The sequence below is a fragment of the Solanum dulcamara genome, chromosome 2, assembly GCF_947179165.1.
Source record: "Solanum dulcamara chromosome 2, daSolDulc1.2, whole genome shotgun sequence".
Classification (NCBI taxonomy): Eukaryota; Viridiplantae; Streptophyta; class Magnoliopsida; order Solanales; family Solanaceae; genus Solanum; species Solanum dulcamara.
In genome coordinates, this window is record NC_077238.1 from 72,145,696 (window position 1) to 72,217,784 (window position 72,089).

Here is a 72,089-nt window from a genome sequence, read left to right on the forward strand (position 1 = left end):
TGGCATCTACGGACCATATAAGGTCCTACGGTCTATAGATGGGGATCGAAGTTGTTGAAATTTGCTTTTAGTTACTGCAGTAATTTTAGTAAAATACGTAGTTTAGTTTAAGATGAATTTGAATTTTGAATTTTAGTCAGGTTGTTTATGTTGCTGAGATAATTTATGTTCCTTAAATTTTAAATTATGCATATTATATGTTTTATGTTGGCTATTTAAAGTCTCTCAATGCTTACTAAAATTATTGAAAGAAATTCAAAGCTATTTCAATCCTTGGAGAGATATTTCAATCAATACTTTTTGATGCCCCATCTTTTAAAAAACCAACAGTGGTATCAACAACTTTATTGATCTTACAAGATCTGTGATTTCTTCCAAAGAACTACTATACGATTTTAATCCGTAAGGGCTATCCTTTTAACCCGTAAGGGCTACCTTTCAACCTATCAGGGCTATCTATTTTAACCCGTCAGGACTACCATTTTCAACTCATGCTTATTTTCAAAGCGTGGCTATTTTAAACAAATATTGATGTCAACCAACAGTCTCTCTTTTAATGCCCATGTTATATGTGTTGTTGTGATGGAAGAAGAATATTTACAACAACACTTTGTGAATCCTACAATTGTCCAAATAAAAGCACTTTCAATAGAACTTCTACACACGACAATATCAAGGAAGGTGTTTCTGAAGCACAAAATCAAAAGAAGAAGAACACAAAATCAAAAGAAGAAGAAGAAGAAAGAAGAAATGTTGAAAAGGATTCAACATCAACTACTAAAGCAGAAATTGAGGAGAGGCATTCTTTTAATTGCAGTAACTAAAGCGAAGAGAAGTGTTGAAATTTGCTTTTAGTTACTATAGTAATATTAGCAAAATAAGTTGTTTAGTTTAAGATGAATATGAAATATGAATTTTAGTTAGGTTGTTTATGTTGTTGACATATTTTAGGTTTGTTAAAATTTTAAATTATGCAAATTATGTATATTATGCTGGCTATTTAAAGCCCCTCAATGCTTGAAAAATTATTGAAGAAAATTCAAAGCTATTTCAATCCATTGAGAGATATTTCAATCAATACATTTTGCTGCCCCATCTTTTAAAAAAAATAATATAAGGTAAGGCCCTAAGGGATGAATGGGTCCTACGTACCGTACAACAACCTACGATCCGTAGGAAGGGTCTAGGTGAGATTCAGAGGCTTAGTTTGTTTGTCTATGTTGGACGAGAGGGTTCTATGGACCGTAGGGAGTTCTACGATCCGTAGGTACCTTCCATAGGTAAGAGATTCAGAGAGTCCAATTCTTGGATGCATGCTGGATGAAGCCCTTTTACGAACTGTAGATTTGTTGTACGACTCCTAGGAAAAAGGTCGTAGGTTAATTCAAGTAACCCCAATTTTTGACACTTGGTTTCTACGAGTGGAAGTCAATTGTCCGTAAGGTGACCTACAACCCCTATGTCACCACTCGTAGGTTCCCCTGACATTTTTTAATGAGGGTCATTTGTATCCATAATTCAAGTGAGCATGATGTGAAATCCCGTTAAACCATAATAAATTCAAAGGAGTACCATCAAGATCTTTTCTTCTTCTCGTATGGATATATCACATGTATTAGGTGAGAAAATGTTTCAATAGAGGTGTTTGTAGGTAACAGTGACTTAAAGGTTGCAAGGTTGACAGAGATATTAATTATTGATTAGATCAAGGTAAAATTCTTCTAAAAAATATATAATGATATAGCAATATAGACCACAAAAAGATGTTGATGGCATGTAGAGTACCGAACGCTTTTAGGGTTTTCTATTTTAGGAAAACATAGTTTGACTTCAATCATGAAACAATTACATATTTCGAGACATACTAGTGTTGGACATGTACATTGCTCATGTATCCCATGATAATTTATGTAGACTTATTCAGACGATCTATAACATTCATTGAAACACATTCGTGTACTGAGTAATAAAAAATAAATCTATAAAAAATACAAGTTCATTTTGCAAAAATAATGCTCTTTTTGCTATCAGTAGATGAATCACCAAGTCGCCTATGTATTCAATTCTTTCGTATGATTCACATTTGTCTTCTCGATGAAAATAAGAATGATTAAAGACTTGATATAAAAATCAAAGAATTTTTGAATTTGTACCCCACTGCCTCTTGTACTTCTTTCAAAAATTTCTTCCATTCAAGAGTTTTCTTTTTTCTTACGCTCGATAGATCTTGATTATTACTTTGATCAAGTGTAAAGAGAGGTTGTCTTTCCATTAAATTGAAGAGATAGTCCAAATTATCATTTGTGTCCATAATTTAATGGAGCATGATGTGATCGGTTAATCGAATTAAACCATAAATAATCCAAAGGAGTACCATCCAACTCTTTTTCTTCTTCTTCTTCTATGGATATGTCACATGTATAAGGGGAGAAAATGTTTCAATAGAGGTGTTTTCAGGCAAACACGACTTAAAGGTTTCAAGGTTGATAGTGATATTAACTATTGATTAGAACAAAGTAGAATTCTTCTAAAAAATTATATGATGATTTTGACAATATAGACAACAAGGTGTTGATGGCGTGTAAAAGGATGCTATAGGGTTTTCTAATTTAGAAAACACATTTTGATTTCAACTAGGAAAAAATTGCATTTTTCAATAAATAGTAGTATTGGACACATACGTTGCTCATGTATCCCATGTTAATTTGTGTAGAATTATTCAGACCATCTATAACATTCAATAAAATACATTCGTGTAATGAGTAATAAAAAATATAACTGTGAAAATTATTTAAGAATGTGAAATAGATGTACATTTATAAACATGACCAAAAGTAAAATCATAATATGAAAATATAAACCTAATGACACTTGATCTACCAACTATTGGTAAAACTTTTAATTTTGTGAAACAATGTCAAAGATCAGACAAGAAATAAAATGACAAATTAAATCACATTAAAACTACTATAAATCACAATATAACTATTTAAAAACATATGAAAAATCACCGATAACAAAAAGTAACAAATGAAACAAGACTTTTTTTGTCACTTACTTGACCCCAAAGTAGAGGTTCCATGTGCCGTAAGCAGACCAATGGAAGTCATATTTGATGGCTACCCTAGCATGTTTTTATGTATCCATGTTGGCCGCCCACAACTGAGTTAATGTTTTCGGGGACAAATAAAGGTGTAAAAAAAATACTCTTTAGCTATCAACAGATTTATCACTGAATCACCCACATATTCAAGTCTTTCGTATGAATCACATTTGTCTTCTCGATGAAAAAAAGAATAAGTAAAAGCTTGATATAACAATCTAAGGATTTTGAATTTGTACCCCGCTGCCTCTTGTACTTCTTTCACAAATTTTTTCCATTCAAGAGTTGGCAGGGTACAAGTTCAAAAAACCTTTGATTTTTGTATTAAGTTTTTATTCATTCTTCTTTTCATTGAGAAAACAAATGTGAATCATACGAAAAGCTTGAATACGTAGGCGACTCGGGGATAAATCTGTTGATAGCTAAGGAGCATTATTTTTTACACCTTGATTTTCCCCTGAAAACATGGACTCGGTTGTGGGCGGCCAATATGGATATATAAAAACTTGCTGGGGTAGCCATCAAATACGACTTCCATAAGTAGTTACGGCACATAAAACCTCTACTTTAGGATCAAGTAAGTGACAAAAAAATTCTTGCTTCATTTGTTACTTTTTTTTATCAATAAATTTTTATTTGGCTATTAAATAGTTAGTATTGTGGTTTATAGTACTTTTTAATGTGATTTTATTTCTGGTTCATTTATTGTCTGATTTTTGACATAATTTCTCAAAATTATAAGCTTTATAAAAACTTGGTAGCTTTTTATTTTTGTTTTGTTATTTTACTTCATGTTTGTAAATGTACATCTATATCACATTCTCAAAAAAATTTCTCTATTTGCCAATTTTATTCATAATAATCTTTTTGCATTCACTAATTTTGGTTACATTTGCAACTTTAAACTCCTAGACTTTTTTTTGGCCATTAGGTCATATATATATATATTCTATAATCATTTAAATAAGTCCAAAAAGTTGGTCCGACATGAAACAAACAAATTCAACTGAGAATAATAAAAAATAAGAATAAAACACAAAATAAAACAAAAAGACCCTGCCTCTTTGAGTTGTCCCCTTGTGACTTTCTATGTTGAACAAAGCAGATATGAAACTAGGATTTCTTCTCCAATTCTTCTCATGGACAAGTTAAGCTTGCCGGAAACTCTTGATTTTCTTCGTAATCATAATCTTCAAGCTGATCTGGACAAGATGAGTATCTGTTTCCATTGAATCTTCTTTCTTCATTTTTTACCTTCCATCTTCTTTCTCTGAATTCCTCCTCATTGTCGAACTGAATAAGTATCTTCGATGTTTTTCCGGGGAAAGATTGTCACACCTCTGCCTGGTATTCCCATCTTGGTCCCAAAGTTCCCAAGTGTTGGTTCCTCTACAGTTGTGTTTCTCGAAGCCCACTAAAATCGATTTATCTGATTTTTTGTTATAGCTAGCTACATTTTCTTGTACCTTTGGAGAATAATTATACTGTTGCTTGAGAATCTTTGAAATTCTTTACTTTTTTGGCCTCTAAACTGTAAGGAAAGTGAAAAGCGAGGCTTGTTTTCATTGAATTCTCTGTTATTATTTCTCTTTGAGAAGATAATCATGAAATGAACAATGCTATTTCCCCATGTCCCAAATCCTCTTTTCGACATATTTTCTTTACTTTTATTCTCAAGGTGGGATATTGTTGTTTGTCTAAATTCACAATTTTATTTCCATAACTTGGTAATTCTGTAAAAGAATTAAAAAATAGTCTTCCTGGTGTATCAAAACCAAGATTGGCTATATAGTCTGCCAAATCGTTTCCCTCTCTATAAGTATGTTGAATCTGGACATGACCTATTTGTGATATTTCCTTTATATCATCAACTATTACGGCTATATTCCAAGGAATTCCCACACTTTAGTGAGAATTTTGTGCAACACTAGTGAGTCTATTTCCAGACACACATGTGTTATTCCTTCCGTAATACAGTGTGCCAGTGCCTCTCTTATGGCCACATCTTCTGCCTCTTAATTAGTACCCTCTTAGATTTCTTCCGCTTGTGCATAAATATGATCACCTGTAGAATATCGCAAACAAAAACCATAGGTACTTTTTCCTAGTTTACCTTTTGACACACCATCTGTATTGCATTTTATAAATCCTTCTTCTTGGTTTGTAGTTCTCCAGATATCTCTGAATGTTGATCCATCCCGTAGGCAAGTGTTGTATATTTGAATGGATGATTCTCCCTAGTTTCCATGTGTCAATGTTAACCTTAAAAACTAAGTTGTTGTAGGAGAAAGATCTACCATATTTTAGGCTATTTCGTCGCTTCCATAAGTACCACATGATAATAGTTAGTGTAGCCCTAAGAAATAGTTTCAAAACAGAACAAAACTCTATTTTCCACCATTTTATCATGACTTGCAAGAGCTGTAGGCCTTCTATATTTATACTTGCCACATTAGCAAACAGTATCCACAATTTTGCAGTTGTATGGGAGGTTAGAAAAAGTGAGACAGTCTTTGATTTAGGATAATTACAGCACCAAAACCTCTATACAATATCAATATCCATATGTTGCAATACATCATCAACTGGCACCCTGAATTTCCACGCCCTCCATAGGAAAAAAGACATCTTAAAAGGAGCCATTTTACTTCATATACAATCAAATTATCACCCCTCTGGTCGTTTTGCCTAATGTATTCCCAAGCACTCTTGATAGAGAATTTTCCACTGTGTTTAAGCATCCATACTGGCTCATCTAAAAATATTATTTGCTTAGGTAGTGGAATATTCTTTACAATATTGAGAACATAGTTTACAGGAAGACTGTCTCTCAGCTTCTATTGATTCCAACCCTGAGAGTCTTTAAAAAGTGACACACTTCGATTTCTACCTCCTATACTTCTGACACAATGTGATACAAAGCCCCAAAAGAAGTACAATTGTCATACCAAAAACTATAATCACCCTTTCTTATTTTCCACCTAATTTAATGTTTTATTAACTCCTTAACAATGACTAGTTTCTTCCAGATAGTAGACGCACCTCTGCTTTGTGCAATCACTAGAAGTAATTTCTTCAAAATATTTATTGACCATGAAATGTAATGACTTTGAGGGTCGTTTTCGGAAATTAATGTGAAATTACCATTTTACCTCTATAGACTTAAGTTGTGAAAAAGTGATTTTCGGGACCAAATGGAGCTACGGGTCTCGAAATGGGATTCCGTCAGTTCCATCAGCTCCGAAATGTGAAAATTGATCAAGGAGAGTCATCGGAAACAGATTTGGGGTTGATATGTGAATTTGAGGTCTTGAGTTGAAAAGTGAAGTTTTAAATTAGTTAGTTTAAATTTGGTCAACAAATTGAGTTCAAAGACTTGGATTAGATTTGTGATGATTTCAATAGTTTTGGGGGTGATTCTAACGCTAGAAATGGCTTTTTTTAAAAAAAAATTATTATGTGTCTCGTACAACTGATATAAGTAAATCTCTTCATAGGTTGGGACTGATAATTGATATTGTGATGTCCGTGTGGGGGCTTATATGTGTTCTGTAGCCCTGTGGGGGCCTTATGTGATATTTTATCTGTGATTGATACTGTGTAATCTATGACTTGACTTTGTAGAGATGTGAAGAGATTATTTGACTGGTAATGCCCGTCTGAGGGGTTGAGTTGAGGGTTTTAAGCATGCATGAGTATTGGGATATTGTTGAGAAAGGGGTGAACACTTAATGAATGTATTTCATTTCCATTACTGTCTATTGAGGGTGAATATCATTCTTAGGTTAAGTTTTGAGAACTTTGAATCTTGTATTATATGTTGAGTTGAATATTACCTCCAGGCCGTATACATTATGATTGCATTCATCTTTATTCATTCTATTATCGATCATTGGGAAGTTGAGAACTGTGGAAACCCTTTTGAAAAAGAAAATATGACATATTTTGTATCCTTGACCACGAGATAGGTGGCAAGTGAATGAGACATTAATATCATGAGTCATTGGCCATAAGTTGGGTGGAGAGGTAGTTGATACTTGAGATTGTGACGAGGTATTTAGTCTGCGAGACCCCCATCGGTCTTTCTTGGTAGCCCATCTCAGCAGACGTATATGACAGGTTGTGTGACAGTCTTGATCCTACCGTATCATTATATCATTGCATTCATCATATTACATTGTATTGTATTGATACCTGTGATACTTGACCTATCTGTTTAACTGTGATATTGAGCTGTATTTATGCGTTTACTTCAATCGCGCCGTTCTATATAAATTGACGGCAGCGTAGCCGGAGTTAGACTTTTCTGCATACAGGTGAAAGCGTTCCTTAGTTTATTTCATAGATTTTAATTAATTTCTTATACTCAGTCGGTTAAACCTACTGAGTACATGTGGATTATACTCACCCTTACTCCTGTGACCCTTTTTGATGTGGATTATACTCACCAGTCAGGGTACCCAGAGCGGTAGTTTATTCTCGCAGGTTCATCGCCATTGGATCAGTGGTGAGATCTTGGGATCCAGATTGCCACTAGCCCGTCTTTCATTTACAGTCTTTTATATATTCAGAGACTTTAACTATGTATTCAGATTCAGATTTGTATTTAGATTCTCTTAAAACTCATGACACCAGATTTTGGGTATTTTCATGGTTGTCCTTTATTTTGCGTTTATTTGTGGCTTGACTTTTGTTTTGGGAGTCTCATAGGGTTTTACTTTTTGGCTTATACATCGGAATGAGATTTGGAATGTGTGTCATCATGACCTTGATTTTTGGATCGTGACATAAAAGCTCCCTAAGGAAAGGGTATGGTTAACAATTCCATCAAAGCTTACAAAATAGAGAATTAGACACGTCACAAATAGACCTAAAACCTACCCCTCCTTCTGCCTTAGGAAGACATAAAGTATTCCAATTTAACCAATGTTTGTTTTTCTTGTTTGTTGTTTTGTTCTAGCGGGAGCTTAAGTGCACCGGGCTGCCCGTTGTTTTGTTCTAGAAAACATAGTGTTAAGTTTTATCAATTTAGAATCAGCTATCTAACAAGTAAAGAAAGAAGATGAAGAAGAGAAGAGACAACAGTGATTTCATTTTTGTGTATGTAAACAATGCATTACACATGCCCTTATATAGAGCATTGTTAGCTTATCTTTCTAGCTAACTTTGTAACTGAATTCTGTTATAACAAACTAACAAACCCAAAGTCTAATTTGTAACTAACTTCCAACTCATCACTCCAACTAACTTTCCAGCTCAGCATTTTACTTCTTCAGCATTATTTAACACACCCCCTCAAGCTGGTGTGTTGAAAACATTGAACATACCAAGCTTGGAAACCATCAACTTATGCTGAGCAACACCCAAACTCTTAGTTAACACATCTGCAATCTGTGAGGCTGTGGGAATAAACTATGGTTGGACCAGCCCACTCTTGATCTTTTCTCTAACAAAATGGCAATCAGTCTTTATGTGTTTGGTTCTTTCATGGAATATAGGATTAGAGGCTATCTGTATGGCTGCTTGATTGTCACAGTACAATGTGACAGGAGTAGGAACATTGCAGTTTAACTCTTGCAGCAGCCCATACACCCAAGTCAGTTCAGCCACTGCCATCGTCATGCTCCTATACTCAGCTTCAGCTGAGCTTCTACTGACTGTCTGCTGCTTCTTTGATTTCCAGGACAAAAGAGCACCCCTAACTTCACTACATATCCTGTGACTGACCTTCTAGTGCTAGGACAGGCTGCCCAGTCAGAGTCACAATATATAGCTAACTCTGATGCTGTATTGGATGGGAAGAATAGACCAAGACCTGGTGATCCTTTCAAATATCTCACCATCCTCATAGCTGCATCCAAATGAGACTGTTTAAGCCTTTGCATGAACTGACTCTGGACAGCAAAACAAATGTTTCGCCTAGTGATGGTGAGGTAGATTAATTTTCCAATCAATTTTTGATACCCAACCAAGTCTTCTACTTCAGGATCAACTTTGTTTCCCACATGAACATCATAATCCACTGTTGTGAGCTTGTGATTTTCTTCTAATGGTGTAGAAGCTGGCCTTGCACCACTGAGTCCTACTTCTGAAATTAACTCCAAGCTATACTTCCTTTGGTTTAGGAGTATTCCCTTCTCAGACCTCATAACTTCAATGCCAAGAAAGTATCTCAAAGTCCCTAAGTCCTTAACCTTGAAGTGAGTATGCAAGGTACTTTTAGCATCTTCTACCAGTTCAGGTGTGCTACCTGTTATCAACAAATCATCCACATACACTAGTATAATAGCAATGTCCACCCCTACCTTCTTTGTAAACAGAGAATGGTCATATGCACTTTGTGAGTACCCTGCATTGACCAATGCATCTGTAAGTTTGATATTCCACTGCCTTGAGGCTTGTTTCAAGCCATATAGAGATTTGACAAGCTTGCAGACCTTCTTGTCTCCCTTTTTACAGAATCCTTGTGGCATATGCATGTAGACATCTTCATATAAGTCCCCTTGTAAGAATGCATTGCTAACATCCATTTGTGATATAAGTCAATGCTTAGATGCAGCCAAACTTATCACAGTTCTAATAGATACCATCTTTGCCACTGGTGAGAAAGTATCATGGAAATCCAACCCTTCCTTTTGATTGTATCCTTTGGCCACAAGTCTAGCTTTAAACCTCTCAATTTCACCATTAGACGTGTACTTAATTTTGTATACCCATTTTGAACCTATAACATGTTTGTCAACTGGAAGATCAACAATATTCCAAGTATGATTCTCTTCCAAGGCCTGTATCTCTTGCTTCATTGCTTCAACCCACCTCTGATCTTTAGAAGCCTCTTGGAATGATTGAGGTTCAAGTGCAGTTGAAAATGCACTTAAGTATGCTTGATAGTTAGGAGATAGATTGGTATAGGAAATGTAATCAGAAATGGGAAACACAGATGCCTGACTGGTTGTCTTCTTAGATACTACAAAATCCTGCATCCATATGGGAGGTTTGGTTGTCCTAGTACTGATTCTTCTTACTTCTGGTTCTGCTGGTATGCCATGAAGAGGACCTGCTCCTACAACCTCTTCTGGACATGTGGTATCATTTATCACATTTTCTGCATTGTCTGACCTTTCTATCACAGCTTCAGGTAGATCTGCTACTGAAGATTCACCAATATTTACTTCTTCTACTGGCAAAGTCTTATTAGTTTCTTCCTGCATAGCCTGTTCTCTATCAATTGCAATTGGCAAAGCATGCTCATGTATATCTGTGCAGGGGCAGGACAAAATATGTCATCAAGATCTGTTTTAGCCCCCTTAAAAGGAAATATAGATTCCCTAAAGCTGACATCCCTACTAACCAGAAAAACACTAGCTTCCATGTCAAAAAGTCTATAACCTTTTTGTGTTTCTTCATAGCCAAGTAGGACAACCTTCCTTACTCTAGAATCAAACTTGTTCCCTCTAGGCAACATTGTAGCAAAACAAAGACAATCAAAGACCCTGAGATGATCTAAGATTGCAGGTTTACCATGCAGGACCTCAAATGGTGACTTCCATTGCAGGACATTGGATGGTAACTTGTTGATAAGATAAACAGTTGTTTGTACACAATCACCCCAAAACCTATGGGGGATCCCACTTTGAAACTTTAAGGCTCTTGCAACCTCCAAAATGTGTCTGTTTTTTCTCTCCACAAGTCCATTTTGCTGGGGGGGGATAGGGACAACTACTTTGATGCACAATCCCTAAAGAGGAGAATAATTCATGACAATTGGAATTGATGAACTCTTTCCCATTATCAGATCTCAGAATTTTGACATTGACAGCATACTGATTTTTTACTTTATACAAGAAATCTTTCAACACAACAATCACTTCACATTTAGATTGTATTAAACAAATCCAAGTGTATCTACTGAAGTCATCTACAATAGTCACAAAATAGTGCTTCCTATCATAGGTGGGAACATTGAAAGGTCCCCATACATCAACATGTAATAGATGGAAACAACCAGTAGTTTTAGATGTACTGAGGGGAAACTTGAGCCTACTTTGTTTAGCCATAGGACATACTATGCAAAGCTGTTGCTGTTCTTTACACATTTTTATTTCTAAGTCACCAATGCTATTGAATACCTCCATAGAAGGATGGCCAAGTCTGTTATGCCATAAGGCTGACTCTGACTGATCTTTTATTACTGCTTCTGCTGTGATTGATTCTTCCTCCTTCAGCCAGTATAATCCATCATATTCTCTACCAATCCCCAACACCTTGCCACTGTAGAGATTCTGAAATATGCAGAATTGTGGATAAAAGTTGACTGAACAACAAAGCTCCTTAGTTATCTTAGATATTGATAACAAGTTGAACTTGAAATCAGGCACACATAAGACATCTTTAAGTTTGTGATTTTTAAAAATAATTGTTTCTCTTGTGTGTGTTATATTACATTTATCTCCTGTAGGAACCTGAACTCTATTATTTTGTTGTCTGTCAGCAGCTTTAAGATTATTCAACACTCTCCTAAGTGGTGTTATATGATGAGAAGCTCCTGAGTCTACAATCCACTCACACTGCTGTACTTGTGATAACAAAGATGATATACCTGCAAAATTGCAATGATATTCACCTGTGTAACCTTGTGACTGTTGTTCCTGTGTTTTTCCTTTCAAGTTCATGTAGTGCTGATATTGCTCCTCTGAAAGATAATGACCTCCACCTGATGATCTAAAGTTCGTTTCACCTCCAGCTTCAGTTACAGCAACTTCAGTTATAGCAGCATGATGTGCTTGTGGATAGTTCCTTCCTGGATTACTTGGTCCTGTACTATTTCCTCCTTGTGTTGCTAGATGCTTCTTACTTTTAAAATCAGGAGGATAGCCAATCAACCTATAACAATTCTTCTTCAAATGACCTTTATATCCACAGTGATCACATACAGTACCAGGAACAGTACCTATAGTTCCACCATTCATAGGCCTTTTAGATCTAAAATTACCATCTCTATTCGCAGCCAGCAAACTTAGGGAATCTCGAGTGAGATCAACTACTCCTAGTTTCCTTTGACTCTCTTCCTGTACTACTACAGAGTATGCTTGATTCACACTTAAAATTGGTGTTCTAAGAAGAATATCACTCCTTACATGGCTGTAAGTCTCATTTAATCCCATTAGGAATTGTAGCAATCTTTGATTATTCAAATGCAATAGGTATTCACCTGATTCTGTACCCTCACAGATAGAAGGCTGAGGTGCTAATAGCTCCAGTTCATCCCAGCAATCCTTCAACTTAGAATAATAGACAATGATTGAATTTGTACCTTGTGTCATCATGACAATTTCTTTCCACAATTGATATATCCTAGTGAGGTTTGATTTGTGAAATCTTTCTTTAAATTCATCCCACACTTTCTTTGCAGTCGAGGCAAGTACTATACTAGAGATTAACTCTGGCGCAACTACTCCACTGATCCATGAGAGGACTAAAGCATTACATCTATCCCATTGTTTTGCCAATTCTCCCTTGTAGATGCTTTGAGTGCAGCTTCCGTCAATCAGACCTATCTTATTCTTCTCCAACAAAGCTAGTGCCATTGATCTACTCCACAATGTATAATTTTCTGGCCCTGTCAACTTTAAACTAATCAATGTAGCCCCTGGTATATCTGAAGGCTGTAAAAATAGGGGATGAGTGTAGTCTATTTGTGAAATCTGAGTGGTTTCTTTCTGTGACTCCTCTGAGCTACCCATGGCTTCAACTGTTGAGCTTTAACTACAGCGATCGACGCTCTGATACCATGTTAAGTTTTATCAATCTAGAATCAACTATCTAACAAGTAAAGAAAGAAGATGAAGAAGAGAAGAGACAGTAGTGATTTCATTTTTGTGTATGTAAACAATGCATTACACATGCCCTTATATAGAGCATTGTTAGCTTATCTTTCAAGCTAACTTTGTAACTGAATTCTGTTATAACAAACTAACAAACCCAAAGTCTAATTTGTAACTAACTTCCAACTCATCACTCCAACTAACTTTCCAGCTCAGCATTTTACTTTTTCAGCATTATTTAACACATAGCAAAAATGCTATGTATATGCCTTACTACCCCTATAGGTGGATTGAAAGCTGACAATAAGTGAATGAGAATTCCCTGAAGAACATGATTAATAAGTACAACCCTTTTCTCCATAAGATAGCATTGTTTCTTTCCATTCCTCGACCTTATTACCAATCTTTTTTACAATGGAGTCATAGTAGCAAATCTTGTTCCTTCTATAAAAATTAAGACAACCTAAGTATATGACAGGAAAAGTACCTGGTTTGATTTGTGTTACTTTTTTATTCTAGCCACCACTCTTGCTCTAACCTTCTAATGTACATAAAAAGCACTTTTACTAAGATTGATTAGTTGCCCTGAAGTTTCCTCGTATTTCTTCAGAACTGACATAGACCTCTTCTCTGCTGAAACAAATAAATAGTATCAATCGCATACGCCAAATCGTTAATCGGAGCACTCCATTTAGGAAGACCAAATCCTTTGAAATCTTCTCTCTTATTCAAAGCATTAAGTCCCCTAGATAAGGCTTCTGCAGCAATAACAAACAAAGTTGTTGATAAAGGATCTCCCTTGTTTACACCCCCGTTGATTTTAAAAACCTTGAGCCTGTCAATTGGTAAGTACAAAGTACCCGTTGTTGGTCAGTAGTCTGTAAACAATGTCAATAAGCATCTTGCTAAAACCAAACTTTCTTAAGACCTTCGTAAGGAAAAGCCAAGATAGCTTGTCATAGGCTTTATTCATGTCCAACTTAACCACATTTGCAGATTTGGTCCTTATTCTGATATCTCTTATAGTTTATTGAGCCAATAAACCTTTTTCCACAATGCTTTTGCCCTAAATAAATCATGTCTAGTTTAAAGAGATTAATCGAGGCAATAATAACACCATTCTTTCATGTACCACTCTGGAAATCACTTTATTTATGAAATTGTTAAGGCTTATGGAACATTAGAAAAATTGTTTACATGATCTTTTTTGGGTAGTAGGGCCAGATTTTTGTGAGTGAAAAATCTTGGTTACTCCTAACCTCCGAAAAAGGCTTGTACAATAGTTATTAAGTCAATTGCAATTTTGATAGAAAATCACTGTAAATCCATCAAGACCGCTAGAACTTTCCCCACTAAGCACAAATACTGCCTCTTTCAAATGATGGTTTGATCTGGAGTCTTGAGGAGTTACGAATTAGTCTTGAAAACGTGTTTTAAATGAAAGAACTGATGATTGAGATGTTATTGACTTTTATTAGAGTCCAATGTTACTAGATGATATGTTATTAAATAAATGATTTGATTGAGATATGAGCACATAGAGTCTTATGAGAGTATTATTGAGCACTGATTTGGGTAAGAGTAAATAATAACTCAAATACCATTAACTACATAGCCAGTGTAGGATAGACACTATGTCTTTCTAATCCCAAAAGAAAGACTTTGATTAATTGTGGATCCAATGAAGTTGATCGTCCTTTACTTTGGCAAAGGATTGGATGTTGCGGCAACAACAATGCAAAGTGTTGTATCATCACAAGCTCAGAAGTAATGATTATCAGTTAGAGAAACTCTTTAATAATAATAATGAATGGTTTGATTTGGTTGAATTGCATACTATTAAATCTATTTTTGAAAGCAGTGTTTATTTTAAAACTTTCATGCTTATTGAGTAGAGTCGAGTTTAGAGTTTCGCTCCTCGAGTTGAGTTGAATGATGTTTAGTCTTATTGATCATATTTCCATTATAACTATTTTACATACTCGTACATTTCATGTACTACTGTCAATTGGCCTTCATCATTTCATGATGCAAATACAGGTGCTTGAGATCATCAACGGACGCTATGTTAAAGATCTATTTCCCTTTTTGATAATGGTGAGACCTCCTTGCTTTCGGAGGAATCATATTTATTTCACTCTTATTATGAGTAGTTTCTTTTGAGGAAGCTGTGGGCTTGTCTCAGGACCTTCTGAATAGTTGATAGAGGCTTGTAAATAATGATAGGATAGAGTTGATGTTTTCCCTTACGAAATGGTTTTGAACAATTGTTCTCATGTTTATTGAGTTGACTTGATTTGTAATTTAAAACTATCTTTTATTAAGTTGTTGAGTCTTTAGCCCACTCGAATGTCTTAATTGATTTGTCTAAGTCTTCTACTGAGCTGATTGAATGAGTGACTAGACTAACTAGTTCGCTTGGGGGGCCATCAATGGTCTTCGAGTGCTAGTCACGCCTAGGGTACCCTCTTGGGGCGTGAAACACTTGGTATTAGAGCACAGAGTTCAAGCGTCCTAGGGTGTCTTTCTTATGGGTGTGTATTGCTCCACACTTATAATCAGGAGGCTACAAGACATTAGGAATTGTTTCACTTCTTCGTATTTTGAGTTCATCCGACAGAGTTTAACTCAATAAAATCTCTTTTCTAATTTGTATGTTTACGCATTTGCTGATAATGCCTCCTCAACGTACAGCCAGCTAGAGGAACACCAACAACACCGAGGTTCCACTCACAGTCTGGGGTGAGAACTAGGGACCGATCTACATGATCTACTTAGATGCACCAGATGCGTACTACTCAACCTTCTCCTATTTTAGAGGTAGATTTTACAGGAGTTATCACCATGCTTACTCAGTTGGTAGCTTCTCAGAGTGGTAAAAGAGGATTACTATCTCCTAGCTCTAGTTCTAAAGAGTCATCTGCCGACACAATGATTAGAGATTTTCTGAGAATGAATCCTCCAGTCTTCATAGGTTCCAAGGTTGAAGAAGATCCCCAGAATTTCATTGATTAGATGTGGAAGATTCTGAAAGCGATGCATGATACTGAAGTTAAGGGGGTTAAGTTGGTTTCCTATCAGCTCAAGGTGTTTCTAATGTTTGGTAAAACTAGTGGGAGAAGAGTCGTCATGAGGATGTTGATCCTACTGTTTGGGATGAGTTCGAGGGAACATTCTTTGATATCTTCTTTCCCAAAGAATTGAGGGAAGCGAAAGTTGAAGAATTCATGAATTTGAAGCAAGAGGGGTTGATTATGAAGGAGTACAACCTTAAGTTCATTCAACTATCTAAATATGCTCCGGAGATAGTCCCTACTGTGAGATCGAATATGAGGAAGTTTGTATCTTATTTGGGAAAACATGTGAAGATAGAGTGCAAGGCATCGTTGGTGATTTTTGACATGGATTTCTAGGCTTATGGTGTATGCACAATAGGTTAAGGATAACAAGAAGAAAGACAGAAAAAAGCATTTGAGCAAGAAGGCCAAATCAACCGGACATGAGAATGAGCAGAAACAAAGTAAGGGCAACAGGTTCTTCTTCAAGAAAAGGTCTTTTAACTATGCTTCATCATCGGTAAGTGCACCTATGCCAAATATCTGGTATGATCAGAAGGCACAGAATCACCAAAACTTACAAAGTCAGAGTACCCAATCCTAAGGAAGTGTGGCTCAAGGTTCGAAAGGGAATTCGCCTTGTGCCAAGCATGGTAAAATCTACTTAGAAAGTGCATAGAGGGTGTGAATAGTTGTTTTACGTGTGGTCAAGTGGGCCATTTTCAGAGAGAGTGTCTGACGTGGGGCAACAAAGCCCAATCTTTTACTACAGCCCCACCAGTTTGAGGTAATTAGAGAGCTGTTACTTTAGGTACGGGCAGAGGTTCAAACCGTCTGTATGCTATGGCTAATCGCCAGGATCAAGATAACTCACCAGATGTTATCATTGGTACGCTTTGAGTCTTTTCTTTTGATGTATATTATTTGCTTGATTGGGGTACCATTTTTATCTTTTGTGACCCTTATGTGTCTAACAAGTTTGAGATCCTTCCTGAGCGTCTTCTTGAGCCTTTCAATGTTGTTACTCCTGTTGGTGAGTCTATCCTAGCTGAGAGGATCTATAAAAATTGTATTGTGTTCATCAATCATAGAGATACCATGGCTGACTTAGTTCTGTTAGACATGGTTGATTTTGATGTTATTCTTGGCATAGACTGACTTTATGCTTGTTATGCCTCAGTTGATTATAGAAACTCGAGTTTTCAAGTTTCAATTTTCGAATGAACCTGTCATAGAGTGGAAGGGTAGTCTAGTAGTGCCTAAGGTAAATTCATTTCATATATTAGGGCCAAAAAGCTAATTTTCAAGGCGTGTATCTACCACATAGCTCGACTTATAGATGATAGTGTGGATACTCTATCCCTTGAATCACTACCTCTTGTTAATGAGTTTCTTGAAGTCTTTCTTGTTGATTTGCTCGGAGTCCCTCCTCATAGGGAGATTAACTTTGGGATTGATGTTCTTCCTAATACCCAACCTATTTCTATTCCACCATATAGGATGGCTCCTGCTGAGTTGAAATAGCAGTTGAAAGATCTCTTAGTTAAGGGATTTATTAGGCCAAGTGTCTCACCTTGAGGCACTCATGTCCTATTCATACAAAATAATTATGGTTTTCTTAAAATGTGCATTGACTATCATCAGTTGAACAAGGTGACTACTAAGAATAAGTATCATCTTTCCAGAATTGATGACTTCTTTGACCAACTTTAAAGTGCCACTTGTTTCTCAAAGATAAACCTCAAATCAGGCTATCATCAGTTGAAAGTGAGACAATGTGACATCCCAAAGAAAGCTTTCTGAACCCAATATGGTTTGAGTTCTGTGTCAAGTCTTTTAGTTTGACTAACGCTCCTGTAACATTCATGAATTTGATGAATTGAGTGTTCAAATAGTATTTAGACATGCTTGTGATTGTGTTTATTGATGACATATTGGTCTATTCCGAAAATAAAGAAGAGCATGTCAACCATCTCAAAATTGTTCTTCATACTCTCAAGGATAGGGAATTGTATGCTAAGTTCTCGAAGTGTGAATTTTTTCTTGCTTCTATGGAATTCTTAGGACATATTATATCTGGTGAAGGTATTCAAGTTAATTCACAAAAAATAAAGGCAGTAAAGAACTGGTCCAGACCTACCTCCCCAACAGATATAAGAAGTTTCTTAGGTTTAGCTGGTTACTATAGAAGATTTATTGACGGATTCTCGTCTATATCATTTCCATTGTCTAAGCTGACAAAGAAAAAGACTAAGTTCTAATGGTCAGATGCTTGTCCGAAAAGTTTTCATGAGTTGAAAACCCAATTGACTAGTGCTCTAATTTTGTCCCTACTCGAGGAAAGTGATGGTTTTGTGATCTATTATGATGCATCCACAGTCGGACTGGGTTGTGTACTAATGCATAAGGTCAAGGTTATTGCATATTCTTCTCGACTACTTAAGATTTATAAGAGAAACTACCCGACCCAGAAGGAGTTGAACCTGAGGCAAAGGAGATGGCTTAAGTTGCTCATGGACTATGATATGTACATTCTCTACCACCCAGGTAAAGCTAATGTTGTTGTTGACGCTCTTAGCAGGTTATCAATGGGAAGCACCGCCCATATTTAGGAAGGAAAGAAGGAGTTGACCAAGAAAGTGGATAGACTTGCATTTTTGAGAGTTCAGCTTATCGACTCTAGTGAAGGTGGTGCTATTATTAAGAATGGAGATGAATCATCCCTAGTTGTTGAGATGAAGGAAAATCAACACTAAGACCCTATTCTCCTCCAATTGAAAGATGATGTTCACAAGCAGAAAGTCATGACTTTCACCAAAGGGGGAGATGGAGTGTTGAGGTATTAAGGGAGTTTGTGTTTTCCAAGTGTTGATGAAATTTGAGATAGAATCATAGTAGAGGATCATAACTCCATATATTCGATTCATCCGGACTCTACAAAAATATACCATGAATTGAAAAAAGTCTATTGGTGGAATGGTATGAAGAGAGAAATTGCAGACTTTGTGTCTAAGTGCCCAAATTGCCAACAAGTCAAGATTGAGCATAAAACGCCTTGTGGTGTGGCTTAGAATATTGTGATTCCATAATGGAAATAAGAGATGATTAATATGGATTTCATTATAGGTTTATCGCGATCTCGCAGGCAGCATGACTCCATTTGGGTGATTGTGGAGAGGATGACCAAATCAGCTCATTTTACTACTAAAAAAATATGAAAAAACGACGCAAAAAAACGATGGACTGTGTCGCCTTTTTGGTCAAACTCGACGAAAAAGCGACGTAGTCACTTCCATCACTCTTTTGCTCGACGCTTTTAAAAGAGCGACGGACTTGGACAGGGCCATAAAAAGCGATGTACTGAGTCGCCCCTAATTTTTTTAATTAAAAAATATATATAAAAAAACGACGGACTCCGTCTTTTTATTTTTTTAAAAAAACTAATTATTTAATAAAAAACGACAGACTATTAATCTCCATCCATCGCTTTGTTTATATTGGCTTCTTAAAAATTTGCAGAAAAGCAACGGACTTTGAGTCTTTGTCTGTCGCTTTTCTGGAAAATATAAAAACAAAATCAGAAAAGCGACGGACTAAAGGACCTGTCCGTCGCTTTTCTGCAACATGTTTTATAGCAGAAACCTGCAGTTTGCAGGTTTTTGCTGTCCACCTACAATCAAAATTTAATTCAATTATATGCAATTCAGCTCATTCAAACACAAATAAAATACGCAAAATACATAATAACAAACATAATTAAACACTTAAAACGAATAAAATCATAATTTAGAACGATTTAAAGTGTTTCAAAGTTAACAAAAATTTTTAAAATGTTCATAAACTAACATATGAAACCCTAAGACTATTTGATATATATTCATCACTATCGTCGGAATCATCCGGAGTGGACCCTCTTGAATAAAGGGGCGGAGGCTGACGGGCGAGGTTGAGCATTTGTTCTTTAATTTGCTCAACTTGTTCATTCATACTTTTTTGATCTGCGACCCTTCTTTTCTCTGATTCTGCTAATTCGCGTGTAAGTTCTGTAATTTGCTGAGATATTCCAGCTATTTGAACCTCGTCAATGGCATCGGCTTGACGCGATGATCCAATACCTTCTAAACCTGATTAGAGTCGCCGTACATTATTCTTAGAGCTCATTCCATATATTCAGCCCTTGTGGCTATCTCCAACCATTTTTTCTGTCCAAATTTGAGTGAACTGTTCAGGCGTTAGCTGAACCGAATATCTCATCTCACGTATGTGCCGCTCATAATCTTGCTGCATATTAGAAAATAAAAGTTATAATCAATATATATATATATAATAAAAATAAAACTTAAAATTAAAATATATTATACATTATATATTAAATAACTTATATAGGCTCGTTCGGGCCTTTCCTCCACTCACTCATCCAGATCCGACGTATTAGTTTTTTTCTTCACATGAGTCTTTAAAAACTTCATGACGATAGGGAGTGCGTCCCAATTCTTTTTCCTATAAATAAAAATACAATTAATGAAATAATATTTTGTCAAATAATTTATTTCAGAAAATGAATTTAAACTTAAAATTTAGAAACATTACCATCTCCCTTTGAATCGTACCATCACTCTTTGCACCTCCGGTGTGGAACGAACCACCCTTTAGGCTAGCTCTTGCTTTTTTACCTTGATCGGACAAAGCTTTGAATTCTTCGGTATCCCAATACCGACATAATTCTTCAAATATATGAGGCAGCAGCCAATTCGAAGGTGCCGATCATCCCTAAATTTCTTTAGCCAGCTAGACAGTCTGGCGCTCGCTTTTCTTTAAAAAATGGTCGCAATGACCATATTGTACCTTGGCTCCCAAGTACATAAAGTCTGAAAAAAATAACGTCAAATAATTAGTTAAGTAAAGTATAGTAAAAATATTAAACGTAATTTTAAAAAATAGATTTAAATATATATATACTTTGAATTCATTAAACATCGCCTGGCAGATACTGTTTGGAATCTCCTACCAAGAGTGATAGGGCTCAATATATAGCCTCAGAACACTCTCCTAAAGAGCCCTAGCAGCCTCCTTCGAAGGATGTCACCTACAAGACACATAATAAACATGTAATTATATCATTAATAATTTATTAATGTAGAAAAAATAAATAAATAAAATATTAAACTTACGAGGATCCATCAGGCTCAATCATGACTCTCCCAAGTTTGTCCCTCTGTCCAGGAGCTAACCCAGGCACATCATGTACTGCCTCTGGTCTAGCAACAGAAAAAGGTGAAGCTGATACTGTAGGAGTGTCAGTCTCAACACTAGAATCTCTAAGTCTCAGAGTAGATATGTGAGGAGACTGAGATCTGGGAGATGGAATTGTGGGAGATGTTGTAGAAGAAAATGATACTCTCGGGGGTCGAGCAATAACCTCTGTGGGTAGCTGGTAGGTCTGATCATATGAAGTATATCTGACCTGTGAAGAAGAAGAAGTGTCGTGTGGTCGGCAGAACTAACTATGGTAAACTAAATGATCCATAGTCCCAAAAGGCACAACATGAATATGTGTAGGACTAGCTCGGTGGTGCTGCATCTCCGGCGCTGAAGAAATATGTCCTAGGGTATCCTCAGGATCAACATGTCTCCTAAACTTCTTTTTACTTTTACCAAAATGGCTAACACCAAGATGATCCCGGGATCTATCACCATCACCAGATGACATCTGCATGTAAAGTAACAATACAATATATAAAAAACATAAATTAAATAAATTTAGGGTTAGCGAAATAAATAACTTACATAGTAGTTATAATCTACCACTCTATTCCTCCTCACTTGTTTCATTTTCGTCCTCTTTCCATTCCTCCTCCGTAGTTGTTTCATATTCATTGTCAATCCATTCCTCCTCATCAAATGATTCATATTCCTCGTTTACTTTTTCCTCACCATTTAGCATTATAAGTTCATCATCGGAAACCTCTTTTAGTATGTGTTGAGGATGTTCTAGTGTGGTTTCCAACTCAACATCAACTTTTTGTTGAACAAGTGCAACATCATTTTGGTACGCCACATCTAATACATTCTCAATTTCAATTCTTCCCACAGGCTTTGTCTTAATAACAACCCACCAATCAGTCTTATCTCTACGCAATGGATATGGAGCGTAATAGACTTGCTTAGCATTTTGGGCAATGATAAAAGGATCATAACTTCCGTATTGTCTGGTATGCTTAACTTCAATTATATTATGTTGTCGGTCCACTATTGTGCCTCTGTGTGATGAGTCAAACCACTTACACCGAAACAATACTATTTTTTTAGGCCAACCTGAATATCTTGCTTCAATAATCTCTTGAATGACACCATAATATTCTACAATTTGGCCATTACCATCGATATCACCTTGAACACACACACCACTATTATTGGTTTTCTTGTGCATAGAAACTTCTTCAATTTGAAACTTAAAAACATTCACACAATATTTATTCATTGTATGAATATGAGATCCAGGCCCGAGTGTGATCTCTCTCACAAATGGCGAATGTTCGAAACTTGAGTATTTATCATAAACCTAAAAATTGATTTCAAAATAATACAATTTACTATAAAGTGAAAACATTATACCTATTGATTCAATATAAGCTTTCACACTTACATAATCCTTTAATCATTTGGAAAACCTCGTATATATGGCTTCATTGCTCCATGTTCTTACGAATGAGCTGATATTGATATGTACAATTTTAATAGTTAGTAATCACTTATTACTACGTAATTTGATAATTTAATTTCACACTTACTTAAGATATGGCTGAATTTCTAGACAATTAAGCAGAATATGGGTCATAGCTGATTGTCTTTCCATATTAGTGAAGCTTCGTATTCCACACTGTTTAGATCCTTGACCACTTTGATTAAAAAATAAAATCGATGGATACATCGGATCACTGTCACCTTCATCATTGCGATTGGGCAAATTTCTCCTGCATGGAACTTCATCCCTAAAGTAATAGGAATAAAAGTCACCAGTTTCTCTTTGCTTAATTGTTTGTTTGCAGCTTTTAATTTTTCTAAATATATGTTAACTAATAATTATAGTATATACAAGAAAAATAAATTAATTACTTATATAAGAAAAATATTACCTCTCAAATTGATACATCCACCTTGTTTGAACTAGACCTCCAAAACATGCTTCTTTTACAAGATGCATCGGAAGATGCTCCATCACATCAAAAAACCACATGGAAAAATCTTCTCTAGCTTTGTAGTAATAACAGAAATATTTTCCTCCATCCTGTCTAAAGTACTTTCCAACAACTTTCCAGAACACAAATCTCTAAAGAAAAGACTTACCTCTGTGATTGGCTTCCATATCCAGTCAGCTAGATGGCTAAAAGCGATAGGAATCAATGTTTCCATGAATACATGACAATCATGGCTTTTCATACCTGTCAACTTTCCTTCATTCAGATCTGCCTGCATACCCAAATTCGAAGAATATCCCTCTAGCATTCTCAAATTTTTAACCCACTCACATATGTCATGTTTCTCATCCAATGTGAATGAATAACTGGCTTTAAGCTTGACAATTTTACCATTTTATAGTTCTTGCAACCATAATTTTTTTCTTTTATAGTATTCCTGTAAGTCCATTCTAGCTCTTGTGTTGTCTTTTGTCTTGCCCTTAACATCCATCATTGTGTTAAATAAATTGTCAAAATAATTTTTTTCAATGTGCATCACATCAAGATTATGTCGTAGGAGATTATCCTTCCAATACGACAACTCCCAAAATATGCTCTGTTTGTTTCAATTATGTTCAACATCATATCAAGAAAGCCTAGATGGTGGAGGGTCATTTTCAACCCTGTCTCCCAAATTTGATGTCATGTCAGTGATGGAGGTGGAGGGTCATTTTCAACTCGGTTTTTTTAATGCCTGTTTCATCTTTCTAAACTCATGATTCATTGGCAAGAACTGACCATGACAATCAAATCATGAATTTTTTCTTCCATGCTTTAAGGTGAATGCCTTACTATGTTTCATGTAATGAGGACAAGCAAGCTTTCTAGCAATTATCCAACTGGACAATATCCCGTATGTAGGAAAATCATTAATAGTCCACATTAAAATAGCACGCATAATAAAATTCTGCTTAATTTATATATCATAAGTCACTACTCCTTCAAACAACAATTATTTAAGCTCGTCTATTAATGGTTGTAGATAGACATCAATCAAACTTTTAGGATTACTAGGACATGGAATAACAAAGCTTAGAAAGATGTATGAACTTGTCATGCACATTTCAGGAGAAAGGTTGTACGAGATAAGAAATATAGGCCAACAAGAATAAGGTGAGACAACATTAGAGAATGGTGTGAAGCCATCTGCACACAACCCCAATCGTATATTTCTTGGTTAACTAGCAAAATCAGGATACATGTTATCAAAATATTTCCATGCTTCTCTGCCAGATGGATGAGATAAGACACCCGACAGCCTTCTATATTCACGATGTCATCTCATATGTGAGGCAGACCTCATCGATGCATACAACCTCTTTAATCTGGGAATAAGAGGTAAATAATGCATCGCCTTAATTGGGACCATCTTTTTAGTAGAAGTCCTCTTATAACGAACTTGTCCACAAAACTTACAATTTTTTAATTCACTACCAGTCTTGTAGAACAACATGCAGCCATTAACACCTCAATGAATTCTATCATACAACAATCCTAACTTCGAAACCAATCTCTTTGCCTAATAGAAGTTCTTAGGTATGTTAAAATCAGGATTAACCAGTTCGCCCAAAATATCAATCATTGAGTCCATAGCCGCATGAGGAACACTCCAATCTGATTTAATATTCATTAACCTAACTGCAACTGACAAAGCAGAATGCGGACTCCCTTCACATAGTGGACGACTAGCCTCTTCTAAATATTGATAGAAGCGTCTTGCTTCTTCATTATGAGTTTCATCAAAATATTGTTCTGGTTCCATCCCACCTTGAACCCCGAAAGCATCATTAACCATTTCATGAACTCTATTATGTTGAAATGTATAATGTTGAACTCTATCATATAGAACCCTATCATGTTCAACCCTAATTTGACCATGTGGTGCAAGCATATTATATTCATCCACGAGCAGCAGATTATAAAATATATTATTCAATCCATTTATTTCTCCATGATCAACTCATACAAAATATCTAGGCTTAAATCCAGTACCATACAAATGAACCATAACTATATATGGATTAAAAAATTTCAAGCACTTACATTCACGACAAGGACACCTAACCAATTTATTTTGCTTAAAAACATCAAGTGTCATGGCATGATCGATAAAACTTCTTAGAGCCCATTTGGATGGGCTTTAAGTTGTTTTTTTTAGCTTTTGGACGTATTTGTCTAATGCTAACTTTAAGCCATAAAATTCTTAAAGTCAGTCAAAAATAAAAAGTTAGAATTCCTAACTTTTTTTTCTAAGTGCTTAAACTCATTTTCTTTGACCATAGAAATTACTTTTATATCCCTTATATTTTAACTAAATTCCCAAACTACTCTTTTTATTTTTTTAACCCTAAAATTCACATCATTTTCCTCATTTAAGCACTTTTATCCAAACACTCAACTGCTTATTTATAAAAATAACTTTGAGCACTTCAAAGTTCTAAAAGTACTTCATACATAAAAGTTACTTTTTTAAGCCCATCTAAACGGGCTCTTACACCGTCAATAAATTCAGGTTTCAAACCACCACCAACTTCATAATGCATGTTATACATCCACAAACGAGGATCCATCTACAAAATTACATATATTCAAGCTTAATTAATTAGTTCATAATGACTATAATTCATCGAGACTACAAATTCTAATTAATTAATTTATATAATTAAAGTTCAAGTTCAAGTTATGATTAATTCAATTTATAATTAATTAATTCATATAATAATTAAGTTTAACTTATAATTTAAGTTCATGACTTTGAATATCGTCTAACTCTAATTAGCTTAATTAGTTCATAAGTACTACAATTCAACAAGATTTATAAAGTCAACAAAATTTCAAGTTCTAAGTTCTAAGTTCAAGTTCTAAGGTCAAGTTCTATATTATATTCAAGTATCCTAAAATTCAAGTATCTAAATTCTAATTATTTCCAAAGTCTAAAGTTCACAATTTATACAAACTAAAAAAAATATTCTAAGTTTAAAAATCCTAAAGTCCAAATTCATAACTTGAATATCTTCCAAACATCTAAAATCATTCAACCCAATGCTTTTCTAACTTGAATATCTTCCAAACATAAAAAATCCTAAATTTTAATTTCTAATTACTTCATGTTCTAACCGTAATTTTATCTTCAAAAACACTTCAAGTCCAACTAACACAATACCCAATTCACAATCTAATTAAAAAAAATAACAATTCAAACTAAAGCCCTAAAATTTTTATTCACATTCTAACTTCAAGAACTAACCAACTTAACATAACATTTGAACATCAACAACACTTTAATTTCAACTCCACAAATATTCAAGTCACAATTTAATTCAAAAAAAAACAACTCACATAAAAGACCTAAAATCTAATTACTAACATTCAACAATTCAAAATCACATATACAAATTAACTATGTTAATAACATACATTAAACAAATTAAAAAAAAAATTAACTAACAATCAATAAATTAATTATTTTTTTCAAAATTAAAACCCTAAAACTAACTAACCATATTAACATTACGGAGAGAGAGGCTGACGGTGGGGAGTGGCGGCGGCACCAACATTGACGAGGTAGAGCGTGGGGCGACGAACGGCGGCGAAGGGGGTGGGGGTTGGAATTTTTAGAGAGAAGAGGGAGGGTTTAGAGAGAGAGAGAAAACAAAAAATAAAAAAAAGTCGGCACTAGTTTCAAATATTTCAGAAAGAGCGACGGACAGCGTCGCCCTGCCATTTTGACCAAAAAAGCGACGGACTAGGAGACGCTGTCTGTCACTTATTTTAAAAAAATGATAAATAAAACATAATAAAAACCAACGGACAGAGGCATATTTTTTAAATAATATTTAATTATTTTTAATTAAAAGCGACGGACTCCGTCATTATTTTTATTTTATAATTAATTTTTAAATATAGTTATATATGACGCAAAAATCCGCCAAAAAAAGCGACGGACATATAATTCTTGTCCGTCGCTTTTTATTAAAAAAATTAAAAAATATAAAAAAGCGATGAACAGGGTCTCAAATATCATTACTTTTTTGAGCGATGCAGTCTGTCGCTATTTTTTCATCAATTTTTGGACTGTTTTTAGTACTGTTTCTTACTTGTTAAGACTATAGATTTGGCCGAGGATAATCTAGGGTAGTACCTCAAGGAAATAGTCAGATTTCATAGAGTTTCCTTGTCCATCATCTCAGACAAGGGTACTCGATTCAGTACACAGTTTTGAAAGTCATTCCAAAAAGAATTGGGTTCAAGAGTGAACCTTAGTACTACTTTTCACCCTTAGAAAGACGGTCAGGCAGAGCGTACAATTTAGACTTTGGAGGATATGTTGAGAGTTTGCGCTATCGACTTCAAAGGTAATTAGGATGATTATTTACCTCATATTAAGTTTGCATATAATAATAGCTTCCATTCGAGTATTCAGATCGCTCCATATGAAGCTCTTTATAGGAGGAGATGTAGATCATAGATTGGTTAGTTCAAAATTAGTGAAGCTGAGTTAATTGGAGTAGACTTAGCTCACTGAGCTATGGATAAGGTGGAAATCATCCAAGAGAAGTTAAGGACTACTCAGAGTTGCAAGAAATCTTACACTGATATTAGGAAGAGAGATTTGGAGTTCGAAGTGAATGACTGAGTGTACTTGAAGGTCTCACCCATGAAGGGTGTGATGAGATTTGGGAAGAAAGGGAATCTTAGTCCCCATTACATTGGCCCTTACCAGATTATGAAGAGAGTTGGTACTGTAGCCTACAAATTGGAGCTACCATCGGAGTTAGAGGCTATCCATCCCGTGTTTCACATCTCTACGCTTAAGAAGTGTTTGAGAGATCCTTCACTTGTAGTCCCGACTGAGAGCATTGGGGTGAAAGAGAGTTTGACTTATGAGGAGATTCTGATTCAGATCCTTGATGGTCAAGTTCGCAAGCTAAGAACCAAAGAGGTTGCATCCGTCAAAGTTCTGTGGCAAAACCAATTTGTTGAAGAGGATACATAGGAGGCAGAAAAGGCCTTCGATACCCTCATCTATTCGCACCTCCTAATGATGATGTTAACGGTAATATTCCTTTTCACTATTTTGAGTTGATGTTCATTTCGAGTTTGACTATGTGATAAGCATTCTTGAGTCTGAGTAGTTGATTGTTGATGTACTATGGATTTACGGTACTTTTGATACTTGAAACTTGAGAAATTGCATGTCTTTTAAGCATTTGTTAGTAGATATGATGTTGGTTGTATTTTTTTTTGCAGGAAACTAAGTCACACAACACTGATTTGCATGAATTTTTGAGTCTACGAGGCCATCCTATGAGTCGTAGGTAGCATTCATCAAAAGAATATTGAGAAATAAAAGCAAAGATGGAGTTACGAGTCAATTCTACCACTCGTTAAAATGTCTATGAGTCGTAAGGACATCCGTGGAAGAGACCACAATAATTGAAAGCCAGGACCCGATCTACGAATGAAGTACATAAGTCATGTTAAAGATTACGAGTCATAGAAATTGTCTATGAAGAAGAAGAGTTCATCAGTGCAAAGAGTTGTGTTACAAATTGGGTCTACGACTCGTCATCCTGAAGATGATCCATAGAAGCAAGTGATAGAACCCAACCAACTTAAAGTTTCTTGTTTCTTCCAATTTAATATCTAATTAGGATTAGTTGTCTATAAATACACTTCTTAGGTTTATTTTTGTATTATGCACATTTTGGGTTTAAGAATAGAACTTGAACTACTTTTGGGATTTAATTGTTGAATTTCTGATTTTTGATATCAATGATTACGTTTGGATTTTATTTGAAGATTTTGGATTCTCATATTCGTTACTGTAAGTGCATGATTTATCATAAAATCAAATATTATTGATTGTGATCATGTAATTATGACTAGCTAGTTCTACAACTAGGATTGTGGGAACCATGAAGCATTAACGACGTAGACTTAATAAAAAGTAATTCTTGAATAGTGTACATGCATGTATTGCTTTTTCTTTCGCTTTGATTGCTTTTTAATGATGGCTAATGTTAGAACTCACCTTATTCTTACTTGTTGGATCAAGGAGGTACCGAATGGGAAAAGGGATTAAACAACGAGATTTGGGCTAATCATCCTCATATAATTAGCTTGAATGGATCAAAGGATAGCTAAATCTGGGATCTATGGTAAGGGTTAGTAAAGCATACACTCATAAACGGTTCAAGTTGCATAGTGAAATTTACTTATTTTTCGAATCAAGGACTTAGTTGAACTTAACTTACCGATTCTACATGTAACACACTAGAAAAGGATTACTAATAAAAAAAGGTCTACAGAGTTAACGATTTTTGGTGAACACGTAAACCCTAGTTTTGTTTCATATTGATTTTAAACCACATTAAATTATTTCTTTGTTACTTGATACTTTCTATTTGATTTGTTCATTGCTTTTACATATAAAAAACCTTTCTTTGCAGAAATAATCTTATTACTAAAACAACTACTGAGCGATTAACCTAAGTCTAAATCATATTCCTCGTGGAATCGACGCTAGCCTTTGTTAGATTCTATAGTTGATCAACAACCGCTTTATACTTCTCTAGGGAGGTGTAACTTGGGCATATCAAATTTTGGTGCCGTTGCCGGGGAATAAAGCTTTTAGATTAGATAAATTTTTATTATTTAATTTGTAGTCATTATTTCCTTATTTTACTTTATTTTCTTTTTGTTTGTGCTGAAATAGGTTTTGATTCCTAGTGCATGCCAACTATGAGAAGTCAAGGCATTCCCTTGAGTCCCTTTAATCCCGAAATCAAAAGAGCACTACGTAGGATGGTAAAAAAACAATAATAACAATGATGGACACAAAATTGGTGATGACGCAGAATGACTTAGAGGGAAACACTAGAATCTACTACAACATCAACCACAAATCATCTTAACAATCAACATGTAGTGGGAGAACATCCTCCACCTAGGCAGCGACCTGACTTCAGCATATGGAATAACTATGGAGTCAACCATGATGCCATTGGAACTACAGGTGCCATTGTGTTACCTTCATTACTGCCTGGAACTAAGTTCAGTATTACAAGCGAGCTGATTCAAACTCTTCATAGTCGAGGACTGTTTGCTGGCCTAGCATCCAAGGATCCTTACACCCATCTAAATAATATGGTGTATGTTTGCAAGAGAAGGGTTGGCGACCCAGAGCTAACCATGGAGGTTATTAGATTGCGCATTTTTTCATTATCACTTACTGGCGATGCTACAATTTGGTTGTCTGAACTTTCCTATAATTCCATTATGACATGGGATCAATTACACGAGGCGTTTATTGAAAAGAGCTTCCCATTATCAAAGAATCTGAAGCTAAGAGATCGAATCAACAACTTCCAATAGTTGTCTGGAGAGTTAATTAGTGGAGCTTTGGAAAGATTTGTGAAGTATCTACGAAGTGTGCCAAATCATAGAATAGCCGATGAGACACTTCTTGAACTATTCTATCGCGCACTTGATGATAATGGAAAAGATGTTGCAGACACCATCACGGGAGGAGCATTCTTGGCCAACACTTTTCAAAAGGCTGCGGAGAAACTTGATTGTGTTGCAAAGACTAACCGAGCTTGGATCATTCGGTATACTGAAGGTTCAAAAAGATCTTTTATTGTTGGTTCAAATTAGAGTTCCAAGATTCCAAATGAAGAGGTACTATAAGAGATTGCTCAATTGAGAAGTAGATTCAAACTGGCATTTAAGAACTTGGGACTAGAGAAAATTAATGTAGTTGACCATCAAGGTAGATCGCCAAGTCATGATAACTATATATACGAGGAAGATATATATTATTTGAATGATCAAGCGGGGGGTTTCTGGACTAATGCCTAAGCATCTAATCAGGATTATTGGTGCCAAGGTCAAGGAAATCAAGGTTGAAACTATAATAACTTAATCGAGAGGGTCATTACAACCGCGACAATAATTACAATTGTAAGAACAACTACAATCACAATGGATACAATGATAGAAACTGTTGTCAAGACAGACAAGGTGATTGGGGAATGAGAGATAACAATAAGAGTGGTGCATACATTCCACTCAAAACTCAAGATGGGGGATCCGAACTTTCCAGAATTGAAGACATGATGACAAAGATGATGAAAAATATGACACAACTGAGGATAACCTAAAAGAGATACGCAATGATCTTTCAGGAATGAATCAAAAAATTGAGTCACATTCTACATCCATAAAACTTATCGAGCAACAATTGGAGCAGATTTTATCGTCTTTAAATCCACGCCAGAAAGGAACTCTCCCAACTAATACAATTCAAAATCTAAAGAATAATGGGCAATGTATGGTTACAACCACCCAAAGTGGCTCTCAAACAATAGATCCACCAATACCAGAACCTGAGGATGATGCATGCGACTCAGCTGTTAGTGAGGATGAAACAGAAAAAAATCCGAGGAGAAAGCAGTATGTGAAAAGCTAGGCACTAAATAGCCCGAGAACGGAGATAAAAAGTATGATGAGGCAGCTAGCAATGAGAAAGAAGCTACTCCAACTCCAACCCTAATACCACGACCTCCTCCACCTTTTATGCAGAGATTGAAAAAGAAGGCCGAAGATGAGAAGTATCTTAAGTTATCATCATGCTGAAACAAATTTTGGTGAATGTTCCTTTGATGGAGGTGTTAGAGAAAATGCTTGGATATGCAAAATTTATGAAGGATCTTGTCACAAAGAAGAGAATGGTGAGTTTTGAACCAGCCGACAACTAACATCATTGTAGTGCAATAGCCACTCACTTACTTGTACAGAAAAAAGGACCCAGGAGCATTCACCACACCATGTACCATAGGGGAATTCAACTTTGCAAAGGCATTATGAGACATAGGTTCTAGCATTAATTTGATGCCTCTAGCAATGTTTCGACAACTAGGTTTAGGAGCCCCCAAACTAAAGTCAATGCGGCTCTTGATGGCAGATCATACTGTAAAGAAGTCCTTGGGAACTATTTATGATATTTTAGTGAAGGTCAAATTATTCGTATTCCCTGCAGACTTCGTCATTCATGAATGTGAGGTAGAATTTGATGTTCCTATCATTCTGGGTAGACCATTCCTAGCAACTGGGCGTGTTTTGGTAAACATGGAAACTGGTCAATAGAATTTTCGACTAAATAATAAAGAAGTCATTTCCAACGTATGTTGAGCAATAAAGCATCATAATCAGCTACGAGCAGTGTTCGTGATTGATGTTGTTGAGGATATGCAACTAGAGATACCTATTAAGGAGAGATTGAGCGTTGAAGCTCTAGCGGCTGTCATTATGAACTTAGATGGAGATCAAATTGGGGAGTATAATGAGATGATTTTTGCATGCAATGTCCTTGGGATGCTCAATCACATACTAAAGAGACGTGACTTAGACTTGAAGAATAGAGCTACCCCTCCTGCAAACCATCCATCGAGGAACCTCCGACTTTGGAAATCAAAGCACTACCATCTCATCTACAATATGCATTCTTGGGGCCCAACAACACGCTGCCAGTCATAATAGTTGCCGATCTTCACCAAAGGCAAGTAGAAGCTCTAACATGTGTCTTGAGGTGTTTCAAACGAGTAATAGGATGGTCTATACCCAACATCATAGGCATTCCACCTGGCATATGTTCCCATAAAATCCAACTCATGCCGGAATGCAAACCAAGCATTGAGCACCAAAGGCAACTCAACCCACTGATGCAAGAGGTAGTTTAAAAGGAGATCATCAAGAGGTTAGATACTGGAGTTGTTTATCTGATCACCGATAGCAATTGGATAAGTCCTATCCAATGTATACCAAAAAAGGAGTGGTATTACAGTGGTGCCAAACACAAAGAATGAACTCATCCTAATGAGGCATGTCAATGATTGGAGAGTGTGTATAGATTATCGCAAGCTAAACTCATGGATAGAAAAAGATCACTTTTCAATGCCTTTCAAAGATTAGATATTGGACCTTCTTGCTGGCAAAGAATGGTATTGTTTTCTTAATGGTTATTTGGGATATAATTAGATTTATATAGCACTCGAACACAAGTAAATACCACTTTCACTTGTCCATATGGGACATTCTCTTTCAGAAGAATGTCACTCGGATTGTGTAATGCACCGATGACTTTTCAACGGTGTATAATGTCTATCTTTTTAGATATAGTGGAGGACACAATCAAAGTTTTTATGAATGATTTTTCCGTGGTTGATGATTTATTTGACGATTTCTTCGCCCATCTCAAATATGTACTTCAAAGGTATGAAGATTGCAACTTTGTGCTCAACTAGGAGAAATGTCACTTTATGGTAAAAGAGGACATAGTGCTGGGTCACAATACTTCAAACAAAGCCATAGAAGTTGATCGAGGTAATCGCAAAGTTGCCCCCCCATTTCCTTCAAAGGCATTAGAAGTTTCTTAAGACACGTTGAATTTTACCTCCACTTCATCAAAGACTTCTCCAAAATAACATATCCATTATGCAAATTACTTGAGAAGGAGATGAAATTCATTTTCGATAAGGTCTGTCTAAAAGCATTTGAGGAGTTGAAAAATGGCTAATAGCAGCTCTTATCATCATTGTACATGATTGGGACGACCGTTTGAGGTTTTGTGCGATGCGAGTGGTGTAGCAGATGGAATAGTATTAGGACAATTAGGACAAAGGCACGAGAAGATTCTACATCCAATATACTATGCTAGAAAAGCCCTTAATATTGCCCAAGGGAACTACGCTGTGACCGAACAAGAGTTGCTCGCCATAGTATTTGCTTTCGGGAAGTTTAGATCTTACTTGCTCGGTACCAAAGTCATTGAACATACAGATCATGCAGCATTGAGATACCTCATGGAAAACAAAGATGTTAAGCGGAGACTAATTCTCTTGGTATTGTTATTGCAAGAGTTTGATTTCAAAGTAAAAGACCGAAAAGGGACTGAAAACCAGATTGGTGATCATCTTTCTAGACTTAAAGAAGAGGCAATGTTAAAACTGGAAGACGGAGTTGAGATAGAGGACACCTTTCCATATGAACAAGTATTTTCAGCATCATACTACTTGATTCCATGGTTTGCTGATGTTGCTAACTACTTGGTAAGTGATATAGTACCGTCCGAATTGAATGTTCACCAACGCCGTTAGTTCTTGTCTAATATGAAGAAATTCTTTTAGGAAGAATCATACTTGTTCCATGTTTGTGCTGATGGGATTATTCGTCGCTGTGTACACGAAGTTAAGATGATGAGTATTTTAGAGGCATTCCATTCGTCGCCTGATGGAGGTCATCATAGTGGTATCTGAACAACCTATAAAATTCTGCAATGTGGGTACTATTGGCCAACAATTCATGAAGACGCTTATAATTTCCCCAACTATTATGATCGTTGTCAAAGAGAAGGGGGAATTTCAAGAAAACATGAACTCTCACTCACTCATATTCTAGTCATTGAACTGTTCGATGTATGGGGAATTGACTACAAAGGTCCTTTTGTGAGTTCGAGTGTAATGAAATGCATTCTTGTTGCGGTTGACTATATATCTAAATGGGTAGAGGCTTTCGTGCTTCCCGATAATAAAGCAAAGAGTGTCACCACCTTCCTCAACCGAAATATCTTCTCTAGATTTTATACACCAAGGGCAATAATCAGCGATGGAGGTTTCCACTTTTGCACTCGATTGTTCAAAATGCTACTTGAGAAGTATGGGGTTCGACATAGTGTAGCAACTCCTTATCATCCCCAAATAAGTAGACAAGTTGAGGTCTCGAATTGTGAAATTAATCAAATACTTACAAAGATGATGAATGCAAATAGAAAGGATTGATCAAAGAATCTTGATGACGCTCTATAGGCTTACTGTACTGCATTCAAGACTCCCATCGGTGGGAAATCTTGTCATCTGCTCATAGAGTTGGAACACAAAGCTATGTGGGTGTTGAAAAAGTTGAATATGGATTGAGATGCTGCATTGAATAAAAGGATAAATTAAATAAACGAGCTTGATGAGTTCTGCCTAAATGCATATAAGAGCCCAGCCTTATACAAAGAGCGAATGAAGAAGTACCAAGACCGAAAGATTGAAAAGCGCACATTTGCACCCGGAGACCTAGTCCTTCTTTTCAATTCAAGGATGCATTTATTTCTTGGCAAACTCAAGTCAAAATAGTTAGGACCATTCTGAGTGAGTCAAGTTTCTCCGCATGGTGCAGACGAGCTAGAAAAGAAGGATGGAACGAAGTTCAAAGTTAATGGTCAAAGAATCAAAGCATATATGTGCACCGAGGATGAGATCAAAATTGTGGAAGCATAGAAGCTTAGTGAAGTTAGAGTAACTAGGCAAATCTACGTAGTGCCGCGATATTTGGGATGCTTAGTGAAGTCTGAGTAACTAGGCAAATCTGGGTCGTGTCGGAATATTAAATCAAGCACTACTTGGGAGGCAACACAATCTATATTTTTCTTTTATTAAGTTATTTGATTTTGTCTCTTTTTATCTCCACTTGTTAGTTTTTAGGATAACATAGACTAACACAAAAAGTATACAAAAAAATAGGCCAAAATATGAGTACATGCCCATGTTGGAATGCGAATACTAGAAACTGAAAGGAGCAAAAAGGCATATGAGTTGTTTCTATGAGTCGTCGAGGTCTCTACAGCTCGTAAACTCAACTCGTCAAGACCAAAATATCACACATGTAGCAGCTTTAAGTCTATGAGTGTACTCTACTGATCGTAGAAATGTCTACGATTTATAGCCTACACTCGTGGACTCCAGGTATGTTTTCTGAACTTTCCTAAGTTTCAAGGCTAATTACGAAGCTTGTTTATGACCCTAATAACTATTATGAGTTGTAACTAGCAATTTTTAAACTCCAAAAAAAAACTAAACATTGACCCGACCCATGATCAAAAGGGAATAAAATCTCTACTCGTTCAAATTCTTACCGCTAACAGTCAAAACCAAACTATCCTTGTTCATCACCTTCTCCAAACGACTTCATTTTCATCTTCACCATCACTTACCACTTCCATCATAAATAAATCAAATTCCCAAACCTATAAACTCCCCCAACTTCTCATATAACTAGTCTGGCACTCAAGAAGACAAAATATTTCGACCGAACTCAATCACCCTTCACACGAGCTGGTAAGGTTATCTCCCCAAGTCTATTTGACTATAAAACTATTTAAAGTTGGCACCACAAGCTTTGGGATGAAGGAAATATATTAAATGGAAAATTAGTGCATGTTTTTGGTTTTGAATAGAATTGTGTGAACTAATTTTTGAACTAGGGAGCCATGAGTATGCATAATTTAGGTTTAAAAGCTTAAATTGAAGGAATGAGGGTTGTTGAATTACTAATTGTGTTGGTGTTGTGAGGATTAATCACTGAACCTAAGGTTCGCACACTCAACTCCATACTGGTCTCCTAGCTGATGTCTATCAGCAACTGTCTGAAGATGCCCTATACTCAATAAGGAGAGAGCAAGTGAAGTATCAGTACCATAAACAACGATGTACTGGTAGGATCATGCGGCCAACTCAGACAAGAAACTACAATATAGTAAAGATAGGCATATATGAAACACATTATACCAATTAAACATTCATAAGCATTACTTAGTTCACAGTATCGATCTCAATACAACAGTCAACAATAGTCCTCTCATGGGATCCATACTCAAACTATTACTTTGTGTCGGAGCGTGACCCAATCTAATATATGTGTGTGTGCGCACGCATACGCGCATATCGGAATATGACACCCGATCCAATATGTATATATATATTGTAATGTGACATCTGATCCAATATGTATATGTGTCATAGCGTGACATCCGATCCAATATGTATATGTGTCGGAACGTGACACCCGATCCAATTTATATGTGTCGAAACTTAACACCCGATTCAATATGTAAATCGCAGTCACAAACACAATCATAGTCGAAAATGAATAGTCCACACACTTGCACAATCAAGTAACAGGTTCATTGCATGAAATTGATCACAATAGTCATTTTACCAAGTTTATTACATCTTTCATAGTCTCACACATGCAGACAATACTATCAATTACTGTAACAAGCTCATGTAACACAGACATGATTGTAAAATCATCACCTACCTCGAAACCAAGCCTTGGAAAGTCTAATGAATTGGAGTTTTTCCTTTTCGAAGTCTTTCGGCTTATTCTTTGTCTAAAATAAAATAACAACTATACAAATCAATAAACCATTGACCTACAATACCTAGGTCAAATAAAAATCCTAACCCTTGGCCACTTTCGATCACCTCCCCCCAACTAGGGCTTTTCAACCATTAAATTCAGGCCAAGAACCCTCCCCTAAGATATTTACCATGGAACCTAGGTCCTAAGAATCAAAATACAAGTTAAGAGAGCGATTAACTTATCTTTAGTACAAAATTTGGTGGAAAACTGAAGAAGTATCACCCTAGGTCACTTCTGGTGTCTTAAGAACAAAGTGGGAGGAATAAAATCGGTTTTGAGATTTTTTTCCTATATAAACTCGCGATTGTCCCGCCATGGCGCCACTTACCCCACCAAATTGGCCCCTCGATAATGGGAATAATATCGCCATGGCGAGTTGCACAACAATAGAACCTCGGAATTTGTGTCATAAGCTCTTATTTTACCACATGCCCTCAAACCATGACATTCTAAATTCAACCCTTCACGTCAAGATCAATTATGGAAGTTCTACTCGCTCAAATTCGATTTCGTAAAGTCGTATAGGCTCCTTATTGTCTTGGTTATTAATTTCAATTATCAAACTGATAATTTCATCACCCATCCATTACCAAATTATCTCATACCTCACATGACGTAGATTTTGTCCAAATTTGGCCTAGGCTCAAATTTTTCAAGTTACTACTCAGAAGTTTTTTAGCCCAATTTCCTTCCCAATTGGCCTATCCATAACGACAGTAACATGTTGTTACAAGTGTCATACTTCTTTGCCTTATTCTTAACTGTGGAGTGTTGTGTTTATCGAAATTGATTATTCTTCTGCCTTCACTTGAGATTTTCTGAAACTAGTTAAATTCATATATACCTAAAATATGAAAAACTAGATTAGCAAAAAAGTCAGCATGAGTATTTTCCTCCCTTAAGGAGTGTTGTACTCTTACTGACATAAGATCCCTCAATCTATTGGTAGAGTTGACCTCCATTATCACACTCCATGGAATCTCCCCATCTCCCTTAAGTATATGTACCATAGCCAGAGAGTCGATTTTCAGGATAATGTTTGTAAGATTATTCTCAAAGCAATAATGTAAACTTGCTCTCCTAGAAATAGCTTCAGCGATTAGACCTGTTATTTTTTAATTTAGAGATTCTATTTCTTTATGGGAGGGGGAGGGATTTATAACACAAAAATAATTTTGAATAAAAAATAATAAAAATAAAGCATTTCCAACTTAAAAAAAATATTTAGTATTTTTTGCTTAGAATTTGAGAAGTGAGAGCTAGGGTAAATCTTTACATAATCTTCTTCTATCAGAAGTATATTTTGTGGTATAACCTTCTTATCTAATAAACAAGGATTACATGATCCTAACCAATATTTTGCCCCACAAATCCCTTCTCTCCCTTATTTTCAAGTCTAGAGCAACTTTTTGAGGATGTTTAGGATAATCCTCGTCTATTTTACTACTAAAGGAGAGAACGAAAATAAAAGAATCCGCACTTTAGAGGTTCTATCCCGACGATTCTGTTATGCGGCCCCCACTCCGCTATAGCGGCTCCACCTTAGCATAAATGAGCCCCGCTATGGTGGGATGACACCAGCTCCGACCAAGCTAAATTCCTAAAATTTCCGTCACATCATCCCAATTGCTTTCACATGAAGTGTTTTTTCTAATAACGACGGTTCAGATCATTACAACTGAGTAGGCATCATAGACTGACTGGGATTAAATCTACGTAAGACATCACAAAATCAACAGAAATAACTATAATTATATCACATTTAACTTCTCCTTAATCATAGCTTACCTAGTACATCAGTTCGTCACAAAATATTTGCAGTTTCTTAATTACTATCTTAGCTCAGTCATTAGTACTGTCATCAAAATCAATCTCACCCACAAACAATTTGTATGAAAGTCATCAATATATATCATTATTACCAACAATCCACACCATCCAATCACTTAGCTTACTAATGATTATATTATCAACTTAAACATTGTAAATCTTTCACACGTAATTAAACCTTTCCCGCGATTATTACGATCACGATAATTATACTCGCACCAGATTTAATTTAGCCTAACTGAATCTTCCTACGAAATAGTTTTACCACCAATTCTAACCTCACATTCACACCCTAACCGAGAATACAAGCAATGTTTATACATTTAAACTTACTCTTTTCCACATATCTCAATTACAACCTAAATGAATAAGAGATCATAAGCAGGTAACTATATAATCAATCCACCTTTTTCCAAACATTTTTTTCAGTATGAATCTTATCAAAAAAAATTATACAAAATTTCGAAATTAACAGTAATACAACAATAATTGTATATACATAGCTGGTTAGCCTATCACTTTTATCAAACACTTCTCAATTAATTATCCACAACAGTATAATCATCAACAATTGGTCACATACAAAAAAGTCAACAAATCATAAAATTCATTCTGGCCTCGTAGCTGTATAATCTCTGGATCAGCCAGAAACCTCTATCACTCTCTCGGAATCATAAGTCTCACTTTTATTTGTACACACATTCTAAGGGATCTTAATCTTTTCCGTTTAGTCATGACCTACAGGGGATCCTAGGAAGCACTCGTTCGTAAGCTCACATCATACTCAAGCCACTCATCATCAGAATAGTAAGTGTATGCTTACCGTATCCACAAGTCTTAATATGCTAACCTCTCCAGTTACCTCTCAGGATAACTCATTAAGTATAGAATAATCGTAAGTTCACAATTCATAACATCAGTCAAATAGACAGTTCAACAGTTCACATGCTTATTCATACAAACACTCATTAACTCAATCATAAACCATCACATACTGTGTCCGAAAATCAATCAACATGCAATACAGCTCATATCACATAACAACAACTAAGCAAATCTAACTCTAATTAAACCTTCACTGAATTTATGAAGCTCATTCAAACTACTAGTTTAGTATTTAACTCCAAGGATGACTACTTACTTGGTTTAAGAATAATTTAATCAACAACATCTTCATTGTTCTTCTCTTCTTTAAGGTATTATGAAGTCCTAGTCATGCAACTCTCCTTGCTTGATAAAGCATCAAGACCACTAAACACCCTTTCCTTTCTCATCACAATCATCAAGCACCACATTCCTATCCTTATAATCAAATCCAAATACTTGCATATCGATTTTTATTAATTTTCAAGTTTGTTCTAATCTTAAAAAAATCCATGTAATTCTCAAGCAAATCCTTTGTATTACAATCCCGAAGTTAAATTATACGATCAAGAATATTACATATAGATGACAACAAAACTACACTATTTGTCTTAGGCTATTTTTAAGGTAGACACTCAAATTTTCATGTCCATAGCCTAAACATGTTATCCCACCCAACTCTGCGATGTAGAACATATCACTAACAAAGTCTAAAAGAAAAGTAAATCATAACCTACCTTGAAGGCGAGCCGCTGCCCCAATTTCCATGCAACTTCATTTTCATTGGTGGTTCTGTGAGCTGGTGAAGAATGCAGAGGAAGACTTAAAGTAGTCTTTGCAAGGAGTCTTTTCTCTCCCATCTCTCTTGAGTTCTTTCACTCTAAAAGTAATCCCTAGGGCGTTCTTAGGAGGATCCCACACAAAAAAATAGAATGAAACTCTTGAGGGTTACGTAAGAAAATAAGACAATTTTATAGTTTCGCAGGCCTTCGCTATGATGAAGGTCTTACCTATGGCAAGACACCTTCCTTATAACGAAGCCCGTTGACTAGTCAACTTTTATGGTCAACGAAAAATTAATTACTTCTTAATTTTAACTACCCCATTTTTCACTAAGCTTTTTAAAGTAACGATGGAACATGTAAGAAAATTATATAATAGTGATTACATTTTTCTAAGCACTCTTCACTTTTAGACTTTATCATCTATTTTTTTTCTCTTTAATTTTCCTTGAGTCCTCTTTTCGTTAATTATTTTCATAAGTAATTCTCATCATACAAAAAATGTTTCAATTATTATTTTATTTTCAAGTACTTTTTTTTATGTCACATTCTTTCAAAGATGAATTTTTTATCACTTTGCAACTATCATTAGTCATCATTTGCACTTGATCATTTTTCTTCAAATTTAACAGTTACAACATAATCTAAACTATAATGCTTAAGGAAGCAAGGGGAAAAAATCTAAAGATTCAATAAAATGATGAAAAAATAGTCAAATGTTTTCTAGCCTATTCTCGAATTCTCGACTACACACATATATTTCACCAGAGTTCTATTACCATCCTAAATCTTTTAAAAGTAAAATATATAACCCCTTAAAATATCATAATCAGTCATATGTCTTATGGTGAAATACACATACTTGACACGTATATTTCAACAGTTAATATGTTTTTAATTTTTTTTTCTCCTTCATCTTCTTCCTTTCTTCTTCAACAATTTTTTCAACCCTACTTTTTTTTTGAAAGTTTGATTTAGGGATAATATTTTAGGATACATTGGGGTCCCCCCCTGCCACCTCTGCCTTTATCACATATCCCACCTTCACCATTACCTTCTTTACCTACTCAAAGAGTTCTCCGTCATCTCCTCCTCAGAATAAAACTTTGGAAAAAAAATATTCAGACAACAATCAAGATCATCACAAGTCTAATTTAATCCCACCATCAAAGGAAAAAAGCTTAATTGGGAGAAGAGGGTCGGGTTAATGTTTGTGGCTATTGCAATGTCTTGAAAGTCTGTGTTGTGGCTTTTCATATAATCAAGAGATTTGAAATTGATAATTAAAAGATTTACTAGTAACAAAATTATTATTATTATTATTATTATTATTATTAATTTTTTTTTTTTGGGGGGGAGGGGGGTTGAATTGTATTTGATGTGAACTCGGTTTGATTTTTCTCAAATCTAATTTTAAGTCTTTTGAGGTGATTGGAGATGGTTGACATTTTATTTGCAGTCGATTTGATTGATTTTGCAAAATTCTTTACATGAGAGTTTGAAAACTTATTTGAAATTAACAATGATGAATTCAATGGAAATGGCGGTAGCGGTGGCGGGAGGGGCGGCTTAAGAATAGTGAATGGTGAAGAAATTTGGTTTGTTTTGCAATGGAAAAGAAAGAAAAAAAGTAAAATTATATATATATATATATGAAAAAGATAAAAATAAAAAGTTTTAATATTGTTTTTGGTGCTCATTTTATCAAAAAGAGTGAGATACACTCACTTTTTCAGGTAAGCATTTAGAGAGGTAATAATTTTAGTTTAAACAGTTCAGAAGGAGTGACAGGATCCCCGTAAAATTAAAGTGTGTGGTTGAAAATCCGAATATTAATGGAGGGGGGAAGCATTTGACTATTTTCTCTAAATGCTCAAGTCAAATACGACTATCAAATGAAAGACTAGGCTCAAAGAGGTTACTAGTGGTAACAATATCTGAAAAGGATAAAGTTTACAAGACATATCAAAGAAATCCTATTATTATCTTCTAAACAGAGTAACACTTTTTATTTCGCTTCAATAATATGTAGAACGAGTTTTAAGTTAAAATGCAAAATATGAAATATATGCAAGACTCTCCATCTCACATTACACAAATTTCAATCAAGATGAATCATTTCTATTTCTAAAACAGATAAGGTCATTATGAACTACAAAATAAGAATAAGCAATAAAAAGCCATTACCATGAGCCTAGGGTGTAAACAAATATGCTATTTTATTTTAACTCTCAAGCACTTACATAATAACGCTACTCAAGCTCGGACCTAAATTTATTAGTATCAAATATGTCAAAAGTCCTTTCTTCTCTCTCCTTTACTACCCCTAAAAATATTAAAAAATAAAAAATGTTACTCCTAAAGATAACAAAAATTATTCTAAAAATAAAAAATAAAAATCTGACAACTATAGTTCCCTTAAGACCGTCGTCACTCATCAATCATAGTGAAAAGTCTACCTAAAGAAAAAATATTATCCAGTTTAAGCTGCACCTCTCGAAAATTAACTGATGCACAAAGAAAAATTGAAAGGAATTTATTCACCTATCCAATAAAGTAGCACAAAAAGCACCCAAACAATTTTTCCACCCCTAGCTTAAAATTAAAACTTACTGTCCTCGATGCACATCCTAAATATTTTGTTTTCCTAAATAGGGATCTTATCTTAATTCCTTTTGTATATCAGTAATTTCTCTCTCTCCTCTCTACAATAATGGAGACAAAGAGAAGCAATTAAAGCACTTTGGATAGAATTTGAAGTTTCTGTATAATCCTAAAATAATCATATTAGTATAAATCTAAGTATATTTAGAGTAAATTAGAATTTATTTAAATCTTCTAAAGTTAGCTTTGCTTTCAAAATTGAATGACCATCAAATTTTGGAGCTTTTAACGTATGGATATGATGGCAACAACTATGTATTGGCCAACATGGGTTGTGGTGCGAGATTGTTTCATCCTTAACCAGAGATTTTGGGTTTGAGTCCTGAGTATGAAAAAAATTATGTTGGGTGCGTCACTCTCTAATGAGCCCTGCAGTGTGCGATTCGAATTTAGTCGAAGCTCTATGGACTTCGTACATCGAATGGAAAAAAAAACTATGTATTGAATTTTGTACTAGGAATTCAATTTTAGCTTCATTAAAACACTCATAACTTCTAATACTCAAAAAGTCAATTTTTTTAATGCTCATAACTTCATCCAGCAAGTGTCACGGGCCCGGCTCTAAGGGAAGTAAATATGGTAGGTGCTTTATTTTAAAGCAACAATAACCTTGTAGATTTTCTTTGTTTTAAAAAATTATTGATTATCATGTATAGAAATAGCGGATAATTTCGAAAAAGTATAATTTCCTAACTTACATATTAAATATATAGTTCAAAATTTACATTAAAAATCTTAACCTTAGAACTCAATTCAGTATATAATATTTACATCCGATATACAATAATATATAAAACTTTCATATGTTCATTTTACAAGAATATTTAAAATTTTGATATACAATATTATACAAAATTATAAGAAGTTTTTGTTACCATGATAAGTCACACCTTTTTTTTAAGTTTCACCTCAAAATCTTGTTCCGTAGATAAGGGAGGTGTCAGGGCCTATTGATTGATTTATTTTAAGTATTTTTTAAGTAAATTAAATTTTTAATCATTTCTATAATGTTTGAGTAAAATAAAAAAATATTTTAGGCATTTGTTTTCAAGCTAAAAAAATAGTTAAAAAATCAAAAGTCATAAATTAGTTGCCCATTTAAACAAACTCTAAGTTTTTCCTTCTTTTTTTTGTGGGTCCAAAAGAGTTAGTTCCCCATTCAAACAGGCGCTATTTTATTAGCTTCTTTGGCATATTATTGGCATGTGTACTGCACACATTTTGCTTCTTAACGATCGATTTCATCTCGTCGTGTGTAGTAAGCATAATTTTACTCGAGTTCAAGTGTTTAATAGATATAACTCTTAGTTAAAGTGTTTAAATAAAAAAATCAGACAAATTTGAGGAGCTGCATATATTCAGCCTTAATTTAAACAGCCATCAAGTTACAAAATGGAACGGAAAATAACAACAAAAACAAACGGAATAGTTACAAAAGGAACATAATGAAGAAAAAAATGAAAAAAGGAACAATGATACATATTGCCCCAAACCATCTTCAGGCAAGGCTTTTACAAATACCAACTCAAAATCATGGAACCAAAGACTCCTCTTAACTATTTACTACCGCGCAATGCTTCCTAATTTCACCATTAGAACCTGTTTTAACTTCAATCCTTCCCATTTTCTCCATAGATTGAGCAAATTCAGCGTAAAACTCTTTAAGTGATCCCGCAACAAGTTGGTTAATGTATGACTTCGTTGTTGCACTTGTTGTTAGGGCTGCATCGGATTGGAAGAGTCCTCTCCTTTTGAGTAAAAGTTTGTAGTAGCTAAGATCAAATGTCCTGAAACTCCCTGGGTCCATCTCAACTATTGTTGTGTTATCGTTGATTGATTTGCATTTTTTGGCCTTAAGGTTAGCTGCGTATTCGCTGTCTAGAGATGGATCTTGAGTACCGAAAGTCCCCGTAAAATTGTACAGGCGATTTGAGAATGATGAACAATGAGAGATTCCAATGGTGTGAGCACCTGAAATATAATATTGTCCATGCTAGTTATTGTTACTTAAGACCTATAGAGTGGTGCATATAGGATTTTATGCAAATGGTATCTATGATTGTCCTTAGCATCATATCCTATGTGACAATGTAGGACCAAAAATTACACCACTTAAATGGCAAGAGTTCTCCTTTCATTCTTAAATTTCGTACTCAGTCAAATTTGTTATATAAAATGAAACGGAGAAAGTAAAATTTTGACTTACCAGATAATAGGACCAAGTCTTTGAGGTCAAGACCTTTCCTAGCAAAATCAGTCTGGAGAGTGGAAAAGTTACTGGTTGGAGCTGGGATGTCTGTTAAGGTTTCTGAAGCATTAGATATTCTTCCATCTCTTCTTCCAGTTGGTACATTCCAGAAAGGACCTCCCTATAGAATATATAATTAAAATGGTCATACATTGTTGATAGAAAATGCATGGTTGAATAAATTGGAAATTATTGGCTTACTGTGACGACAACAGAGTCTCTAGCAACCAAGGCAACAATATCAGCACAAGAGACAACTCCAGGGCATTCAGATTCAATTACTTTCTTGACATCATCAATGAAGGAGAAACCTCTCAGTGTTAGATTTGGGATACCAACTTTTTCAGTTTGGTTTCCTGTACTTGAAGTGAAATTCAACAGCACAGAGGCATCACACCCCTTCAATCACCCCAAAAACAAAGAAGAAAATAATTTCATCAGCAATGCTATTTTCACTTGATACTCAAATGATATATTATATTCAAGTGAAACAACACAATACATATATAGGTTTTAGTTTGACTAGACACACAATTCAAGAAAAATAAAAAAATATTTTTGAATTTTGTAATCTTAACCTAAAAATGTACCGTGAAAATAACATTTATTTTGAAACAAACTGACAAAAAAATAAGAAACGTAAAATTGAAACAGAGGAAGTAATAATTACCCTGACAAAGCAATCATGGAAATGCATTCTGATTAAGGCAGCAGCAAGTGATGGAGCATTTGGGATGTGCTTGTGGACATAGTCTAAAATGATCTTCTCTGCTTTTGGACAACTATTGGCATAGAAGTTTTGTTGTAATTGAGCATGGCTAGACACTAAGATACACATCAATATTAGAGGACAAAAATACCCAAATGTTCTATCCATTTTGTTTCTTACCTTCAAAAGAGATACTTCACTACTTATTTCTTTTCTTTGTTGTGTTTGTGTTATACTCACATTAACTCCAAAAGCAAATTTATAGGCACTAGGCCTTGACAATGCTAAACTAACATGTGCTTATGTTAGTATTTTCTATTTGTTTGATTGATTGATTAATTACAGTCCGTCTCTTGTTGTACTTGTTCAGTAAGAAAGATTCATATTTCGTTTAGGCATCTTCCCTCTTTTATGCAAAAATACTCCCACTACTATCCTTCATGTTACTTAAGATGGTTATGACAAGTGTATTATCCTAAGCGCGGCAATTTCAGCCCATTTAAATAAAATGAATTCATTTCATTCATATTTATTTAAATGGGTCACTCATATTTTTTAAATGAGTAAATATGAATTGATCTATTTCAAAAACTCATACAAATATAGACAAATTGGATAACATATGGGTATTTATATAGATCCTTAGATCATCCAAAATTTGCAATTGCATTAAAAACATATTTTTATTTTTTTAAAAGAAAATTGGGGTGGATGCGGGCAAATTTTTAAAGTTTAAATTATTTTTTAAAAATAAAATTGGGTGAAAATCAACCCCCCCCCCCCCGAACTTTGGTTTAAAAATCAAACTCATTCTCCAACTTTCAACAATAATCATCCCCCCCCCCCCTCTTATCCTAATTAATTTTTTAAAATGCTTATTTTACCCTTGTATTATCAACGTTTTTCTTCTTTTTTTTTACTTCTTTAAAATCATGAATTTTTATTTTTTATTCTAGGTAACAAATTTTCTATTAAAAAATAAAAATTATTTTTTCTATTTGAAAAAACTAAAGTAAAAAAAATCCTAATTGAACATATAAATTATTGACGTTTTATAATGAAATAAATGAGTAGAATAAAAAGTGAATATTTTAATAATAATTAAAACTCTAATGTATACTATTTATCTTTCTAAATCTAATTATTTATAGATTTTTTTAATTATCTTTCTATTTAAGTTTCTTTTTTAAAAAAAAAAATATTTTGTGGTGGGGTAGGGGTAGAGGTCCAATGGGTTTAGGGTGGAGAGAGGGTCAATTATTTTTTAAGAAAATAATTTTTAAAAAAATATGTGGAGGGCGCGGGGGATAGGTTGTCCGAGTGGGGGTAGGCGGGACGGGGGCTTGGGTAGGCAAAAAAAATTGATTTTTTTTTAAGAAATAGGGGTGATGGAGATAGGGGGTAAGCAAAAAATTTGATTGGTGGATGGATGGGTGTGGGGTGAGGGTCACGCGGTGGAAGAAAAAATACATTTCGTTTTTGTATGAAAAATTAATTGTTTAAAAAATAATAATTTGGGGGTGGGTTGGGAGTTGTAGGGGTTAGAGCATTAGCAATTCTACTTTGATTTAATATTTTTTGATTTTATGAGATTAAAGTGGGTTAAAATTATTTTACCCAAATCATATTTGACCAAATCCATTTTTACCATATTTTATATGGGTGGATTGTAATCTAATCCATTTTTGCTCAATTCATATTCAATCCATCTATATAAACAATGGTGGATTTTTAGGTCTAAGAAGACTCTATGGGGGAGCTTTCTGAGGGCCAAGTATTGCCAAAGGGCAAATCCAGTAATCAAGAAATGGGACACTGGTCAATCAATTATGTGGAAACACATGATGACAAACAAAGCTGAGATTGAGCCTCATATACAGTGGCACCTTAACTCAGGCTCTTGCAGCTTTTGGTGGGATGATTGGTTAGGAATTGGCCCCCTAGCTTATCACAAAGACTGTCTACCTAGACTTAACAATACCACTGTCTCCAAGTTCCTGAAGAATGGAGAATGGGATGAAGAGAAGGTGAGGCAACATGCACCACAGCATCTGATACAGAAGATTCTAAATGTTTCCTTCAAGTACCAACCTGACCTCCCAGATACAGCCTACTGGAAGCTGAATTCAGATGGAAACTTTACATGTGCTTCAGCTTGGAACCAAATCAGGCCTAAAAGGAACAAAACCATGACAGACAATAATATATGGCACAAGAATATACCCTTCAAGATATCCTTTCTTATCTGGAGAGCTCTCAGAAGCAAGTTGCCCACCAATGAAAATATTGAGCACTTTGGTCATGCAGCTGCTCAGTGTTCTTGTTGCTACAGGCCAGGATGGGATACTATAGATCACATTTTTATCTCTGGACACATGGCTAGTCACATATGGAAGTATTTTTCTGACTGTTGGGGTATACAACACAGCAGCAACCCAATGAGGAGCAATATGATGAAATGGTGGCTGGCTAAACCAAATAATGAAGTCCATAAACTATTATTGCAAGCTACTCCTATATTTATTTGTTGGAACTTATGGAAGAACAGGTGTGCTAGTAAATATGGTGGCAAAAAGTCTAGCAGTACTAGAGTGAAATTCTCAGTCATCAAAGAACTCTACATGCTGATCTTCACAGCTTTCCCTTACATTAGTTGGCCAAATGACTGGAAGGAGCTAATAGCTATGGTGGAAAGATGCAGCCATGAAATGAAAATCATCCAAGTCAGTTGGCACAAACCAGCATACCATGTGGTTAAACTGAATACTGATGGAAGTGCCTTGGATAATCCTGGAAGAATCGGAGCTGGGGGTATCCTAAGAGATCATAAAGGAAACATCCTTTATGCATTTGCTGCACCACTTGGAATTGGTTCTAACAACCAAGCTGAGGTACAAGCTGCAGTCATAGGCATTACTTGGTGTATTCAACATGGCTACAGCAGGGTTCTACTGGAGGTTGATTCTGAATTACTTGTGAAATGGTTAAAACAAGAGATCACATCTCCCTGGAACATCAGGAAATACATCACAAACCTGCAGGAGATGATCATAATGCTGGATCTCTTTCAATGTAAGCACATCTATAGGGAGGCTAATTTTGTTGCTGATACACTCTCCAAGCATAGCCACAGTGTAGATAGCATGGCTCAATTCAACAGTGTTCAACAGCTTCCTAAGGAAACAAGAGGATATTACATCCTAGACAAGATGGGGATGCCAAATTTTAGGAGGACAAAACTGAAGAGGATCAAACAACCTCCTTGATTTGCATACCAATAATAGTAGTACAGAACTCCCTATGTATAAATTCATAGGTAGGAGTTTTGTAAAGGGGATAAACTCCCTTAATTATTGCATTCCTAGAGCAATCAACCTACCCCTAGAGGTAAGGATTAGAATAGATAGCTTCTTTTTTCTTTTCATTTTTGCTTGTGTAGGTATCAGTAGATTTGGAAAATGGGAACCAACAATTGCAAGCCAGGCAAGGAAAGCTGTAGTGATGCAGCACAGGAACCAGCAATGGGAATCAGCAATCAGGAACCAACTACAAGTAATTAGTATTAACTACTATAACTTGCAGAATTGCTTGTATGTATGTTTTTCTGTTGGTGGGTGCAGGTACCATAGGGAGCTGGTTCTGAGTACAACTAAGGGTCCTCTCTTGGGAGAAGCCTGCAACAACATGCACTTTAACCTCATTTACTATGGAAGTCACATGGAGCTACAAAAGAGTCTCCAGCAGCCTGTGCATCTATCCTTCCTGTTTGGCTTCTTGTCACTTGTCTTTACAGGTTCAAAGTATCTCAACAAAAGAGAAGCAACAACCTGGCATGCTAGGACTTCACCAAATATTCAGCCTCTCACTAATGCTAACACCTTCCCTGCAACACCTGTAACTGAGAATCAGCAGGGTAAGATGTGCAGGGTGAGTTGCAGCAGGTGGACCTGCACTATGGTCTCAAAACTTTGCAAGAGTACAGAATATACTATATTGACAAGGCCCAAGAAGTTTCAGCACAAACGGACAATTGGAGACGTTAGGCGAGCGGCCTTGAAAAAGTCAGCTGCCTTAGGCCTTGAGAGGGTGCCTTCTCTCCAATGTGTGCAAGAAGCTTCCAAACTTTGCAGAACAAAAGAAAGGGCTGTTTGTGTATACCCCAAGAAGTTTCAACTCAATCGGATAATTGGAGACGTTAGTCGAGCGACGTTGAAACCCAAAGCTCTATTGGAGGTCCTACAGCATAGAATGATATGCAGGGTGAGTTTCACTATGTGGACCTGTCCAAAGGCCTCCAAACTTTGTGTCATTACAGAAAATACTATAGGGATAAGTCCCAAGAAGTTTCAGCACGAACGGACAATTAGAGACGTTAGGCGAGCGACCTTGAAAAAGTCAGCTGCCTTAGCCCTAAAAAGGGTGCAATTTTTCCAACTAGTGCAAAAAGCTTCCAAACCTTGCAGAACAAAAGAAAGGGTTGTTTGTGTATACCCCAAGAAGTTTCAACTCAATCGGATAATTGGAGACGTTAGTCGAGCGACGTTAAACCCAAAGATCTCTTGGAGGTTCTCTCCTGGTTGCTAACTGATGCAGGTTCCTATTTGCCTTTGGTTGTTTGTTGTATTGATGCAGGTTGTTGGATTGATTCATCAACTTGTAGTACACATGCAACATATCTATCCACAGTTGGAGGGCCAGCTAGGTGTGCTGCATACTACAGCAGTGGCATGATAGAGCACTTCTCTATTTGGAGCTTGCAGCTTGTGGAATTCCTCAATGCATCCAGAACTCACATCAAGGGGATGGTGATGGAGTATCAAAAACTGAGCTTGGATTGTGTGCAGGCACACAAGAACTCTCCAATATCTAAGGCACCATCTATTAAACCTCGTGGCAGCAGCAGCAACCATCAACACTCATTATGGGAGTCTAATCTGGGAGACCATTATTCTTGTTTGTGTGGTTGTTTATTTGTGAATGCAGGCTGCTGGAACACCATCCATGAAGCTGTAGTTGCAGATATTATGCCACAGAATGCTGAAGCTGAATTTGAGTGGAAGCAACAACAACTTCACAGCTGTGGAATGCAGCAGCTACAAAGACCATCAACAAGAGGAGTTGCAACCAGTCACAGCATCCTTGCAGCCAAGAGTGATATTTGGGACTTCCTTAGAGAATTATTCCCCATTTCACACTCTGAACTGAGGAGACAGCAGCCTGGCAGCTTAGGATTTCACCAACACACCAACACTAGCCCCAGCAGCAGTATTCAGCAACTCCAACAACTTCACCCTGCAGCTCAGATGGACCATCTACAATTCTTGTTAGCATGTTGTCTTGTTTTTGTGGACATGTGCAGGTACTTTAATGAGCTGAACACTTCAAAGGGGCTGATCAATCCCTCTTTGGAAGCAACAAGAACCTGTGTACAGGTTCACAAAGAGTCAAACAAAGGGAGACAGCAACAGCTTCCTTACAGCCAAGGCTCTTGGAACTCCTTCTTGGTTTATTTGTGGAGGTGCAGCAACTCAAGTCAGGGCTGCACCACATACAAAATGCCTTTTTCAAAAACTGGAACTCTTTGGAACAGCTATGAGGGATGCAATGTCCTGGGGCTTCTATGGAGCAGCCTTCCAACCACATTCTCTAACATCAACACACCACAGCAACAACTCAACCAACTTGCAACACACAAGGAACATGGGTGCAGCAGCCTGCAGCTCTCTTTGGTGGTAAGGACTGTTGGTTGTGTTTGTCTATGCAGGTACTCCAAGAGGTCTAACCACCTCAAAACAAAGACCAACAAGCAGCCCAGGGAACCTGCAGCCATCAGCTTCAGCAACCTGCAAATTGCCAGGTTTGTATGCTTTCCTTTTGGTTGCTTGTGCAGGTTGCAAATACAGAAATTGAGGAAGCCAGCTGCAACAGAGGAATGGCACCACAATCAGCATTTTTGGAACTGTTCTTGGAATTGTGTGTTTGTTTGGTTGTTTGCTTCTTTGTTTATGCAGGCTGTTGGAGATACAGTCCAGGTGGAACTCCAACAACCTCATAGACAACATCCAAGAACCAACAACAATATCATGAGTGGATGTAATATGTCACATCTCCATCAAATTCATATACATACTGAGGGAACACAACACCAAACAGCTGCTCAACCACATACCAAACAACAATTCAACCACAGAGCTGAAGCTGAAAGTGCAGAATTGCAAGATGAAGCTCAACAGCATCAGCAACAACAGATGCCAAAACTAACACACTCCCATGTACCTCCAGAATTGGTTGCTTGTGTATGTTTCTGGTTTTGTCTGACTGTCCAGCCTCCGTAGCTGGTAATCATGATACTGATACAAAGGCATACTTCACATGGATTTACTTGGTACGACAAGACTAAGAAGAGCAAAGATGAAAAGAATTTCCCATCCCATGCGAGATAGAAGTTTCGTATACTTGTTCTTCTTCAATGTAGCTATGTCTGGTACGTAGCATAGTTGGAATAGGACTAGTGTAGGTTACTTTTCTTTTTTCTCATGGAAGGGGAGAGTCTCCCTCATTTATGCTTTCATAGTTAAATTGTACCGGGAGGAGTCCTCTCACAGGTTTACTGCTTTCTAGTTATAGTTAGTCTCTTTTTGTACCGGGGATGAGTTAGCCGACCTTAATAGGTTAGCCGACTTATGAACCACCATAGGATCGGAGGTAAGGTTTATGTCCCCCTCCTTGTATTTTTATTTTGATTATTTATGTTAAGGCTTGGGGGTGTTGCTTAACCCCTGACTGTGCACGAGAGGTGGGAGCCTCGTGTAGGGTCTGTTCCCGTAAAAAAAAAAAAATAATAAAAAAAAAAAATATTCAATCCATCTAAATCCGTCAATCCGATCTAATCCAATCATTTGTCACTCCTAGTGCGTCGATTTTCTAGCAAATGATGGACACAAAATATGAAAACTCTTTAATACTATGCAATTCATTTCATGACACAAAATATGAAGACACTTTAAGTTGGGTTGCTTATGAACGTTTTAAGAACTTTATTTAGTTTGTTATTTATTTTTTGAATTTTGACGTTTTACGTGAGTTCTTAGATATATATTCAACTCTATATGTATAATTGTTTTTTCGCGCAAATACACACAAAAATGAAATCTTTGCGTTTATCATTATTTCTTTGCTTTATTGATTGCCACTATTGGAATTGAAAAATAGAAAAACTCACCTGCTCCTCAAGTTGTATCAGAAATATATTGGGGCTAATATATACCTGCTACCATAGCAGCCAGGACAACTCATATATTCCCATATGTCCACGTTAATTAATTCGTTATTGCTTTGCTACTTGTTTGTTTTATTGCATAATTGAATCTGTGAGATAACGTTTTGATATAAATTGCATAAACTATAACTATTTGCAAGTCGAAAGGCACTTGTTTTCAAAAATTGGAACATGCATGTGACTCTCCAACAGGGATATTGAGGCAAGAATAATGTCACTAGTCACGTTAATTTTTGGTTTTGTTTCTTGGGTTCCGTGGGTAAATGACCCTTTAAGTCATGCATACAAAATCACAATTTAATTTAATAAATTTTCTATAGTTTTTATAACTTTAAAATATATGATTATGATTTTTTTTTCTTTATTTAAGTTTTTGTACGAAATTCTGATTATTTTAAAGTCAATTAAATTTCACCTCATATTATAAATTATTTTTATTTAGAACGTTTATTTTAACTAAAACTTTAATTATTAATTTTTTTAAAATAATCGCTAAAATACACGTACGAATTACATACATCAAAACTAATATATATATATATTTATTTATTTATTTATTTTCGAAGCACTTATTTACTTTTAATGTATTCATATAGTGCACACAATTAATCTTGAAATCATTAAAACATTCAGTTAAAAGTATTGACTTTTTACCGCTATTCTCTATCATTACAATCACATAGCCGCTACCAGGGTGGAACCATCTATTGCTCAGGGCTTTATTTAAATCCTCTTTAATTGAAAATTATATTATTTATATATGGTGAACACAAATTTATATATATAATAGATGTCGAACTTCATTCGATAAGTTCGTGTATTTACTTCTTAAAATTTTAAATTTTCTAAATTAAAATTCTAGCTCCGTCACTGGCCACTAATATCACTTCCACCGTGCCATAACTAGGGGTCGGAGAAGTCAAAATTTTAATTTATTAGTTCTGAATATTATAACAATAATTTTAAATATAAATAATTGAATTTCAAATTTAATATTTATAAATATTTAACTTCCTAATACAAACACAGTATTTGAATAGAAAATATTTTGAATTTGACAGAACCGACTTCGAGCTTAGACTTTTCTAAATGAGGCAGTCTAGTCATTAATTCCCAGCTACTACAATCGAATCTCATGAATATATCAGTAGTATGGTAGAAAATTGTCAAGTTATCTTATTAATATCTTGGGATAAATTATTTCCTATGTTATGTCCAAACTTATGTTTTGATGATTAACGTTAATTCATCTCAAAATACTTTGTGCTTCACATCGTGCTTAAACGCTTAGAGGTCGTTTGGTGTAAAGGATAACATTAAACAATATTGGGATTAAATTATAGTAACACTTAAATTGGTGTTTGGTTGGCAAATTGGAGATAATCTATTACGGGATTAATAAATAGTATCGGGATAAGTTATGCCTCCTCTTGAGTGGTATACTAATCTTTATCCAGGGATAAAATAGGTAAATGACAAATGTATCCCTATAAATATTTTTTATACCTCACTTTTCACATTCATATATATTTACATTATTTTTAATACCATATATAACAACATTCACTCCTTATTTTTATGATAATTCTTCATATTTTTTTTTATTAAAAAATGACACTATATAATATAATTTTTATTTATAATTTTATTTGACTAATTATTATATTTATTTATATTTTGATTTCTCATAAATTCTTTTTTACTTTAACAAACTTTAAATGAAAATTCTACTTTTAAATTAAATAAAAAAATTATTTTTAAATACATACGGACACCATGAAAATGCACACATAAATATATTTAAAGTAAAGAAGATGAAAGTTTTATTTTAAAATGAATATTGAATAACTAAAACTTGCGAAGAAAATATAAAAAACTAAATAAATTGAAGGATATTTTTGTAAACAAATAACTTATTCTTAAAATTTATCCAATGCATGTTATTTTGAATACAATATATCAAACACTCAATAAAAAATAATCTCAATATAACTTATTCTATCATAATTATTTCCAACATAACTTATTTTATCGTAACTTGTATTCAAACCAAACGGTATCTTATAGTTTTTGACAAATAGATGGGAAAAAAAATGAATCACTATCGCCTTTACCGCTCGTCCGGTAAATTCACTAGTAACACACCAATACAACACTAGCTATAGCAGTAAATAGTACAATGAGTCAGGGTCGTACAAATTCGATAATAGACACTTATTGGTATTTCGGTCTTCGTACACTCTATCTTCTTCAAATTCCACGATATGAAATTTCACTGGATTGTTATTGTTGGTGGTGGTGGTATTTCGGTCTTCCTTTTTTTTTCCAGGGAGAGCTAATACTTAAGTCTGAATTAAAAAAAAAAATTAGTATTTACTTAAAAGTTGAATTTGAAATAACTAAACCAAGAAGATTAATTAATATATACATTAGTTTACACAAACTAATTGATATTCCTACATTTGATCTAATGTGTTCTAATCTTATGTTATCTTCATCATATATAAATTAAAATACCGTTGGAAGCTGTAATGGTATACCATACAAATTAATAATCATTAAATTTGCCCAAAAAAACACAAATGAAGTAGGGAAATAAAAGGAAAAGAAACCAACAAATTAAAACGTGACAAAGGACTATTATATTGTTTTCATTAGAATCTTTTTATATATTGAGCGAACACATGCATGAAATTCCACAGAAATAATCTCTGCGTTATTAGCCCAATTATTTATGAGAACATGGTCGATTTATCACTATATATACGTCACCACTTAATAAAACAGGGCTATTAATTAACTCTCTCATTTTTTTAATTAAAAAAGAAAATATGTCATATATATAATTAATGGAGACAAATAAAATATTAGAATTTGTGTGGCCATGATATATGAAATCATGATTTGAAATTAAACTGATTTGAAGTTAAAGCTTATTTGAACATGCAATTTGGAATTTTTCCTCATAAACATATCAAAAGTCACAAACTATCAAAACTTCTCCAATTGTAATGCGATCTTACCAAAAGAGCAAATCATAATTAATAACAAGATATCAAAATATCTTAAGGTGTCGCATTGATAAATCACATCTCTATATTTTTTTATAAATAAATATTTGTGATTATAAACTTTCACGTACACATAATTTATAAAGACAGATTAGTCAAAAATAATAGTAATTAGTTATTCTTTAATATAATCATTTCACATGGTACATACAATAACTTCATGCTGAGCATGAGTCTCTTTTTTTAGTAATTTAAAATTATGCATCTATTTTTTTTTACACAAAATATAAACCTATGAGTTAAGTTTTACATTTTAAAAAATTGAAATCACGATTTAGAACATGTTTTTTTTTTGGGAGAATTTGAAACTTGAAATCGCATGTTCAAATATTGATTTGAATGACTTCATACCGCATGTCCAAACACAAGAAATTGTTAGTTTTTGATGAAGTTTTAATTGAGTATTTCCATGCTTCAATTTATGAAAACGGGACTGTCTTTACCTTTAAATTATACCATTGAATTTATAGACATGTATCAAAAACACATGAATTAAAATGACCAAAAATACATGGTTGCTTATTATAACTTGCTTCAATAATTTGAGTAAGATGAAAATGAAATAACAAATGCGGAATTGAGCTAAAACAACAGATAAGCAAATAGAATGAGCCTGATTCCAATGTTACGTTGATAGTTGGGAGTTTCCGAAAAAGCTTGATATATTTTATTATCCTTCAGTAACTTGTGGAACTTAGATCACAATGCTCAAGTGTGTATAATGCGGATAAATGACCAACATAGGTTGTGATGCAGTGATGAGACTGTTTCACCCTTAATCAGAGGTTTTGGATTCGAGCCCTGGATATGAAAAAAAATCTTATTGGGAGTGTCACCCCGATTTAGTCGGAATTCCACGAATTTCGGACAACAAGTGGAAAAAAAAAAAAAAACTGATAAATGAGTAGAAAACTGATGGGTTACATTGAACAACTAGAAGACTTTTTATAGAGAAACTCTAGAGAGCATCATCAAGTGATATCGGCCCTATGAAGATTTATATTTACTCACGTCTGCATCTATTGCATAACGATTGGAAAGTATCACGGATCTTTTAAAAATGATTGAATTTTACACTTTTTTATCCGATTACAATAACCTAATATATGATTTCATGATTCCAAAATTAGACGGACTTATTAATATAGCATCGATCTCAAATGCCCCGAGTCCAAATCCTCTACAAATATGGTCACTTCTTTCGATTTAAGCTAGATGGACATTTGCTGCTTAGTAGTGTTTGAGTCACATCTGATCTGTCTTATTCACAATTTAGTTTTTTACTCGCCCACACACATAGTTCGTTTCTTTTATCACATACAAAGTGTCTTTCGACTTGCAAATAAGAATAATTATTGTATTACTAATTAATTGTGTTTAATTGTATTATGTACCAGTAGGAGTGTTCACGATTCGGTTTGGGTCGGTTATTGATTGAAACCATAACCAAACCAATTTAATCGATTTTTAAATATCTAAAACCATAACCAAACCAAGTAAAATAATAAACACCGGTTTAATTATTGTCGGTTTAGTTTGGTTTTTTGGTTTATGACTAGCCGGGATAATTCAAATATTCTCTCTCCACATTCTTCAAATTTCTTATAAAGCTCTTTTTTCCTCGCGTCCCACAAGGGAGAACTTTGCTGCATATTGAGGAAAAGACATGCTGATGGCAAATCAAGTGGACCAAACTTGCAACACAGTTTAGATTTAAAAGAACAAGTCAAACACAGGTTCCAAAATACAAATAACTTTGTCCATTAAAATGAAAAAAATACATATTTAAACTAAACTAACTAGAGAATCCATAATATAATCAATTTTATCTTTAATTAAATTATAAAAATTAATAATTAAAAGGTGTAAAATATCTTTAATTATTTATAAAAAGCTAATATTATACATATAAATAATTATAAATTTTATGTATATAATTATCTGTTTAGTTCGATTATTTATTCGATTATTTTTTATTATAACCATAACCAAATCAAATATTATTAATTTTTCAAATTTAAAACCAAATCAAATCAAACCAAACCAATACCCAACCTCACTAAATAAATTGAAATAAAGTAAGTAGAAAAGCAGTTTCAATAATTATCCGATTTGACATGCAAAATTAAATCATATTTATTAGATATATGAGCTGTCCCGGCTGCTAAGACCGTAGCAGGTATTAGTGATGCAAATTGCGCCTCGCAATATAGACACTCTTTTTATCGCAATTAACGTGAAGTGTTTGACATGATATAAAGCTTAAAAAGTAAATAATTTTTTAAAAATTAATAATTTTAAATAAATCATAAAAAACTATATAGTTTAACATTATTTTATTAAGAATAAAATAAAATAATTCAAAATCTAAATTATTACTTAATATAAATAGGTACTTCTTTCGTTTCATTTTATGTGGCATCATTTAACTTGATACGATATTAAAAAAAGATTTTTTTTTTAAACTTATGATCTAAAATAACCTTTTGATATTTATGTGACCATAAATAATATTATTAAAAAATAAATAAATTAAAGTTAAATTTTTAATTATAATAAAATGTCATTCTTTTTCAAATGACTAAAGAAGAAAAATACCAAGTAAAATGAAATGAAGGAAACATTAATTTTTTTGGAACGAATCAACAAGAAAAATATGACCAATAAATTAGAAAAAGAGAGACGCACCTATATATTGCTCCTATTAATTAGTGAAACAACTTTTAACTAGCAAAAAAGATACCCCTTTCGTTTCGATTGACGTAAAATATTTGACTGGACACAAAAAAAAATTAATTTATAATTTAAATTAAGTAATCAAAGATTTTATAATTATAAATTATCTTATTTAATTAAAAAAAATTAAATTATTATAAAAAAGAAAAAAATATTACTATTATTTTGAAACTGATCAAGAAGAAAAAATATTACTACCTCTGTTCCATTTTATGTGACACAATTTGACTTGATATGATATTTAACAATTTTTTAAAAAAAAATTGTGGTCTAAAATAATTCTTAGAAATTTATGTAGTTATAAATCATTTTATTAATAATAAAAAAAGAATTTCAAAGTTCAATTGTTTTTAATTATATTAAAGTAATATTCTTTTTAGAACGAATTTAAAAAAAAGTGCACATATAAAATAGGACGGAGGGATTACCAATTATAAAGTAGGACAAGAGACTGAGAAGAGTAGTAGCTATATATTTCCAGGAGCAGGTGACATTTTCTATTTTCAATTCCAACAGGCAGCCATGAAAGCTAGAAAATAATTGGAGGGATAAAGAAAAGAACAAACACGATATTACGTTTTTAATTGCGTGTAAGAAACAATTATTCAACCGCTTCAATTTATTTGCTATATTTTTATTCGATATATATAAATCAGTTTAAGAAAAACTAAAAATACTTTTGAAATCATAATATTTGTTTAGTTATAAAAATTTTAAATTTGTAATTTTAAATCTATCATAACATTTGTGTGACTATGAAAGCTTCTAATTAAAGAAATTTAATTAGAATTTTGTCATTCTTTCTTATCGAACTAATAAGAAATAGTGTCAAAACAAAGTGATAATGTGTATTTAGTACGATAAAAGTCATTTTCTAGAAAATAATTATTAGAAAAAAAAATTCTGAAAATGTTTTCCAATGTTTGGTTTAGAGAGGGTGGAATTTTTTTTTCTTCTAAAAAGGCATTGATTAAAGATTGATCATAATACTTAAAACTAGGATAATGTCTTAGTTTGATAAAAAGTTTGAGTGTTAATTAGATCATTCAAGTTTTCAAATAAGTAGTTCTTATTTTATGCATAGAGAAGGAAAGGCCAGTTCATGCATGTGATTACAAGAGACAAACTGTAACAAATTAATCAATCAAACAAATAGAAAATTATGAGAGTAGTACTAAAATAAGCATATGCTGGTTAGTTTTGTCAAAGCCTAGTGCCTATAAATTTCCTCTTGAAGTTGATGTTTATGACAGAAACACAACAAAGAAAAGAAATAAGTAGTGAAGTATCACTTTTGAAGATAAGAAACAAAATGGATAGAACATTTGGGTATTTTTGTCCTCTAATATTGATGTGTATCTTAGTGTCTAGCCATGCTCAATTACAACAAAACTTCTATGCCAATAGTTGTCCAAAAGCAGAGAAGATCATTTTAGAATATGTCCACAAACACATTCCAAATGCCCCATCTCTTGCTGCTGCCTTAATCAGAATGCATTTCCATGATTGTTTTGTCAGGGTAATATTATTATTTCTTTAGCTTTCAATTCACGTGTATTACTTTTTTTAAAAAAAAAAATTGTTTCAAAAATTAATGAATTTACTTTATGTATTCGGTATTTTTTTCATTTCAATTTATTTGTCTTTTTTTCTTTTTTAGTGTGTTTAAAAAAATGTCTCTTTTCTTTTTGACAACTATATAATTTTAATTTTTCACATGACATGTTTATGACGACAAGTTTAAAGGGTATTTTGATAGTTTAAGACCATAGATTCAAAAAGTTTGTTTACTTTCTTAAACATCGTGTCAAGACAGAATCAGACAAAGAAATTGAAACAAAGGAGATAACTCTTTTAATTTCAACGTCTCACGTAAAATGTTTAACCAAAAGATTTAATGACAGTACTTTAGTATATATATTTTGCACATTTTCTTTAATTATGTGTTTAGTCAAACTAAGAAGAAACGTCGTAGGAAGTACTATATGTGTCTTGTGCTGTTCCACATGAATATAAATATATCATTTTGAGAATATCAATTAATTGCATTGTTGATGTAATTCTTTTTTTTCCTTGGTTTTTGGGGTAATTGTAGGGATGTGATGCATCTGTGCTCTTGAATTTCACTTCAAGTTCAGGAAGTCAAACTGAAAAAGCTGGTGTCCCAAATCTAACACTGAGAGGTTTCTCCTTCATTGATGATGTGAAGAAAATAATTGAAGATGAATGCCCTGGAGTTGTTTCTTGTGCTGATATTATTGCCTTAGTTGCTAGAGACTCTATTGTGGTCATAGTAAGTCATCAACTTTGATCAACTTTCCAATTTAATTTATGTTTTTGTTATGACCATTTTAATTATATATTGATATTGTTGGGCATGATATATAGGGAGGTCCTTTCTGGAATGTACCAACTGGAAGAAGAGATGGAAGAATCTCTATTGCTTCTGAAACTTTATCAGATATTCCAGCTCCATTTAGTAACTTATCCACTCTCCAGAATGATTTTGCTAGGAAAGGTCTTGACCTCAAAGACTTGGTCCTATTATCTGGTAAGCCAAAATTATTACTGCTGTCGTTTCACTTTATGTGACATGTTAGAATGCAATGTAATTAAGAGTGTAACATGAGAAGTTTAAAGGTAAAAGAACTCCAAATAGAGACTAAAAAAAGGTCTCGTAATATGACACAAATGTACTAATACAAACTTATTTTGGTCCTACATTGTCACATAAGATAAATAATATAGGTCTTGAATATAATGTTAAGGACAATCATACTTAGAAGCCCAAAATTGTGACTATAAAATCCTATATGCACCACTCAACAATAATATAATTAGCATGGACAATGTTTCAGGTGCTCACACCATTGGAGTCTCTCTTTGCACTTCATTCTCAAATCGCCTGTACAATTTTACTGGAACTTTTGGTACTCAAGATCCATCTCTAGACAGCGAATACGCAGCTAACCTTAAGGCCAAAAAATGCAAATCAATCAACGATAACACAACAATAGTTGAGATGGACCCAGGGAGTTTCAGGACATTTGATCTTAGCTACTACAAACTTTTACTGCTTATATTAGTTGGCCCAGTCTACTTTGGGTATCCTATTTTATCTATAGTAGTTAATGCCCCTTTATCCCCGATCTTTCCTACCCTGACTTTATCGCTTTATCGCTCTCATTATTCATTATTCATTATTCATTATTCATTATTCATATCTTTATATTGTCTGTTATATGCCTGGCTTTACTGACCTATGTCTTGTTTTTCCTTGTTTTTCCTTGTTTCTCCTCCCTTGTTTCTTCTCTCTTAAGCCGAGGGTCTTTCGGAAACAGCCGCCCTACCTTTTAAGGTAGGGGTTAGGTCTGCGTACACTCTACCCTCCCCAGACCCCACATGGTGGGATCACACTGGGTTTGTTGTTGTTGTTGTTGTTGTTGTACTACAAACTTTTACTCAAAAGGAGAGGACTCTTCCAATCCGATGCAGCCCTAACAACAAGTACAACAACAAAGTCATACATTAACCAACTTGTTGCGGGATCACTTAAAGAGTTTTACGCTGAATTTGCTCAATCTATGGAGAAAATGGGAAGGATTGAAGTTAAAACAGGTTCTAATGGTGAAATTAGGAAGCATTGTGCGGTAGTGAATAGTTAAGGAGTCATTGGTTTTGCTTTGTTGGTTACATGATTTTGAATTGGTATTTTGTAAAAGCCCCGCGTGAAGATGGTTTGGGGCAATGATATCACCATGTTCCCTTCGCATTATTTTAAATTCTTGTTCCTATTGTAATAATCTTGTTCTATTTAATCACTTGATGATTGTTAAAATAAATGTTGAATATATGTGAAGTCCTCTAAATTTGTCTATTTTTATTATTTAGACAGAATGAACTAATGATTATACCTATTGAAACACTTGTACTTTAGTCAAATAAAACTGTCCTTTAACATGATGTGAATAAGTTAAAGGACAAAAAATTGACAAAATGGTATAAGTTTCTAGAATAGGTTGATGATATTGGAATCTCTTGTGGAGGCAATAATTGTTGGAAAAATAATATTTTATCTCAAAAGGAAATGGTTTTATTAATAACTTATTTAATTATAATATTAAACTTTATTAGTATTTCAAAAATATTTTTTTGGAAGCATGTCATTAGTATATTGTTAAATGGTCAAACCATTTTTTATTACTAAAGGTAATGAAGAACTATTAAGGTGATAAATATTTTTCACCATGATTAATATTGGAAAGTTTTGTTAGTAAACTGTATTGAAAAATATTAAACAGCAACAATAACTTATGATAGTAATAAAAACAGAATCTGGAATGAATCTAAAAATAATAACAGTATATAAATAATTACTGTCAGAACAAAATCGAGCTCACTGAATACACAGTGTGTCCTTAAGGAAATTATTCCCCTCAAAGTACCCGAGGTTTTGGAATCTTTCCTCCCAGGATAGAACGATTTACTCACAAAAGTAGAGGTACTGCAAATCTTTGGTGACTGCGAACCACTTGAAGGTTGTATTTCACACGAGTTTTAGGAAGTGCAGAAAGAAGAAGAAGATGGTATATTCAGAAATTTCATATGGAACATTCTGAGGATTAACAGATATATATAGACTGTTAAAAGGCACCTGTTGGGAATAGATTTGCCTGTTGAGAAAAGGTTTGTAATTTTTCGGACAAGGTTGCAACCTTTCAAAAATAAAAATGGAGGGAAATATTTTTAAATTAATCCGGGAAAGAAATGGGTCGCAGGTCACGGGTCACGGGTCAGGATTTTTTTGCTTAATTAAATAAATAAATAAATAATATTAATTAATTAAAAATTAAAGGAAATTTTGTCCAAAAAAATTATCAATCAATCATATCAATCGACCAAATCCAAATCCAAATCCAAATCTGAAGCCGAAGCCGTAGCCATAGCCGTAGCCGAAGCCGAGCCGAGCGACGACGACGACGGTGCGAGGGAAGACCCTCTTCTTGATCCTTTAGCAACATAAATGAGTGCTTCTACTTTTAAATAGGAGACTTTTCCTTTCCATCACCTATGTGGGACCAAAGCTTATTTAATAAAGTAAGAGAGAACATATCATTTTTCCCTTCACTTCTTTTTCTCTCAATTTCCCATTCAAATTATCCATTAAACCCAACAATCCCCCACATGAATGGGGAATGTCTACAAGATAAAGAAATGCACGGATAAGTGTGTGATATACAAGCAAAGATTAATTGCATCTGAATAAGTAGGTTTCCCTTTGAACTTTCCATAGTGAACTTATATAGAATATACTCGATCAATCGGTAGATGTGATATCTTTGAACCGTCGAACTTTGTTGTATAACTAGACAATATAAGTCACACAATTAATCATCAACCGTCTATGGTTCTTACGGTTGTGTTCGTTTCAGCCATGAACATCGCCTGGTTTCGTGAATGCATAGAGAATGGGCCTTTACCGTCATTCCCCTTGAAGCGGTTTATACTTCACATTCACATAGGTGATTTCTAAACGTGTAGTCCTATAGACACACTATCTAGTCATTTTCTGGCAGACTTAGATAATCATTAAAAAATCTTTAATGCTTTATTAACTCATTAAAAAACCTTAAAGTTTTATCCTTTGTTTCTGAACATTGTCTTTATCATGAGAATGAGTTGAATTATTTGACAATGTTGAACCGCCAATCATAACTTTTTTTGATCTCTTTGAACCTAGTTCTTGGGATCTCCAGTCTACTAGGTAGAGTTACCGCCATGATGACTTGTCCTAGGCCTTAACCCCATTCCCCTCAATGATCTTTCAACAGCCTTTCTAGATAGGCCTTTTGTTAGTGGATCTGATACGTTATCTCTTGACTTTACGTAGTCAATAGTGATAACACCACTAGAGAGTAGTTGTCTAACAGTATTGTGTCGTCGTCGAATGTGACGCGATTTTCCATTATACATAACGTTTCCTGCCCTCCCTATTACCGCTTGGCTATCACAATGTATATATATGGGTGCCAAAGGTTTGGGCCAAAATGGAATATCTTCCAAAAAATTTCTGAGCCATTCAGCTTCTTCATCAGCCTTTTCTAAAGCTATAAATTCAGACTCCATTATAGAGCGGGCGATGCATGTCTGTTTTGATGATTTCTAAGACACTGCTCCTCTACCAATGGTGAAAACATATCCACTTGTGGATTTAACTTCAGATGATCCGGTGATCCAGTTTGCATCACTATATCCCTCAATTACTGCGGGATATTTATTATAATGCAAAGCATAGTTTTGGGTGTGTTTTAAATACCCAAGACTCATTTCATTACCATCCAATGAGTTTGATTGGGATTATTCGTGAATCGACTCAACTTGCTAATAACACATACTATATCTAGTCGTGTACAATTCATAATATACATCAAACTTCCCAAAACTCGTGCATAGTTCAGTTGTGAGTCACTTTTACCTTCATTCTTTTGAAGTGCAAAACTTACATCAATTGGAGTTTTTGCAATATTGAAATTTAAATACTTGAACTTATCAAGTATGTTTTCAATATAATGTGACTGTGATAATGCTAGACCTTGTGGAGTTTTATGGATTCTAATTTCTAAGATCAAGTCAGCAACCCTAAGTCTTTCATGTAAAATTTGCTAGCAAGCATACGCTTTGTAGCATTTACATCGGCAATGTCTTTACTCATTATCAACATGTCATCAACATATAAAAAAACAATGACTTCATGATTTGGAGTATTTTTAATGTAAACACATTTGTCACACTCATTAATCTTAAATCCATTTGCTAACATTGTTTGGTCAAATTTCGCATGCCATTGTTTATGTGCTTGTTTAAGTCCATAAAGTGACTTAACAAGTTTGCACACTTTCCTTTCTTTACCTAGAACTACGAAACCCTCAGGTTGTTCTATGTAAATTTCTTCCTCCAATTCTCCATTTAAGAAAGCCGTCTTAACATTCATTTGATAGATTTCAAGACCATAAACAGCAGCAAGTGCCACTAACACCCGAATAGATGTTATCCTTGTTACCGGCGAGTATGTGTCAAAGTAATCAAGGCCTTCTTTTTGCCTATAACCTTTGACCACAAGTCTTGCCTTATATTTATCAATAGTGCCATCAACTTTCATTTTCTTTTTAAATATCCATTTTGATCCTAAAGGTTTATTTCCAGGAGGAAGATCAACCAATTCCCATGTATGGTTATTTAAAATTGATTGAATCTCATTATTGATTGCCTCTTTCCAAAATGCTGAATCAGAAGAAGACATTGCAGCTTTAAATGTTTGAGGCTCATTTTCAAGCAAGAATGTCACAAAATCTGATCCAAAGAAAGTAGATAACCTTTAACGTTTGCTACGCCTTGGATCCTCTTCGGTTGGTTTACTTTCCTTTGGTTCTACTCGTGGTCGTTTAGATCTTTCACTTGAGGACTCACATTTTGTTTTATACGGATAAATATTTTCAAAGAATTCAGCATTATCTGATTCAATTACCGTATTAACATTAATTTTAGGATTGTCCGATTTGTGAACCAAAAATCGACAAGCTTTGCTATTTGTAGCATAGCCAATAAAAACACAATCCACAGTCTTTGGTCCGATTTTTACCCTTTTGGGCAAAGGAACTTGGACCTTTGCTAAACACCCCCACACTTTGAAATATTTTAAGTTGGGTTTTCTTCCTTTCCATAGTTCATATGGAATAGTTTGTGTTTTGCTGTGGGGTACTCTGTTGAGTATTCGATTAGCTGTAAGGATAGCTTCCCCCCACAAGTTCTGCGATAAACCGGAACTTATTAATAAAGCATTCATCATTTCTTTTAATGTTCGGTTTTTCCTTTTCGCAATTTCATTTGATTATGGTGTGTAGGGGGCAGTAGTTTGATGAATAATTCCATATTCTAAATATATCTCTTCAAAAGGAGATTCGTATTCTCCACCCCTATCACTTCTAATCATTTTTATCTTTTTATTCAATTGATTTTCCACTTCGTTCTTGTATTGCTTAAATGCATCAATTGCTTCATCCTTACTATTAAGCAAATACACATAATAATATCTAGTGCAATCGTCAATAAAAGTTATAAAATACTTCTTTTCACCACGAGTTGGTGTAGACTTCATATCACAAATGTCTGTGTGAATCAATTCTAAGGGACTAGAATTCCTTTCAATAAATTTATAAGGATGCTTAGCATACTTAGATTCAACACATACTTGACATTTTGATTTATTGCAATCAAAGTTAGGCAGTATATTTAAGTTAATCAGTTTTCGCAAGGTTTTATGATTGACATGTCCTAAACGTGAATGCCATAAATTATTTGACTCAAGTAAGTAAGAAGAAGTTTGAACTTTATTATCATCAACAACCATTACATTTAGTTTGAAAAGACCCTCAGTGAGGTAGCCTTTTCCTAGATACATTTCATTCTTACTGACAACTACTTTGTCTACAACTAGAACACACTTGAATCCATTCTTGATAAGAAGACCGGCAGACACCAAATTCTTTCGCATTTCTGGAACATGATAAACTTTGTTCAGAGTCACCACCTTGCCGGATGTCATTTTCAGAAATACTCTTCCATATCCTTCAACCTTAGCAGTTGCAGAATTTCCCATATAGATCGTCGCATCAGGTGCTGCAGGGGAATAAGTAGAGAAGGCTTTTCGGACTGCACACACATGCGAAGTAGCTCCCGAATCAAACCACCATTCTTTGGAATTACCTACTAGGTTGCATTCTGATAGCATTGCACCCAGATCATCGATACCTTCTGTATTTTCCACCATATTAGCTTGTCCCTTTCTCTTGTCCTTTTTCGGAAGACGACAATCTAGAGCTTTGTGGCCAACTTTTCCCCAATTATAACAATTGCCCTTGAACTTTTTCTTGTTCTGCTCCTGATTCTTTCCAAAAGGTTGCTTTCTTTTCTTATTCTTTAGAGCAGCATCTTCAACGATGTTCGCTCCCATAATTGTTGAATTTTCACGTGACTTCTTTTCTGCTGTTTTGTTATCTTCCTTAATCTTGAGACGAATCACAAGATCTTCCAACTTTATTTCCTTACGCTTGTGCTTTAGATAATTTTTGAAATCTCTCCACGAAGGAGGCAACTTTTCTATCATCGCAGCCACTTGAAATGCTTCATTAACTACCATACCTTCAGCAATAAGGTCATAAAAAATAAGTTGTAGTTCTTGAACTTGGGTTCCAACAGTTCTGCTATCTATCATTTTATAGTCTAGGAACTTAGCAACCATAAATTTTTTCAAGCATGCGTCTTCAGTCTTGTACTTCTTCTCAAGTGCATCCCACAATTCTTTAGAAGTTTTCACAGCACTGTAGACATTGTACAAATCATCATCCAAAGCACTTAGGATATAGCCCTTGCATAGAAAATCTGCCTGTGTCTTTGCCTCAGTAATCATAAATTTTTCATTGGCCGGCATATCAGCAGCGGGCACAGGAGGGTCTTCATTGGTGAACTTCTTCATACCAAGAGTGGTAAGCCAAAAGAACACCCTTTGCTGCCATCCTTTGAAGTTGGCTCTAGAAAATTTTTCTGGTTTTTCTGTCGGTGGCACAGAAGTGCGGCTTGTTACAGCAACAGTCGCAGAAGTAGTAGCAGTATCACTTGTCATTTCTTTTCACTGTAAAAAAGTAGACAAACTGTCTTAATATTTGAAAATATCAGACCTTTTACAAAAACAATGATGAAGTTTTTATATTCTTCTAATCGTTGTATAAGTATGAACTTTAATATTCCAATGAAGTTTATATACTCTTCAAGTCAGAATATTTATTTTATACGGAGTAGAAAACCACACAGGTTTTAGTCTCCAAAAATAGAATACAGTTAGATCAGAAAATAATAATAATAATAATTTCCTTAAGATTGTTAGTAAACTGTATTGAAAAATATTAAACAGCAACAATAACTTATGATAGTAATAAAAACAGAATCTAGAATGAATCTGAAAATAATAACAGTATATAAATAATTATTGTCAGAACAAAATCGAGCTCACTGAATACACAGTGTGTCCTTAAGGAAATTATTCCCCTCAAAGTATCCGAGGTTTTGGAATCTTTTCTCCCAAGATAGAACGATTTACTCACCAAAGTAGAGGTACTGCAAATCTTTGGTGACTGCGAACCACTTGAAGGTTGTATTTCACATGAGTTTTAGGAAGTGCAGAAAGAAGAAGAAGATGATATATTCAGAAATTTCATATGGAACATTCTGAGGATTAACAGATATATATAGACTGTTAAAAGGCACCTGTTGGGAATAGATTTGCCTGTTGAGAAAAGGTTTGTAATTTTTCGGACAAGGTTGCAACCTTTCAAAAATAAAAACGGAGGGAAATATTTTTAAATTAATCCGGGGAAGAAATGGGTCGCGGGTCACGGGTCACGGGTCAGTATTTTTTTACTTAATTAAATAAATAAATAAATAATATTAATTAATTAAAAATTAAAGAAAATTTGGTCCAAAACAATTATCAATCAATCATATCAATCGACCAAATCCAAATTCAAATCCAAATCCGAAGCCGAAGCCGAAGCCGAAGCCGAAGCCAAAGTCGAAGCCGTAGCTGTAGCCATAGCCGAGCGAGCGATGACGACGACGGTGCGAGGGGAGACCCTCTTCTTGATCCTTTAGCAACATAAAGGAGTACTTCTACTTTTAAGTAGGAGACTTTTCCTTTCCACCACCTATGTGGGAGCAAAACTTATTTAATAAAGTAAGAGAAAAACATATCATTTTTTCCTTCACTTCTTTTTCTCTCAATTTCCCATTCAAATTATCAATTAAACGCAACAAGGTTTTGGTTGGATTATTAATTTCAACATTCATTTGAGCTGAGTATATATATACATATATATTTTCTATTCCTGGACAAGAGGTAGAGATAGAAATGAAAAGAACATATCAAATTAAGTTTTTTCCTCCTACATATATATATTAGAGTGTTGGGGTTTTTGTGATAAATTTTTTTATTAGTTTCTGGCTCCTACTTTCTACTAGAAGAGGTTGTTGAATCCATGGGGATACACCCATACCGGTTGAAATATTCTTAAGTACAGTGATAGAAGCATGCCTCAACTTTTGTGAATTCCTTACAAGTGTTTATGATGAACTGTTAATGTTCGTGATGAAGTGTTAGTGTTCTTCATGATGGAGAATTTTCTATAAGATTTCTTACACCATTTTTACGGAGAATACTAATTCTTCTACTCGCAAGGCTTGCTGTTATTTTCTTCAAATCTGGTCTATTATATGAACACCTTGGCATTGATGTAATTGGACTTGGATTTGTTGCACAGGTATGTTTTTGCTCGTATTAGAATGCGCCTAAAATTATTTAAATTGAGATTTTGTGTTGTTATGTAATTCAACATATGGGTCTTATGTGCTTGTAACTGCTTCCTTTGTATGTATGAGGGTATGGAGATTGGGAAGAATGAAATAAGCTATATGAAATGATCGTTTACTGTCATCTGTTTGTAATGAGCCTATACTTGGCATTTTTAAGTGTTGGAATTATTCATTGTGTTGTGATTATGCTGTGTTTGATTGGACCATGTGTCACGTTTTGACATGTAATTGAATCGGGTGTTACATTTTAACATGTTACTGAATCGAGTGTCATGTTCCGACACATAATTGAATTGGATGTCACATTCTAATACGCCATTAGTTTGAGTGTGGATCCCATGAGAAGACCGAGTATGTGTTGATAGTCCCCTAAGAGGAACAGTTGGTATCTGTCATTCTGTAAATTAATGTGATTGGATGCATAGAGATTGGGGGTTGAGAATACTGTAATTAACCCCACAGGTTTGATTATTGATTCGAGTTGAGGACTAGAAGTAAGTATAATACTATTTAGGGGTACGACTGTGTGATCTTGTATGACCATATTATAGCGTGTGTTATGTTCTATGGAGTTCGGGCATAAGAGTAGAGTTGAGTTGTTAAGTTGGAAGTTGGTTACTTAGAGTTCAATCAGGTGGTAGTAGTTGTTGTATTTGGCAAGTGAGGGTCAAGACTAGCTGGAATTTGTAATTGTGGGGGGTCTGGTTCTGAACTGGAAAGAGTAGCTGGTCTAGAATGATTGGTAAAGCCTTGTTTAAGGACAATGTGATGTTGTATTTTTGAGTGAGCATGTGAGGCTAGCACGACTGGTTTAGTGGTAGTATGGTTCCGGAGGACTTCTTTGTGTTATAGAAAGTCTAGCTTAGGTTTATAAAGTGGAGTTATCAGTGGTTCAATAGCTAATAGGTGAGTGAAATATTACAAGAGTCTGTGAGGGCAGATGTTTGTGAGTTAATGATTGTCAGTGGTGCAGTCTAATAGGTGAGTGAAATACTACAAGAGTCTGTGAAGGCA

At 34.6% G+C, this 72,089-nt stretch overlaps 3 protein-coding genes and 1 long non-coding RNA gene across 5 annotated transcripts; 2 read left to right on the forward strand and 2 right to left on the reverse strand.

Moving 5' to 3' along the window:
- Window positions 1-20,580: 20,580 nt before the first annotated feature.
- Window positions 20,581-41,103, reverse strand: LOC129876773 (uncharacterized). 2 transcript variants are annotated; one of them, XR_008763413.1, is made up of 4 exons: window positions 40,903-41,103; window positions 21,155-21,693; window positions 20,943-21,069; window positions 20,581-20,851 (listed from the first exon to the last, which is right to left on the reverse strand). It is a non-coding gene; the product is annotated as an uncharacterized LOC129876773 (long non-coding RNA). The 2 variants fall into 2 exon arrangements; XR_008763414.1 differs by lacking the exon at window positions 40,903-41,103 and adding an exon at window positions 23,120-23,198.
- A 3,838-nt stretch (window positions 41,104-44,941) lies between these two features.
- Window positions 44,942-46,895, reverse strand: LOC129876782 (peroxidase 3-like). Its single transcript, XM_055952279.1, has 4 exons — window positions 46,530-46,895; window positions 46,061-46,258; window positions 45,818-45,980; window positions 44,942-45,582 (listed from the first exon to the last, which is right to left on the reverse strand). The coding sequence occupies exons 1-4, from the start codon at window positions 46,734-46,736 to the stop codon at window positions 45,164-45,166; spliced, it is 987 nt and encodes a 328-aa protein (XP_055808254.1). The 5' UTR covers window positions 46,737-46,895; the 3' UTR covers window positions 44,942-45,163.
- A 4,581-nt stretch (window positions 46,896-51,476) lies between these two features.
- Window positions 51,477-53,376, forward strand: LOC129876792 (uncharacterized). Its single transcript, XM_055952288.1, has 2 exons — window positions 51,477-52,425; window positions 52,722-53,376. Exons 1-2 carry the CDS (start codon window positions 51,593-51,595, stop codon window positions 52,762-52,764), a joined length of 876 nt encoding a protein of 291 aa, XP_055808263.1. The 5' UTR covers window positions 51,477-51,592; the 3' UTR covers window positions 52,765-53,376.
- A 7,519-nt stretch (window positions 53,377-60,895) lies between these two features.
- Window positions 60,896-63,515, forward strand: LOC129880693 (peroxidase 3-like). The gene is made up of 5 exons (XM_055954851.1): window positions 60,896-61,173; window positions 61,750-61,947; window positions 62,043-62,205; window positions 62,513-62,712; window positions 63,101-63,515. Exons 1-5 carry the CDS (start codon window positions 60,901-60,903, stop codon window positions 63,317-63,319), a joined length of 1,053 nt encoding a protein of 350 aa, XP_055810826.1. The 5' UTR covers window positions 60,896-60,900; the 3' UTR covers window positions 63,320-63,515.
- The last annotated feature ends 8,574 nt before the right edge of the window (window positions 63,516-72,089 follow it).

Excerpts from the sequence above, each read along its gene's own strand:
- LOC129880693 (XM_055954851.1), top strand. The coding sequence starts at position 60,901 with ATGACAGAAACACAACAAAGAAAAGAAATAAGTAGTGAAGTATCACTT. Across the intron at positions 61,174-61,749 it reads TCCATGATTGTTTTGTCAGG|GGATGTGATGCATCTGTGCT; the intron begins GTAATATTATTA and ends GGGTAATTGTAG. Across the intron at positions 62,206-62,512 it reads AGACTTGGTCCTATTATCTG|GTGCTCACACCATTGGAGTC; the intron begins GTAAGCCAAAAT and ends ACAATGTTTCAG.
- LOC129876782 (XM_055952279.1), bottom strand. The coding sequence starts at position 46,736 with ATGGATAGAACATTTGGGTATTTTTGTCCTCTAATATTGATGTGTATC. Across the intron at positions 46,259-46,529 it reads TCCATGATTGCTTTGTCAGG|GGGTGTGATGCCTCTGTGCT; the intron begins GTAATTATTACT and ends GGGTGATTGAAG. Across the intron at positions 45,981-46,060 it reads GAGACTCTGTTGTCGTCACA|GGAGGTCCTTTCTGGAATGT; the intron begins GTAAGCCAATAA and ends TATATTCTATAG.
- LOC129876792 (XM_055952288.1), top strand. The coding sequence starts at position 51,593 with ATGCCACAGAATGCTGAAGCTGAATTTGAGTGGAAGCAACAACAACTT. Across the intron at positions 52,426-52,721 it reads AGCAACCTGCAAATTGCCAG|CTGCTCAACCACATACCAAA; the intron begins GTTTGTATGCTT and ends AACACCAAACAG.